The 72,089-nt window shown below is 44.5% G+C and overlaps 2 protein-coding genes across 3 annotated transcripts; both read left to right on the top strand.

Moving 5' to 3' along the window:
- Window positions 1-16,426: 16,426 nt before the first annotated feature.
- Window positions 16,427-23,544, top strand: LOC130331777 (cathelicidin-related antimicrobial peptide Bf-CRAMP-like; the record flags this gene model as incomplete). Its single annotated transcript, XM_056553719.1, has 4 exons — window positions 16,427-16,757; window positions 18,983-19,084; window positions 22,094-22,171; window positions 23,104-23,544. Coding segments are annotated over 4 exons (820 nt in total), but the record flags the coding sequence as incomplete, so codon positions are not given.
- Window positions 23,545-32,291: 8,747 nt separating this feature from the next.
- Window positions 32,292-65,207, top strand: LOC130331778 (cathelicidin-1-like). 2 transcript variants are annotated; one of them, XM_056553720.1, is made up of 4 exons: window positions 32,292-32,539; window positions 60,826-60,927; window positions 61,012-61,092; window positions 64,748-65,207. In XM_056553720.1, exons 1-4 carry the CDS (start codon window positions 32,342-32,344, stop codon window positions 64,937-64,939), a joined length of 573 nt encoding a protein of 190 aa, XP_056409695.1. In that variant the 5' UTR covers window positions 32,292-32,341; the 3' UTR covers window positions 64,940-65,207. The 2 variants fall into 2 exon arrangements, with proteins under 2 accessions (XP_056409695.1, XP_056409696.1); XM_056553721.1 differs by lacking the exon at window positions 32,292-32,539 and adding an exon at window positions 54,898-55,218.
- Window positions 65,208-72,089: the final 6,882 nt, after the last annotated feature.

Raw genomic sequence — 72,089 nt, 5'->3', positions numbered from 1 at the left:
CACACCATAATATACACACAAGGGTGCCCACACCATAATATACACACAAGGGTGCCCACACCATAATATATAGCCAAGGGTGCCCACACCATAATATACACACAAGGGTGCCCACACCATAATATACACACAAGGGTGCCCACACCATCATATACACACAAGGGTGCCCACACTCTAATATATAGCCAAGGGTGCCCACACCATAATATACACACAAGAGTGCCCACACCATAATATATAGCCAAGAGTGCCCACACCCTAATATATAGTCAAGGGTGCCCACACCATAATATATAGCCAAGGGTGCCCACACCATAATATATAGCCAAGGGTGCCCACACCATAATATATAGCCAAGGGTGCCCACACCATAATATACACACAAGAGTGCCCACACCATAATATATTGCCAAGGGTGCCCACACCATAATATACACACAAGAGTGCCCACACCATAATATATAGCCGAGAGTGCCCACACCATAATATATTGCCAAGGGTGCCCACACCATAATATATACCCAAGGGTGCCCACACCATAATATATACCCAAGGGTGCCCACACCATAATATATACCCAATGGTGCCAACACCTTAATATATAACCAAGGGTGCCCACACCATAATATATACCCAAGGGTGCCCACACCATAATATATAGCCAAGGGTGCCCACACCATAATATACACACAAGGGTGCCCACACCATAATATATACCCAAGGGTGCCCACACCATAATATATACCCAAGGGTGCCCACACCATAATATATACCCAAGGGTGCCCACACCATAATAGATACCCAAGGGTGCCCACACCATAATATATAGCCAAGGGTGCCCACACCATAATATATACCCAAGGGTGCCCACACCATAATATATACCCAAGGGTGCCCACACCATAACATATATCCAAGGGCGCCCACACCATAATAAATAGCCAAGGGTGCCCACACCATAATATATACCCAAGGGTGCCCACACCATAATATATATGCAAGGGTGTCCACACCATAATATATAGCCAAGGTGCTCACACCATAATATATACCCAAGGGTGCCCACACCATAGTATATAGCCAAGGGTGCCCACACCATAATATATAGCCAAGGGTACCCACACCATAATATACACACAAGGGTGCCCACACCTTAATATATAGCCAAGGGTGTCCACACCATAATATATGGCCAAGGGTGCCCACACCATAATATATAGCCAAGGGTGTCCACACCATAATATATAGCCAAGGGTGCCCACACCATAATATACACACAAAAGTGCCCACACCATAATATACACACAAGGGTGCCCACACCATAATATATAGCCAAGTGTGCCCACACCATAATATACACACAAGGGTGCCCACACCATAATATACACAAGGGTGCCCACACCATAATATACACACAAGGGTGCCCACACCATAATATATAGCCAAGGGTGCCCACACCATAATATACACACAAGGGTGCCAACACCATAATATACACACAAGGGTGCCCACACCATAATATACACACAAGAGTGCCCACACCATAATATATAGCCAAGGGTGCCCACACCATAATATACACACAAGGGTGCCCACACCATAATATACACACAAGGGTGCCCCCACCATAATATACACACAAGGGTGCCCACACCATAATATATAGCCAAGGGTGCCCACACCATAATATACACACAAGAGTGCCCACACCATAATATATAGCCAAGGGTGCCCACACCATAATATACACACAAGAGTGCCCACACCATAATATATAGCAAAGAGTGCCCACACCATAATATACACACAAAAGTGCCCACACCATAATATATAGTCAAGTGTGCCCACACCATAATATACACACAAGGGTGCCCACACCATAATATACACACAAGGGTGCCCACACCATAATATACACACAAGGGTGCCCACACCATAATATATAGCCAAGGGTGCCCACACCGTAATATATAGCCAAGGGTGCCCACACCATAATATACACACAAGGGTGCCCACACCATAATATACACACAAGGGTGCCCACACCATAATATACACACAAGGGTGCCCACACCCTAATATATAGCCAAGGGTGCCCACACCATAATATACACACAAGAGTGCCCACACCATAATATATAGCCAAGAGTGCCCTACCATAATATACACACAAGGGTGCCCACACCATAATATATAGCCAAGAGTGCCCACACCATAATATACACACAAGGGTGCCCACACCATAATATATAGCTAAGGGTGCCCACACCATAATATACACACAAGGGTGCCCACACCGTAATATACACACAAGGGTGCCCACACCATAATATACACACAAGGGTGCCCACACTCTAATATATAGCCAAGGGTGCCCACACCATAATATACACACAAGAGTGCCCACACCATAATATATAGCCAAGAGTGCCCACACCCTAATACATAGTCAAGGGTGCCCACACCATAATATATAGCCAAGGGTGCCCACACCATAATATATAGCCAAGGGTGCCCACACCATAATATATAGCCAAGGGTGCCCACACCATAATATACACACAAGAGTGCCCACACCATAATATATTGCCAAGGGTGCCCACACCATAATATACACACAAGAGTGCCCACACCATAATATATAGCCGAGAGTGCCCACACCATAATATATTGCCAAGGGTGCCCACACCATAATATACACACAAGGATGCCCACACCATAATATACACACAAGGGTGCCCACACCATAATATATAGCCAAGGGTGCCCACACCATAATATACACACAAGGGTGCCCACACCATAATATACACACAAGAGTGCCCACACCATAATATACACACAAGAGTGCCCACACCATAATATATAGCCAAGAGTGCCCTACCATAATATACAAACAAGGGTGCCCACACCATAATATATAGCCAAGAGTGCCCACACCATAATATACACACAAGGGTGCCCACACCATAATATACACACAAGAGTGCCCACACCATAATATATAGCCAAGAGTGCCCTACCATAATATACACACAAGGGTGCCCACACCATAATATATAGCCAAGAGTGCCCACACCATAATATACACACAAGGGTGCCCACACCATAATATACACACAAGGGTGCCCACACCATAATATATAGCCAAGGGTGCCCACACCATAATATACACACAAGGGTGCCCACACCATAATATACACACAAGGGTGCCCACACCATCATATACACACAAGGGTGCCCACACTCTAATATATAGCCAAGGGTGCCCACACCATAATATACACACAAGAGTGCCCACACCATAATATATAGCCAAGAGTGCCCACACCCTAATATATAGTCAAGGGTGCCCACACCATAATATATAGCCAAGGGTGCCCACACCATAATATATAGCCAAGGGTGCCCACACCATAATATATAGCCAAGGGTGCCCACACCATAATATACACACAAGAGTGCCCACACCATAATATATTGCCAAGGGTGCCCACACCATAATATACACACAAGAGTGCCCACACCATAATATATAGCCGAGAGTGCCCACACCATAATATATTGCCAAGGGTGCCCACACCATAATATACACACAAGGATGCCCACACCATAATATACACACAAGGGTGCCCACACCATAATATATAGCCAAGGGTGCCCACACCATAATATACACACAAGGGTGCCCACACCATAATATACACACAAGAGTGCCCACACCATAATATACACACAAGAGTGCCCACACCATAATATATAGCCAAGAGTGCCCTACCATAATATACAAACAAGGGTGCCCACACCATAATATATAGCCAAGAGTGCCCACACCATAATATACACACAAGGGTGCCCACACCATAATATACACACAAGAGTGCCCACACCATAATATATAGCCAAGAGTGCCCTTCCATAATATACACACAAGGGTGCCCACACCATAATATATAGCCAAGAGTGCCCACACCATAATATACACACAAGGGTGCCCACACCATAATATACACACAAGGGTGCCCACACCATAATATATAGCCAAGGGTGCCCACACCATAATATACACACAAGGGTGCCCACACCATAATATACACACAAGGGTGCCCACACCATCATATACACACAAGGGTGCCCACACTCTAATATATAGCCAAGGGTGCCCACGCCATAATATACACACAAGAGTGCCCACACCATAATATATAGCCAAAAGTGCCCACACCCTAATATATAGTCAAGGGTGCCCACACCATAATATGCACACAAGAGTGCCCACACCATAATATATAGCCAAGGGTGCCCACACCATAATATACACACAAGGGTGCCCACACCATAATATACACACAAGGGTGCCCACACCATAATATACACACAAGGGTGCCAACACCATAATATACACACAAGGGTGCCCACACCATAATATACACACAAGAGTGCCCACACCATAATATATAGCCAAGGGTGCCCACACCATAATATACACACAAGGGTGCCCACACCATAATATACACACAAGGGTGCCCCCACCATAATATACACACAAGAGTGCCCACACCATAATATATAGCCAAGGGTGCCCACACCATAATATACACACAAGAGTGCCCACACCATAATATATAGCCAAGGGTGCCCACACCATAATATACACACAAGAGTGCCCACACCATAATATATAGCAAAGAGTGCCCACACCATAATATACACACAAAAGTGCCCACACCATAATATATAGTCAAGTGTGCCCACACCATAATATACACACAAGGGTGCCCACACCATAATATACACACAAGGGTGCCCACACCATAATATACACACAAGGGTGCCCACACCATAATATATAGCCAAGGGTGCCCACACCGTAATATATAGCCAAGGGTGCCCACACCATAATATACACACAAGGGTGCCCACACCATAATATACACACAAGGGTGCCCACACCATAATATACACACAAGGGTGCCCACACCCTAATATATAGCCAAGGGTGCCCACACCATAATATACACACAAGAGTGCCCACACCATAATATATAGCCAAGAGTGCCCTACCATAATATACACACAAGGGTGCCCACACCATAATATATAGCCAAGAGTGCCCACACCATAATATACACACAAGGGTGCCCACACCATAATATATAGCCAAGGGTGCCCACACCATAATATACACACAAGGGTGCCCACACCTTAATATACACACAAGGGTGCCCACACCATAATATACACACAAGGGTGCCCACACTCTAATATATAGCCAAGGGTGCCCACACCATAATATACACACAAGAGTGCCCACACCATAATATATAGCCAAGAGTGCCCACACCCTAATATATAGTCAAGGGTGCCCACACCATAATATATAGCCAAGGGTGCCCACACCATAATATATAGCCAAGAGTGCCCACACCATAATATACACACAAGGGTGCCCACACCATAATATATAGTCAAGGGTGCCCACACCATAATATATAGCCAAGGGTGCCCACACCATAATATATAGCCAAGGGTGCCCACACCATAATATATAGCCAAGGGTGCCCACACCATAATATATAGCCAAGGGTGCCCACACCATAATATATAGCCAAGGGTGCCCACACCATAATATACACACAAGAGTGCCCACACCATAATATATTGCCAAGGGTGCCCACACCATAATATACACACAAGAGTGCCCACACCATAATATATAGCCGAGAGTGCCCACACCATAATATATTGCCAAGGGTGCCCACACCATAATATACACACAAGGATGCCCACACCATAATATACACACAAGGGTGCCCACACCATAATATATAGCCAAGGGTGCCCACACCATAATATACACACAAGGGTGCCCACACCATAATATACACACAAGAGTGCCCACACCATAATATACACACAAGAGTGCCCACACCATAATATATAGCCAAGAGTGCCCTACCATAATATACAAACAAGGGTGCCCACACCATAATATATAGCCAAGAGTGCCCACACCATAATATACACACAAGGGTGCCCACACCATAATATACACACAAGAGTGCCCACACCATAATATATAGCCAAGAGTGCCCTACCATAATATACACACAAGGGTGCCCACACCATAATATATAGCCAAGAGTGCCCACACCATAATATACACACAAGGGTGCCCACACCATAATATACACACAAGGGTGCCCACACCATAATATATAGCCAAGGGTGCCCACACCATAATATACACACAAGGGTGCCCACACCATAATATACACACAAGGGTGCCCACACCATCATATACACACAAGGGTGCCCACACTCTAATATATAGCCAAGGGTGCCCACGCCATAATATACACACAAGAGTGCCCACACCATAATATATAGCCAAAAGTGCCCACACCCTAATATATAGTCAAGGGTGCCCACACCATAATATGCACACAAGAGTGCCCACACCATAATATATAGCCAAGGGTGCCCACACCATAATATATAGCCAAGGGTGCCCACACCATAATATACACACAAGAGTGCCCACACCATAATATGAAGCCAAGAGTGCCCACACCATAATATATAGCCAAGGGTGCCCACACCATAATATACACACAAGAGTGCCCACACCATAATATATAGCCAAGAGTGCCCACACCATAATATACACACAAGGGTGCCCACACCATAATATATAGCCAAGGGTGCCCACACCATAATATATAGCCAAGGGTGCCCTCACCATAATATACACACAAGGGTGCCCCCACCATAATATACACACAAGGGTGCCCACACCATAATATATAGCCAAGAGTGCCCACACCATAATATATAGCCAAGGGTGCCCACACCATAATATACACACAAGAGTGCCGACACCATAATATATAGCCAAGGGTGCCCACACCCTAATATATAGCCAAGGGTGCCCACACCATAATATACACACAAGAGTGCCCACACCATAATATATATCCAAGGGTGCCCACACCATAATATATATCCAAGGGTGCCCACACCATAATATATAGCCAAGGGTGCCCACACCGTAATATACACACAAGGGTGCCCACACCATAATATATAGCCAAGGGTGCCCACACCATAATGTACACACAAGAGTGCCCACACCATAATATATAGCCAAGGGTGCCCACACCCTAATATATAGCCAAGGGTGCCCACACCATAATATACACACAAGAGTGCCCACACCATAATATATAGCCAAGAGCGCCCGCACCATAATATATAGCCAAGGGTGCCCACACCATAATATATAGCCAAGGGTGCCCACACCATAATATATAGCCAAGGGTGTCCACACCATAATATATATCCAAGGGTGCCCACACCATAATATATAGCCAAGGGTGTCCACACCATAATATATATCCAAGGGTGCCCACACCATAATATATAGCCAAGGGTGCCCACACCATAATATATAGCCAAGGGTGCCCACACCATAATATACACACAAGGGTGCCCACACCATAATATATATCCAAGGGTGCCCACACCATAATATACACACAAGGGTGCCCACACCATAATATACACACAAGGGTGCCCACACCATAATATATATCCAAGGGTGCCCACACCATAATATACACACAAGGGTGCCCACACCATAATATATATCCAAGGGTGCCCACACCATAATATACACACAAGGGTGCCCACACCATAATATACACACAAGGGTGCCCACACCATAATACATAGCCAAGGGTGCCCACACCATAATATACACACAAGGGTGCCCACACCATAATATACACACAAGGTTGCCCACACCATAATATACACACAAGGGTGCCCACACCATATTATATACCCAAGGGTACCCACACCATAATATATAGCCAAGGATGCCCACACCATAATATATACCCAAGGGTGCCCACACCATAATATATACCCAAGGGTGCCCACACCATAATATATATCCAAGGATGCCCACACCATAATATATACCCAAGGGTGCCCACACCATAATATCTGAACAAAAAAAGGGCACAAAAATGTTATCATACCATAATAATATACAGCTAAATAATGTAATAAATGATGAAAATAAATCTTATTTTATAATATATTCAGACATTTCAATAAAAATGGACATTGATAAACAATTAAAAAACTTAAAAATGGACGAGGTGGAGGAGAAATAAAAAACCTCATCCCCCTCCCCTGTAAACATCGTACGGTGTAAATGACAACAAAGATAAATAATGCCGCCAGTGCCCCTCCTTAGAATTTAGTGCACATTGTTAGAATAGAGATGTCATGCCACGCCCCCTCAGTGCAATGCAGCTGCCACGCCCCCTCCCATAGACTTGCATTGAGGGAGCGTGACGTGATGTCATGAGGGGTGTGGCCATAACTTCGCGACCCCCGCACCCAGCGTTTGGAACCAAATTGTAATGTCCGTTAATTTGTTTCTGCATTTTTCCGTTTTAGGCCCTTTTCGGACCTTGTTTTTCATGCTTTATCTGTTTTCTGTGCTTTTCTTCCAGGTGTGGAAGAGTTAATCATTTCACCCAATTGCAATACTCTTTGTCTGCTTGTTCAACAATGCTACTATGTCTGCTCGAGCATTTACCTTGTAATAATTATCTTGTGATATTTTATCTGAGGTTTTAGCCATTGTTAATTTGTCTTGTTTACTATAGATTTTAGTCTGTTACATTTAGTCGGTTTTTAGGATGTATTTCCTTTCTGATTTGTTTGGTCTGTGTTCACACTGTGAGAATCCTGTCCTGTTCCTCCACATTGTGGAGTTTGGTTTTGAATATATCCTGTCTTGTATCTTGAAATATATCCTGTTTTGAATCTTGGGAAATATCCTGTCTAGTATCCTGACCTGAGTTCCTCTATGTTGTAGAGTTTGGTTTTCTTGTATCCGTTTTTATGAAGTTTCATGAATTATATTTCAGTTTCCTACTGGGTCATCATCCTGATCACACGGTGGAGTGTGCCCGCTGGCCAGTAGTCTATTTGGCTTTATTATAATGGCTATTCCTTTTGTGGAGTGAGGTCTCCCGTTTGTTTGTTATCTGTGTCTAGTGTGAACAGTGTCCTATGTTACCTGACCAGTTTTAGCTTGTTTTAGCTTTCATTCTTCCGTCCATCCCCTGTATTTCCTGGATTCTGTTGTATTCCTGTTCCATACCCAGTCTTGTTCATTTTATCATGTCTGCTGTTTATCTGATATCTGGTTTATAAACTGTTTGTTTATACACTATATTCTGCCCTTTTAGTATTTGTATCCTGTCTGGTATATTGTCTGGTAGTTTTCCGTTTATGTTTCTAGCCTCTGACCGACTATGTTTATTATTTGTTTTACACCACTGCACTGTAGCGCAGGGAGGGACCGGGGCCCAGTTGTCGATCCATCGCTTAGGATGGATGGGCAAGTAGGCAGGGAGAGTGTTTTCTGGGTCAGTTTGGGGCTCACTCTCCCTGTCTCCCCAGTCAGTCATGACATAAATGTTTCAAACGCTGGGGCAGTAGAGTACCCCTTTAATAGACGAGGGCGGGCAGGTGCCAGTTATGGTCATCTAGTACTGCTATTGGACATTGGTCTCGTCCACATGCAATAATCATGACTGGCATCGCTCCCCTCTCTTCTCTAAAGGTATACTTCTAAATAGGAGCACGGTCAGAAGTAAACGCCAGAGAACAGTCAGGACTAGAGAAGAGCAAATTTTTGAAAAACTTGATTCATGGGATTCGCCGAATTTTCCGTCAAAATTTGGTTCTGTATGAATTTATGTGCGGCGAAACTATATTAAAAACGGCTATTTCTGGCCTACAGAGAGTCTCAATAGGTGGTGTAGAACACTTTGCCTTGCTGTAACATGCACAGGGTGTGTGCTGGGTTAATGAAATAATACTGTTATTCAGTATGACATGTAGATTAGAGGCATCACTATTAGAATCACTGACACAGCGTGGAGGTGTTGGCAGCATGAGGAGACCATATAGTGGCTGAATGACACAGCGTGGAGGTGGCAAAAGCCTGACGAGACCATAGGGCCTCACATTTGAAACGATTAAAGATATTTTTAACATTTAAATTGAAGATTTCAAATAGATGAACCTAAAAAGTTTTATTTAATGTGCCAGCAGCATGAGGAGACCACATAGCGGTACAGTGACACAACCTGGAGGTGGCATAAGCATGACGAGACCATATAGTTGCTGAATGAGACAGCCTGGAGATGGCATATGCATGAGGAGAACATATAGTGCCTGAATGACACAGCCTGGAGGTGGCGGCAGCATGAGAAGGCCATATAGTGGCTGAATGGCACAGCCTGGAGGTGGCATCAGCATGAGGAAAACATATAGTGGCTGAATGAGGCAGCCTGGAGGTGGAATCAGCAGCATCAGGAGTCCTGAAAGTGACCCGGTGACATAGTGGGGCGGTGGGAGGCAATACCAGTACCCGGTTACGAAGGTGGGTGAAAAAAGTAGAACTTGGCATCAGATGTGTGGCATCTGGCGGGTGGCAGGATCAGAATAGTATCTGAGGCAGGTAGGCAGAAGAAATTTCTAAAAGTGTTAGTGTGCATAAGTAAGTATTGAGGACATGCAGTACGTAAAACTTAACTTTTAATAATATTCTTAGGATAAAATATATGGACCCCAAATTTTTTTGAAATCAAACAAAAGGAAAGGTGCAAAAAACACCATGTGCCACCTGCACCAACAAGTATTAATGTGATGCAAAGATCTCTAAAAGGGAAAAACATATGGTCCATTGTAACCGGTGGGGGGTAAAAAACTTCCCCTGTAAGGCCCTACTCTCGCATTATTAATTAACTTCTTGGCAAGTGTTACTCGTCCTAAAAACACACAGGAACCTCTCCCTATTTCCACCTAAAAACCCTGGGAAATGGCAGTGTTTGTAGGGGGAAATCGGGAGAGGTTCCTGTGTGGGGTGGCCCTTTTTAGGGTGAGTAACACTTGCCAAGAAGGGAATTAATAATGCGAGAGTAGGGCCTTACAGGGGAAGTTGTTACCCCCACCGGTTACAATGGACCATACGTTGTTCCCGTCCGCCTTTTAGAGGTCTTTCATCACATCAATACTTGGTGGTGTGGGTAGCACATGGTGTTTTTTTTGCACCTTTTCTTTTTTTTTAAATAAAAAAACATTGGGGTCCTTATATTTTATCCTAAGAAAAGTTATGTTTTAGCTAATGTATATGCTCAATACTTACTTGTGGTCTCATGCGGAGGAATGTCTGTAACTGGGAGCAGCACCTTAAATCTGTTTGGCACCATCCATATTTGTGAAGTGTTGGTGTAGCAGCATGGTCAATCTAATCTGAGGCATCTGGCATTGGTGGGTGGAAATCCTGTCTGATCCATGCCTGATCCATCTTGACAAACAGCAAAAAAACTGAGAGGGCGCTCCGTAGCGCATTACCACAGGGCTATCACTCCTTCCCTCCTCCTCCTTAGGCTCACAGGATTGGGACATATCACTCACTGCTGGTCCCTCATCCTTACATGTCACCAGGGGCACACCAACCCCTCCCCCTAGCCCATCTCCACTAGGTTTTGGCATTGGCAATGCATTGTCACCACATGTTACAATACACCCCATTCCACTTTTGGAAAACATTACTGGTTCAGTCACAGGTAAACAATTATCAATCCCCTGCACCCCCTCCCAGTTACCACATCGCGCAGTGTCTCCCAAAGTCTCGCACAGTACCTCAGAATGAACAGGGCTCTCTCCTAGCCCATCCGGTGTGCAGGTAGTGTCCTCTGGAGCATAATAACAGAGCATCCAACCCAAATCATTCCCCAGCAGAACATTACAAGGGATGTCCTCAGAGACCCCCACCTCCCGCAAACCTTTGCCTGTACCCCAATCCAGGTACACATGGGCCATGGGCACAGCAGGCCACACACCTCCAATTCCTTTTAAAGCCATGGTTCTTCCAGGGATGATGTCCTCTGTATCCACCACTTCAGGCCGCACCAAGGTAAAGGAGGATCCAGAATCTCGCAAACCCACTGTCACCCGGTCACCCACAGTTAGACTCTGCAGGTTATCCGCTCTTTTCTTCGCCGCTCCGGACACCAGAAGAACGGCTGTGTGTCCTCCAGCTACTGGGGGAGAATTATTTTTGCTGGGGTAAGTGGCACTCAGGTGCCCAATATTGTTGCATCTGTAACATCGGCGGGTGTCCCCCTGACCCAATGTGGCTCCTGTTGCTTTTGGGGATTATGGCAAGAATTTCCCGGCTGACCTGGTGGTGCTTTGTGGGTGTGTGGCTCCCCTCCAGGTACTTGCTCCAGCTTGTGCAGATCCACGCTTTGCTGCCGGCGCCCGGTTATTGGCAAAGTCATCTCCTAGTTCTGCTGCTTCCGTTGCTGTCTTGGGCTTGCGGTCCAAAATCCACTCTCTGGCTTCAAAGCTCCGTGTTTGGAGAAACTGATCCAGGACCATCAAGTCCTCCAGGGCCTCATAGGTAGTGACTTGTAGGCCCCCAGTCCATAGCCTGAATGCAGTCCTTAGCTGACCTGCATGTTCAGTGCAGCTTTCTGTGGCACTTTGTTGCAAAGTCCTAAATCTTTTCCGATAAGTCTCTGGAGTCAGATTAGCAGGGCAGATTTTATTGCCTCATAGTCCTGGTCACTCTCAGAGGGAAGCGAAGCAAATACATCCAGAGCTTTCCCTCGCAGCCGTGGGGTTAGATATCGTCCCCACTGTTCCTTAGGTAGATGGAACTGCCGGCAAACCTTTTCAAATCCCCTCAGGAACAGATCCAGATCACCATCTCTCTCCAACATGGGGAAATGTTCCAAGCGGGGTTTGTGGTCTCCTTGATCCTGCACATCACTCCGTGCGGATGAAGCCTCCCCTCTCAGCCTCAGAACCTCCAGTTCATGCCTCCGCTGGGCCTCTCTTTCTGCCACCTCTCTCTCTGTGGCTTGTGCCTCTCTCTCTGCAGCTCGTATCTGTGCCTCTCTCTCTGCAGCTTGTATCTGTGCCTCTCTCTCTGCAGCTCGTATCTGTGCCTCTCTCTCTGCAGCTTGTATCTGTGCCTCTCTCTCTGCAGCTCGTATCTGTGCCTCTCTCTCTGCAGCTTGTATCTGTGACTCTCTCTCTGCAGCTTGTATCTGTGCCTCTCTCTCTGCAGCTCGTATCTGTGCCTCTCTCTCTGCAGCTTGCATCTGTGCCTCTCTCTCTGTGGCTCGTGCTTGTGCCTCTCTCTCAGCCGCTCGTGCCTCTCTCTCTCTCTCTCTCTGCAGTTTGGTACTGGAGAAGCAGTTGGAGTTTCATATAGTGTTGCTCGCAAATATTCGCAATTCGAATTTTATTCGCGAATATCGTATATTCGCGAATTCGCGAATATAGCGCTATATATTCGTAATTACGAATATTCGTATTTTTTTTTTTCACAGTACACATCACAGTGATCATCCCTCTCTGCTTCCAGCTTATGTGGTGTAAGAAGGCTCTAATACTACTGTGTGAGACTGGTGTGCGAATTTTCGCATATGTTAATTTTCGCATGCGCGAATATTCGCATATGCAAAAATAAAACGAGACTATTACGAATATGCGAATATTCGTGAATATGACGAATATTCGTCCATATATTCGCAAATATTCGCGAATTCGAATATGGCCTATGCCGCTCAACACTAGTTTCATATTAGCATCCACATTCCCAAGGTGTTGTAAGGCAGTCCGCATATAAGAGTCCAAGGCCTCATGTGGAGTACGGTCCTGATGGGGAGTAATGTTGTATTCCCCAGGAGATATCAGTCCTTGGATGGCAGTTCCAGCTGTAGGACTTTGTCTCATGTCACTCAGCTCTTCTGCACGGGCATCATACTCCACAAGATCAGCAATAAGTTGTTCCTTGTTCTTTCCTGCAGTAGGGATGTCCTTTTCTTGGCACATTAGCTCCAGTGCAGGCTTGGACTGCTTGCGATATGCCTCCATATTTCCGAGATGAGACAGAGGAGGTAAAACAGGAGATTGGGAGGACAGAACTGTCTTGCACTCTTTTTGTATGTCTTTTAACCAGCACTGAGCTCTGTCTTTGGAATTTACACACAAGAAGATGTCTGCAATTTCTTTTTTAGTGCTAAGATTTCCTTACAGGTAAAATCCAGCAAGCACTAAAAATCTCTAAATATATCCCGACGCTGCCACCAGTTGTCACGATCACACCCTATCGGTCCAGCTACGACGCTAGAGAGAGTGTGATAGTGCAAGGGCTAAAGCCGCCAGACCTCTGAGTATCCACTACTAGTCCCAGCAAGTCACCAAATTAACCCTTAGATAAACGTGTTTCCACCAGAGCTGCCTTCAGAAAGGTGAGCTCCTATATTTAGAGATCAAAGACCAGAGCTAATTAATTAAACATTTAATCTGATAAAAGGTATCACAATGCTGACTATATAAAAATACAGAAACAAATTACATACAGTTACAAAAATATATAAAAGAGTTTTGCAAGACAAGTTCAGAAAACAAAAGATGAAGTTCTTACAGCATGATGGTATAGCAGTCCATGAGATTGAGAGTCCAGCTGTTCTTAGGATGGTCTTGTCAGCTTTGGGCACAGCCTTCAACACCCTGAGTCTAGCATTGTTTTAAATAGCATATCTGCTTTCTTGGGAGGGAGACTCCATTCCCCCCTCCCCTCTGATCCCACCAGGGGGTCTTCTCTCTTCCTGGCCCCTTATCTGTTTGATTATAGGATGGGACCAGAGTGCATGACTTCAAAAAGCCTTTGACTTCAAAGGAGACGTAAACAAACAGCCAGACCCCCAATAAAATGCAATACACAAACCCACAGTCTGAATGACCTCTCACCTATGGCTTGGATAATACATCACAGCGTTATAATTATAATACACATATAGGATTTTAATAATCAGGCCTTGGGCCTGACAAGGCCCTTGAGACTTTAACAGTAACAAAATGGTACACCACTTGGATGTACGCACAGGTGACACTTAATGGAGGACAATACGCTTTTAGTGCTCTGCTCACTCTAACTGGCTACTATTATCTTTTCAGTTGTTGTACACACCAGTGCTGCAGCACACAGTTGTACTACACACAAAATTGCATTTCTCTCTCAATTTCACTCCCTTCCCTATCAGTGCTTCTAGGCTGGATTTTGGCTTGAGGTGAATCTCTGCTGTAAAAAAGCTTTTCTGTGGAACACACACTGCTCTTTGTCCCTCTCTATCTGTAATAGAACATTGTTGAAACTGGCTGCAAGATAGCTGCCGATTATATAGGGCTGTGACATCATAGGGGTGGCCGGCTGCTGATAGGCTGCATGTGATTCAGGGTCATCCCGCCAACCCTTTTTTCCCGCCTTCCCAGGATTCCTTGACCCATGTCCTCACATGTAGATGCACCATTTTAGATGCCCGGCCCCTGCAGCCTGGACTGCACTAAATGGAATTTAATGAACGATCCATGAGATCGAATCGCGGCAATATTCGCATTCGTAACTAATCAAATTTTATCTGAAATTCGTAACAAATTCGGATTTATCAGATTTGATTCGCTCATCCCTAGTCAGGACCTTCTCTACTCCAAGGACAACCTCTTTAAAGTGGTATTCCAGGTTTTTTTTCTTTTTTATTTGATTATGCTACAGTGGCTGTAATGTAAGTGTAGGTCATAATAAAGTGTCAGTACCTGTGTTTGATGGTGATCTTGCATTCCTTATGTTATCTTTGCCCCGATGCTTATTTTTAGCAGCATACAAAATAAGTCTGGTTGTCTTAAGTTTTCCCAGGTTGCAGTGTGATCCGAAACATTACATCACTAGTCAGGTGTTGAAAGGGAGCGTGTATGTACTTTAATTCGTGAAACGACAGTTGGGTGGTACGGAGATCATTCTCCAAAGGGCTGCAGAGAGTTGCAGTTTAAGCAGCAGAACAGCATGGAAGGGAGCTCAGGTGTGCTGCAACGGGTGGGGTGATGTGTGGGAGGAAGAAAAGTGAGTTCCCACAAACAAGGGATCCTGGGACTTGTAGTTGGAGGAAGGGAACTCCAACAGGAAATAGCTAGTTCACAAAAAGAAAGCAGCAGAGTTGTGGTGGACTCACAACACAGCCATTTAGTTCCAAGAAAAGCGCTGATCCTTCCGAAGCATGGCTATTACCCCTTTAAGGTTTCATCACAGAGTGACTTACCCAGGGCTTCATTTCTACAGGAGATGGTGAAGTTTGAAAACGTCGCCTCTGACAGGGTTCCAAAGCCATTACTCATCATACACCTGCTCTCCGCATTCTTTCAACGTAAGCTTTCTTGGTCTTCCATTCAGATCAAATATTTTGGTTGATTTGCTAAGGACAACCATGTGACGGATAATTCTGATGTCTTAATCTGTAAGCCGGGCGTCTTTGTTTAGTTCTTACGGCAGGTCAAGCTCAGGTAGCTCTGAAAAGAAGCTGATCGTGTTTGTGCCAATCGTGAAGCTGCAGGAGGAACATTCAGAAGCTTCTCAGGGAACCGCTCGCAGACACTCACCCAGCCGGGAGCAGAGACGCAGCATGGAGAATTCCTTTAAGGTTCTTCTCGTAGTCACGTTGGCCGCCATGGTCCATGGCCGACCTGTAGCCCAAACCTTTCTTGAAGACCACCCATTGCAATTTATAGCTGAGGCTGTGGATTTCTACAATGGAGAATCCCATTCTGACGTGGTGTTTGCGCTCTACAAGGATGAGTATGAGTACAAGGTGGTGAGTACTGATCAGCGGAGAATCCTCAGAGATCAGCCGCTGATCACTCACAGATTTTATTCTATTCTATTTTCTTGAAAGGATACTCCTGTGGAAAAAAAATTATTTTAATTAATTGGTGCCAGAAAGTCCTACAGATTTGTAAATTACTTTTATATAAATATCTTAATCCTTCCAGTACTTGCCAGCTGCTGTATGCTCCACAGGAAGTTTTGTAGTTCTTTCCAGTCTGAGCACAGTGCTCTCTGCTGACACCTCTGTCCATGTCAAGAACTGTCAAGAGCAGGAGAGGTTTGCTATGGGGATTTGCTCCAACTCTGGACAGTTCCTGACATGGACAGATTTGTTTACCATTGCTTCTCTTTGTTTGTCATGTTAGGACCATGTTTATGAAAATTTTTGAAAAATAAATAATTATATAAAAATAAAGATTTGTCAACAGAGAGCACTGTGGTCAGACAGAAAAGATCTACACAAATTCCTGTGGAGCATACAGCAGCTGATAAGCACTGGAAGGGTTAAGTTTTTTTTTTATAAAGAAGCAATTTACAAATCTGTTTAACTTTTTGGCACCAGTTGATTTGATAAAAAAATAAAAAAGAAGTACAAAGGCACTCACCCATCAAAACGTGACTTTTATTGGTCCATGAAAAACAAACCCACCGCTGCCGCCGGTGTCATCTTTCCATCCTGGGTTTGTTTTTTAATGGAAGAATAAAGTGACGTTTTAATGGGTGAGTGCCTATGTACTTCTTTTTTTGCCATAGTTTTACATTGGTTTACATGGACTGTTTACACATGAGAGCGCCCCCATGGGTTACTGTTTGTGGGAAACTCCCGATCCATCAGTTGTTGGTTAAACACGGAGTTTTTCCATTCTCTGGATTTCCCCAGTTGAATTGTTTCCTGGATGTGTGAAGAAATTTATTTTTAATTGAGAAAACTGCAACGTTCTTTGTCTGATGATAACTTCAAAAATTTCCCAATATATTTTCGGCATCAGTTCCTCATTGATTCCATGATCTCTGCTTTGTGTGCGTCACAGTACACAGTTCTGATAGGTTGGTGTATAACTGTACCGAACCCTGCAGCTGTGTGTGCGTCACAGTACACAGTTCTGATAGGTTGGTGTATAACTGTACCGAACCCTGCAGCTGTGTGTGCGTCACAGTACACAGTTCTGATAGGTTGGTGTATAACTGTACCGAACCCTACAGCTGTGTGTGCGTCACAGTACACAGTTCTGATAGGTTGGTGTATAACTGTACCGAACCCTACAGCTGTGTGTGCGTCACAGTACACAGTTCTGATAGGTTGGTCTATAACTGTACCGAACCCTACAGCTGTGTGTGCGTCACAGTACACAGTTCTGATAGGTTGGTCTATAACTGTACCGAACCCTGCAGCTGTGTGTGCGTCACAGTACACAGTTCTGATAGGTTGGTGTATAACTGTACCGAACCCTGCAGCTGTGTGTGCGTCACAGTACACAGTTCTGATAGGTTGGTGTATAACTGTACCGAACCCTGCAGCTGTGTGTGCGTCACAGTACACAGTTCTGATAGGTTGGTGTATAACTGTACCGAACCCTACAGCTGTGTGTGCGTCACAGTACACAGTTCTGATAGGTTGGTGTATAACTGTACCGAACCCTGCAGCTGTGTGTGCGTCACATGACTGTATGTGTGTCACATGACCAGGACAGATCTGTCTCCACTAAAAAATAAAACAATGAAGATTCTCACTGAATGCCAAGTCTAGATATGGAAAATGTATTAAATCTTGGCACAATGTAACCAACAGCTGGAGGCACACAGGCTGGGAAGCACTGCTCTACCCCTTATGTCAATGTAATGTTATGTCAGCTGATTCCAAACTCCAATCCCAGCATGCCCTGAGGGTATGTTCAGAGTAGTAGTATGGCCGCAGCTTGGAAAGATCTGCTTTATGTGCCGATGCCGGCTCGACAATGTAGCATCAATGTGAGTTGCACCTTTGTCGGCCCTGATTCTAATACACCCGGCCCTTACATGTAATACCACATTTGTCCTGTAGTGGCCGCTGCAGGGAAAATGTACATCTGATCACAGGGGGTTTCTTGAGCCGAATCCCAGCGATCGATTGATCTCTGCGTCACTTTCAATCTGGAAAACATACCATGTGACTTATGATGTCAGCAAAGATAACATATACGGCTCATCTGATTCTTTGAATTTTTATCGCAGGGCCCCAAAGGGCAAAAACAAGTGAATTTCACCATTAAAGAAACGGTTTGTCTGAAATCGGAAAATAGAACAATCGGAAATTGTGAATTTAAACTTTATGGGGTAAGACCTGATCTTATGTGAGTTTCTATATTCATACATTTTTTATTTAACTCTTTTACACACACACACATGTGTATATAGATGACTAGCTAAGTACCCGTCGTTGCCCGATTTTTCCTTCCCAATGCTTGTTGGAGGAAAATAAACAGAGGAGGAAGCTTTTGACTTCATATCCCGTCCTCATATATTGTTGTCAAATCCCAACCCCATATCCCATTCTCATATCCCGACATCCTATCCTGACCTCCTATCCCGTCCTCCTATCCTGATCTCCTATCCCATCCTCCTATCCCGTCCTCCTATCCTGACCTACTATCCCGACCTCCTATCTCGTCCTCCTATCCCATCCTCCTATCCTGTCCTCCTATCCTGACCTACTATCCCGACCTCCTATCTCGTCCTCCTATCCCATCCTCCTATCTCATCCTCCTATCCCGTCCTCCTATCCCGATCTCCTATCCGATCCTCCTATCCCGTCCTCCTGTCCCGTCCTCCTATCCTGACCTCCTATCTCGTCCTCCTATCCCGTCCTCCTATCCCATCCTCCTATCCCGTCCTCCTATCCCGTCCTCCTATCTCGACCTCCTATCCCGTCCTCCTATCCCGTCCTCCTATCTCGACCTCCTATCCCGTCCTCCTATCTCGACCTCCTATCCCGATCTCATATCCCGATCTCCTATCCCGTCCTCCAATCTCGAGCTCCTATCCCGACCTCCTATCCTGACCTCCTATCTCAACCTCCTATCCCGACCTCCTATCCCGTCCTCCTATCCCGTCCTCCTATCCCGTCCTCCTTTCCCATCCTCATATCTCGACCTCCTATCTCGACCTCCTATCCCATCCTATTTCGACCTCCCATCCCGACCTCCTATCCTGACCTCCTATCCCGTCCTCCTTTCCCGTCCTCCTTTCCCGTCCTCATATCTCGACCTCCTATCTCGACCTCCTATCCCATCCTTTCTCATCCTATCTCGACCTCCTATCCCATCCTACTATCCCGACCTCCTTTCCCGTCCTCATATCTCGACCTTCTATCCCAACCTCCTATCCAGACCTCCTATCCCGACCTCCTATCCCGTCGTCCTATCCTAACCTCCTATCCCGACCTCCCATCCCAACCTCCTATCCCGTCCTCCTATCCCGACCTGTAACATGTGACCAGGTATTGAAATATCTCCAGCCGTACAGAAGTTATGTGGGAACATACATTTCCCACTGATTTGCATGGGACTTTAAACAAAAACCCCGACCCTCACAAATGGGGGTAGTTAAGGGTTAAATTAACTATCCTATATTTTAAGTGGACATATAAGTAACATGTGACCAAGTATTATGGAAATATCTCCAGCCGTTTGGAAGTTATGCAGTAACATATATCCCCATAGACTTGTATGGGACTTTAAACAAAAACCCTGCGCCTGGAAAATGGGGGTGAGTAAGGGTTAAATCACCTATCCTATGTTTGTTGGTGACATATAAGTAACATGTGACCAAGTTTCATGTTAATATCTTTAGCCGTTTGAAAGTTTTTGTGGAACACACATATATACACATATATATACACATACATACACACGTTGAGTTTTATATATATAGATTTGAGTAGCTGTATTAGTCCAGTGATGCAGATCATAAAATGTTGCAGTATCTTGTAATAACCTTTTTTATTGGACTAACAGAATTTTGTAGACAAGGTTTCGGGATTCCTCCCTTTATCAAGTCCAAAGCAAATCTAATCTCACAAGTAGAAGACACAGGTTACATCTCACAAATATGCAGCTTAGATTTGCTTTGGACTTGGAGGTGTAACGAGACCAATCTGGCCACATTGCATTGGAGAAGCCTGGTTGCCCGCATGCTGCATTTGGACTATGGCCCTGGGGGATTGGGCCCTTTAAAAACAGTATTCAGCCACACCAGAGTGTATGCCACTCATTCTGGCCCTTTAAATACAGTGGAGTCATTCAGTACTTGCCCTGTGTGAGCGGTGACACCCCAGATAGCTATGCCATGGGGCCCATTCATATAATGAAAGACTATGGGAAAGACTTCAGCTCCATGGCAAATGAACTGTATGTGTGTGGTCTGAGAACCATGTGATCATGTGCGCCCAGTCCTAAGCTATCTGGGGATATGTTGCATGTATATGTTTTATGTAGTAATTGTGGCATTGTGTAGTTTTATGTCTTTTTGCAACCATGTGCTCAATGGAGTCTGCCTCTATCCCTGGGAGATAATTGGATTTCTTCGTCCTGGGAGATAATTGAATTTCTTCATCCTGGGAGATAATTGGATTTCTTCGTCCTGGAAGATAATTGGATTTCTTCCCAGTTGTCTGGGGGATAGAGAGGAGGGAGGTATGGGTAAAGTGGGAAGGGCTTATGTTGAAGCCACTGCGATTGGCTACTGTCCACTATGTTCTACAGTCTTCCATCAGGTCCCCTAGGGGAGTGTCCACCTGGTGGAGACCTGCATAAATACCGGGCAGGTAGCCCCATTAAAGTCAGACCACTGCTTGACCCTCAACACGGAGCCTTGTCTCGTTCTTGGGGGGATTCACTGTATGCTGAGAGGGACTGACTGCCAGGAGTGTGAGCCGCTTGGGAGCTTTTCCTGTTTGTCTGTTAGCAGCGATTCGTGAGGTTCCAGTTCGGGAGTTTGGAGAGCTACCTTATTCCCTTGTATGCAGTTCGGGAGTTTGGTGCATTCACTTATATCCAATTCGTGAGTTTTGGTGATTTTACAGTAGCTGTGCCTGTCTGTGAAAAGGGGATTATCGCCTAAACGGATTTTAACCCCTTGTCTGCTGAAACGGTCCGTTACAGGAGGAATCCCGAAAGCTTCTCTACAAAATTCTGTTAGTCCAATAAAAAAAGGTTATTACTATTAAAAGATACTGCAACATTTTTTGATTTGCATCTCTCTCTCTCTCTCTCTCTCTCTCTCTCTCTCTCTCTCTCTCTCTATATATATATTTTTTTTTTCTTCCCTTGCTTTACATATATTCAGCTGGAGAAGAAGTGTATCGCATTAAAGAACAACCAGGAGAAGAGATATTCGGTCGTCTGCTCCACCATTTCTCCAGAGGTAAGTTCCATGTCTTTTATTGGTAAGTATAAACTCATAGGCCCATGTCAGTCAGTAGGACCCATCTCATTCACTGTTAAAGTGGAGAATAGCCAACACTATGCTCCTCCTTGAACCCAGTTGTTATAATGAAATCCTCTGAAGCCCCGCCCCTGAGGATTGCTGTACAAGTCATAAATCCTCCTCTGAGCTTAAATACTGCAGTTCTCACTATACATTGTATATTGCCCTTCCAAACACCATCATAGTACTACATTTATAACTGTTACCCAGTAGTTATAATGTAGACACCAGTAGCCCCGCCCCTGAGGAGTGCAGACAAGTTATAAATTCTGCTCTGAGCTTTAATATGCAGTTGTCACTCACTTTCCCCAACTATCTACATGACACTTTCATATAGTCCTTCCAAACACCATCATAGTCTTGAATTTATAACCATGAAAAATTATTTAATTCTAAATCTAAATTGGTAGAAACATAATTATAATTATATGTTACAAGGGCAGAGGAGTCCTTAGAGGGGTTTATTTTGAAGATAAGGCATATGGACAAAGGGGGAGATTTATCAAAACCTGTGCAGAGGAAAATTTGTCCAGTTGCCCATAGCAACCAATCAGATCGCTTCTTTCATTTCTAACAAGGCTTCTGCAAAATGAAAGAAGTGATCTGATTGGTTGCTATGGGCAACTGGGCAAATTTTCCTCTGCACAGGTTTTGATAGATCTCCCCCATAGTACATATAGACATAGTACTTTTTTTTTTTATAAGCAATTGTTTCTCAGGGGTCTCTCTCATATTGCTTAGAGGAGGAGCCTAGAGGCCTTCACTATAACCCTGGCTGCTATCTTATCCACTCAGCAGTGTTGGGTGGAAGAATTCACTAAATATTCTGTTCCTTTATAAAGTTTGTGTTTTTTCTCTTTTATGACAAGACAAAGAAAGACCCGGGGAGCGGATTCATGGAAAAGCCCGGAAGCCAAGCATATGACTATACCGACCAACCAGAAGATGAGGTCTATTATGAGGACCACGTCATAATCATGGATGACAACGAGAAGATCTTTCTAGAAGAAGACGGAGAAGATAAAAAAATCATAGATGAATTACTGGCATCAAAAACTGAAGATACTCACGGCGAACGTCCTGCGCCAGAACCCACCAGGAGGAGGACGCAGCCAGGACAGTTTCTTGGAAGATTTCTTTGCTTTGAATGTTTCTTTGAATTACTACCGAAAAAGTAAGATGGCGCCTCCTCCACATACAACACATTATTATCAGTCGTAGGTTACATGGAGTCATTTCTTGGACCAGTCTCTTAGATGTCCATTGTCCACCATTTTTAATAAACAGATTTAACATCCTGAACTGATTCGTTTCTGAAGATCATTACTTTATAGTGGTCAGAGCTTTCCTGGTACACAGCTCCAAACCTCCTGCGTAGAAAAAGCAATAATTTCCTCTGCCTGCAGCTACCTCTAGGGGGAGCTCACTGCAGAATGTGTAGTCATTGGTGGTTGTATGCAGGAGGCTTCAGAGCTGCCCCTAGTGGTGACTGCAGACTGACAGAAATGTAGTGTCTCTGTGTTTATGCAGAGGATTTGGGCCTCTGTATCAGGAAAGCAGGCAACGCATAAGGTGAAGGTAGTGATGACTATAGACAATGGCGGGGTGGGGGAGGGGATGAATGGGGATTTCTTTTATAGAGGTCCATGGTTTCCCTGTTGTGTGCACTATCCTTGTTCTGCAGCATTACAATTTTCATTATCCCTGTACTGTGACATCACTGTGTGCATTATCTCTGTACTGTGACATCACTGTGTATTATCCCTGTACTGTGACATCACTGTGTATTATCCCTGTACTGTGACATCACTGTGTATTATCTCTGTACTGTGACTTCACTGTGTATTATCCCTGTACTGTGACATCACTGTGTATTATCCTGTACTGTGACATCACTGTGTGTATTATCCCTGTACTGTGACATCACTGTGTATTATCCCTGTACTGTGACATCACTGTGTATTATCCTGTACTGTGACATCACTGTGTGTATTATCCCTGTACTGTGACATCACTGTGTATTATCCCTGTAATGTGACATCACTGTGTATTATCCCTGTACTGTGACATCACTGTGTATTATCCCTATAGTGTGACATCACTGTGTGTATTATCCCTGTACTGTGACATCACTGTGTATTATCTCTGTACTGTGACATCACTGTGTGTATTATCCCTGTACTGTGACATCACTGTGTATTATCTCTGTACTGTGACATCACTGTGTGTATTATCCCTGTACTGTGACATCACTGTGTATTATCCCTGTACTGTGACATCACTGTGTATTATCTCTGTACTGTGACATCACTGTGTATTATCCCTGTACTGTGAAATCACTGTGTATTATCCCTGTACTGTGACATTACTGTGTTTTATCTCTGTACTGTGACATCACTGTGTATTATCCCTGTACTGTGACATCACTGTGTATTATCTCTGTACTGTGACATCACTGTGTATTATCCCTGTACTGTGACATTACTGTGTTTTATCTCTGTACTGTGACATCACTGTGTATTATCCCTGTACTGTGGCATCACTGTGTATTATCCCTGTACTGTGACATGACTGTGTATTATCTCTGTACTGTGACATCACTGTGTATTATCCTGTACTGTGACATCACTGTGTATTATCCCTGTACTGTGACATCACTGTGTGTATTATCTATGTACTGTGGCATCACTATGTATTATCCCTGTACTGTGACATCACTGTGTATTATCCCTGTACTGTGACATTACTGTGTTTTATCTCTGTACTGTGACATCACTGTGTATTATCCCTGTACTGTGGCATCACTGTGTATTATCCCTGTACTGTGACATGACTGTGTATTATCCCTGTACTGTGACATCACTGTGTATTATCTCTGTACTGTGACATCACTGTGTATTATCCCTGTACTGTGACATCACTGTGTGTATTATCTCTGTACTGTGACATCACTGTGTATTATCTCTGTACTGTGACATCACTGTGTATTATCCCTGTACTGTGACATCACTGTGTGTATTATCCCTGTACTGGGACATCACTGTGTGTATTATCCCTGTACTGTGACATCACTGTGTATTATCCCTGTACTGTGACATCACTGTGTATTATCCCTGTACTGTGACATCACTGTGTATTATCCCTGTACTGTGACATCACTGTGTATTATCCCTGTACTGTGACATCACTGTGTGTATTATCCCTGTACTGTGACATCACTGTGTGTATTATCCCTGTACTGTGACATCACTGTGTATTATCCCTGTACTGTGACATCACTGTGTGTATTATCCCTGTACTGTGACATCACTGTGTGTATTATCCCTGTACTGTGACATCACTGTGTATTATCCCTGTACTGTGACATCACTGTGTATTATCCCTGTACTGTGACATCACTGTGTGTATTATCCCTGTACTGTGACATCACTGTGTATTATCCCTGTACTGTGACATCACTGTGTATATTATCCCTGTACTGTGACATCACTGTGTATATTATCCCTGTACTGTGACATCACTGTGTGTATTATCTCTGTACTGTGACATCACTGTGTGTATTATCTCTGTACTGTGACATCACTGTGTATTATCCCTGTACTGTGACATCACTGTGTATTATCCCTGTACTGTGACATCACTGTGTGTATTATCTCTGTACTGTGACATCACTGTGTATTATCTCTGTACTGTGACATCACTGTGTGTATTATCTCTGTTCTGTGACATCACTGTGTGTATTATCTCTGTTCTGTGACATCACTGTGTGTATTATCTCTGTACTGTGACATCACTGTGTATTATCTCTGTACTGTGACATCACTGTGTATTATCTCTGTTCTGTGACATCACTGTGTGTATTATCCCTGTACTGTGACATCACTGTGTGTATTATCTCTGTTCTGTGACATCACTGTGTGTATTATCTCTGTTCTGTGACATCACTGTGTGTATTATCCCTGTACTGTGACATCACTGTGTGTATTATCCCTGTACTGTGACATCACTGTGTATTATCTCTGTACTGTGACATCACTGTGTGTATTATCTCTGTTCTGTGACATCACTGTGTGTATTATCCCTGTACTGTGACATCACTGTGTATTATCCCTGTACTGTGACATCACTGTGTATTATCCCTGTACTGTGACATCACTGTGTATATTATCCCTGTACTGTGACATCACTGTGTGTATTATCCCTGTACTGTGACATCACTGTGTGTATTTTCCCTGTACTGTGACATCACTGTGTGTATTATCCCTGTACTGGGACATCACTGTGTGTATTATCCCTGTACTGTGACATCACTGTGTATTATCCCTGTACTGTGACATCACTGTGTATTATCCCTGTACTGTGACATCACTGTGTATTATCCCTGTACTGTGACATCACTGTGTGTATTATCCCTGTACTGTGACATCACTGTGTATATTATCCCTGTACTGTGACATCACTGTGTATATTATCCCTGTACTGTGACATCACTGTGCATTATCCCTGTACTGTGACATCACTGTGTGTATTATCCCTGTACTGTGACATCACTGTGTATTATCCCTGTACTGTGACATCACTGTGTATTATCCCTGTACTGTGACATCACTGTGTATTATCTCTGTACTGTGACATCACTGTGTATTATCCCTATAGTGTGACATCACTGTGTGTATTATCCCTGTACTGTGACATCACTGTGTATTATCCCTGTACTGTGACATCACTGTGTATTATCTCTGTACTGTGACATCACTGTGTATTATCCCTGTACTGTGACATCACTGTGTATTATCTCTGTACTGTGACATCACTGTGTGTATTATCCCTGTACTGTGACATCACTGTGTATTATCCCTGTACTGTGACATCACTGTGTATTATCTCTGTACTGTGACATCACTGTGTATTATCCTGTACTGTGACATCACTGTGTATTATCCCTGTACTGTGACATCACTGTGTGTATTATCTATGTACTGTGGCATCACTATGTATTATCCCTGTACTGTGACATCACTGTGTATTATCCCTGTACTGTGACATTACTGTGTTTTATCTCTGTACTGTGACATCACTGTGTATTATCCCTGTACTGTGGCATCACTGTGTATTATCCCTGTACTGTGACATGACTGTGTATTATCCCTGTACTGTGACATCACTGTGTATTATCTCTGTACTGTGACATCACTGTGTATTATCCCTGTACTGTGACATCACTGTGTGTATTATCTCTGTACTGTGACATCACTGTGTATTATCTCTGTACTGTGACATCACTGTGTATTATCCCTGTACTGTGACATCACTGTGTGTATTATCCCTGTACTGGGACATCACTGTGTGTATTATCCCTGTACTGTGACATCACTGTGTATTATCCCTGTACTGTGACATCACTGTGTATTATCCCTGTACTGTGACATCACTGTGTATTATCCCTGTACTGTGACATCACTGTGTGTATTATCCCTGTACTGTGACATCACTGTGTGTATTATCCCTGTACTGTGACATCACTGTGTATTATCCCTGTACTGTGACATCACTGTGTGTATTATCCCTGTACTGTGACATCACTGTGTGTATTATCCCTGTACTGTGACATCACTGTGTATTATCCCTGTACTGTGACATCACTGTGTATTATCCCTGTACTGTGACATCACTGTGTGTATTATCCCTGTACTGTGACATCACTGTGTATTATCCCTGTACTGTGACATCACTGTGTATATTATCCCTGTACTGTGACATCACTGTGTATATGATCCCTGTACTGTGACATCACTGTGTGTATTATCTCTGTACTGTGACATCACTGTGTGTATTATCTCTGTACTGTGACATCACTGTGTATTATCCCTGTACTGTGACATCACTGTGTATTATCCCTGTACTGTGACATCACTGTGTGTATTATCTCTGTACTGTGACATCACTGTGTATTATCTCTGTACTGTGACATCACTGTGTGTATTATCTCTGTTCTGTGACATCACTGTGTGTATTATCTCTGTTCTGTGACATCACTGTGTGTATTATCTCTGTACTGTGACATCACTGTGTATTATCTCTGTACTGTGACATCACTGTGTGTATTATCTCTGTTCTGTGACATCACTGTGTGTATTATCCCTGTACTGTGACATCACTGTGTATTATCCCTGTACTGTGACATCACTGTGTATTATCCCTGTACTGTGACATCACTGTGTATATTATCCCTGTACTGTGACATCACTGTGTGTATTATCCCTGTACTGTGACATCACTGTGTGTATTATCCCTGTACTGTGACATCACTGTGTGTATTATCCCTGTACTGTGACATCACTGTGTATATTATCCCTGTACTGTGACATCACTGTGCATTATCCCTGTACTGTGACATCACTGTGTATTATCCCTGTACTGTGACATCACTGTGTGTATTATCCCTGTATTGGGACATCACTGTGTGTATTATCCCTGTACTGTGACATCACTGTGTATTATCCCTGTACTGTGACATCACTGTGTATTATCCCTGTACTGTGACATCACTGTGTATTATCCCTGTACTGTGACATCACTGTGTATTATCCCTGTACTGTGACATCACTGTGTATTATCCCTGTACTGTGACATCACTGTGTATTATCCCTGTACTGTGACATCACTGTGTGTATTATCCCTGTACTGTGACATCACTGTGTATTATCCATGTACTGTGACATCACTGTGTGTATTATCCCTGTACTGTGACATCACTGTGTGTATTATCCCTGTACTGTGACATCACTGTGTGTATTATCCCTGTACTGTGACATCACTGTGTATTATCCCTGTACTGTGACATCACTGTGTATTATCCCTGTACTGTGACATCACTGTGTGTATTATCCCTGTACTGTGACATCACTGTGTATTATCCCTGTGCTGTGACATCACTGTGTATATTATCCCTGTACTGTGACATCACTGTGTATATTATCCCTGTACTGTGACATCACTGTGTGTATTATCTCTGTACTGTGACATCACTGTGTATTATCCCTGTACTGTGACATCACTGTGTATTATCCCTGTACTGTGACATCACTGTGTGTATTATCTCTGTACTGTGACATCACTGTGTATTATCTCTGTACTGTGACATCACTGTGTATTATCTCTGTACTGTGACATCACTGTGTATTATCTCTGTACTGTGACATCACTGTGTGTATTATCTCTGTTCTGTGACATCACTGTGTGTATTATCCCTGTACTGTGACATCACTGTGTGTATTATCTCTGTTCTGTGACATCACTGTGTGTATTATCCCTGTACTGTGACATCACTGTGTGTATTATCTCTGTTCTGTGACATCACTGTGTGTATTATCTCTGTTCTGTGACATCACTGTGTGTATTATCCCTGTACTGTGACATCACTGTGTGTATTATCCCTGTACTGTGACATCACTGTGTATTATCTCTGTACTGTGACATCACTGTGTGTATTATCTCTGTTCTGTGACATCACTGTGTGTATTATCCCTGTACTGTGACATCACTGTGTATTATCCCTGTACTGTGACATCACTGTGTATTATCCCTGTACTGTGACATCACTGTGTATATTATCCCTGTACTGTGACATCACTGTGTGAATTATCCCTGTACTGTGACATCACTGTGTGTATTTTCCCTGTACTGTGACATCACTGTGTGTATTATCCCTGTACTGGGACATCACTGTGTGTATTATCCCTGTACTGTGACATCACTGTGTATTATCCCTGTACTGTGACATCACTGTGTATTATCCCTGTACTGTGACATCACTGTGTATTATCCCTGTACTGTGACATCACTGTGTGTATTATCCCTGTACTGTGACATCACTGTGTATATTATCCCTATACTGTGACATCACTGTGTATATTATCCCTGTACTGTGACATCACTGTGCATTATCCCTGTACTGTGACATCACTGTGTGTATTATCCCTGTACTGTGACATCACTGTGTATTATCCCTGTACTGTGACATCACTGTGTATTATCCCTGTACTGTGACATCACTGTGTATTATCTCTGTACTGTGACATCACTGTGTATTATCCCTGAACTGTGACATCACTGAGTATATTATCCCTGTACTGTGACATCACTGTGTGTATTATCCCTGTACTGTGACATCACTGTGTGTATTATCCCTGTACTGTGACATCACTGTGTGTATTATCCCTGTACTGTGACATCACTGTGTATATTATCCCTGTACTGTGACATCACTGTGTATATTATCCCTGTACTGTGACATCACTGTGTATATTATCCCTGTACTGTGACATCACTGTGTATATTATCCCTGTACTGTGACATCACTGTGTATATTATCCCTGTACTGTGACATCACTGTGTGTGTTATCTCTGTACTGCACGCCCAGTAACGCTCTCCATTCAAGTGAATGGGGCAGCTCCTGTCTATTGTGGCCAATGCCCATGTGGTTTGTAGTAAAGCATATCACTAAAATGTCTCCACCCATAAGACTAGAATTTCCTAACCAGTGTGCCTCCAGCTGTTGCAAAACTACAACTCCCAGCATTCCCAGACAACCAATGACTAATCCTCAACTCACAAAGTGTCATCCTCCAGCACACAGAAGAGGGAAAACCCCTGCGGAGGAAACCTCTAGGGCAGGGTTTCCTAACCAGGGTGCCTCCAGCTGTTGCTTGACAACTTTTGGCTGTGCGGTCATGCTGGGAGTTGTAGTTTTGTAGTTTTTTTCAGCTGGGTACATCCTGGTTTGGAAACACTATCATAGCACATACATAAATCTGGATATAGATGTTACCTAGAGGAGACAACAGAGGAAGCTTACAGCTCAGCCTCCCCCTCCCCTTTAGAAAGGAAAAAAAGGTCACAGAGCACGCCCAGTAACACTCTCCACTCAAGTGAATGGGGCAGCTCCTGTCTATTATGGCCAATGCCCATGTGGTTAATTGTAAAGCATATCACTAAAATTTCTAAGATTAGTATTTCCTAACCAGTGTGCCTCCAGCTGTTGCAAAACTACAACTCCCGGCATGCCTAGACAGCCAATGGCTAATCCTCGACTCACAAAGACTCATACTCGGGCACACAGCAGAGGAAAAAACCCTGTAGAGGAAACCTCTAGGGCACTGTTTCCTAACCAGGGTGCCTCCAGCTGTTGCAAAGCTGCAACTCCCAGCATATTCGGACAGTCAATGGCTAATCCTCGACTCACAAAGAGTCATATTCCAGTACACAGAATAAGGAAAACCCCTGCAGAGGAAACCTCTAGGGCAGGGTTTCCTAACCAGGGTGCCTCCAGCTGTTGCTTGACAACTTTTGGCTGTGCGGTCATGCTGGGAGTTGTAGTTTTGTAGTTTTTTTCGATGGGGACATCCTGATTTGGAAACACTATCATAGCACAGACATATATCTGGATATAGATGTTACCTAGAGGAGACAACAGAAGAAGCTCACAGCTCAGCCTCCCCCTCCCCTTTAGAAAAAAAAAAAGGAAAAAGGTCACAGAGCACGCCCAGTAACACTGTAACATGTGGTTTGTAATAAAGCATATCACTAAAATGTCTCCATCCATAAGACTAGTATTTACGAACCAGTGTGCCTCCAGCTGTTGCAAAACTACAACTCCCTGCATGCCCGGACAGCCTTCGGCTGTCCGGGCATGCTGGGAGTTGTAGTTTTGCAACAGCTGGAGGTACCCTGGTTGGGAAACACTGTAATAGACAGGTGATTGATGACGGCTAAGCCCTGATGGAGCAGAGATGTAGTGTAAAGCATTGACCCCAATAGACAATGCCGCTGAGCGCACTCGTCATTACTGTTCCCTGATGAAGCAGAGCTGAAGAGCGGCCAACACTGGCGGCCATGATGATGAGGTGTGTGGCGCCCCAGGGGATCCTCAGGTGTCTCATTCGCAGATTATTATAAGAGGAAACGTTTAATCTCCTCAGAATATTCATGACGTTCGGGCTGCACGTGGCACCGAGGACACTTATCTCCCCGAGCATCAGCACTCCGACTCATCCTGGTATAAGAACTCCGCACACACACACAGCTGCGCTATACCTGCTGACAACATGGCCACCTGGGTCCTCTGCGCCGCCGCGTTATTAGCTGCAGCCGCGTCACCGACCGCAGGACGCACCGTGCCACCGTCCACCAGCGAACGCCCCGGAGCCTCGGAGCGAGCGGCTTATATCCTGCAGGCCACCACCCGCTACAACTCGGAGGATGATGGAGAAGTAGTCTACAGACCCCTGAGGGTCCCCCCCGAGGTGAGCGGCGCTGTATAACCCTGTAGGACAGAATTGGGGAGGACCACGTGGGAGATCTAATTTGATTGGTTGCTATGGGCGACTGCTCCACTTTTCTTCTGCACAAGTTTTGATGAATCTCAATTCCCTATAACAGTGGTCTCAAAGTGCTGCCCTCCAGATGTTGGCAGCCGGGCATGCTGGGAGTTGAAGTTTTGCAACATCTGGAGGGTCACAGTTTGAGACCACCACCCTATAAGATATAAGAAGTCCCATCTCAGTTATATCTGTATCTGGGAAAGCTGGGTGACAACCGTGTATATAGAGTGGGGTGACAGGAAGCGCTCCGCTGGTCCTGCCTGTCAGGGTATTCTACTGGCTGCATGGTGTATATAGTGGACACTCTCCTGAGTCATTTATATGGGAGCACTATGTTGGCAGTATTATTTATAAGGTATTATTTATGAGGGAGCGCTCTGTTGGCAGCATTATTTATAAGGGAGCACTCTGTTGGCAGTATTATTTATAAGGTATTATTTATAATGGAGCACTCTGTTGGCAGTATTATTTATGAGGTATTATTTATGAGGGAGCGCTCTGTTGTCAGTATGATTTATAAGGGAGCACTCTGTTTGCAGTATGATTTATAAGGTAGCGCTCTGTTTGCAGTATTATTTATAAGGGAGCGCTCTGTTGGCAGTATTATTTGTAAGGGAGTGCTCTGTTGGCAGTATTATTTATAAGGGAGCGCTCTGTTTGCAGTATTATTTATAAGGTATTATTTATAAGGGAGCGCTCTGTTGGCAGTATTATTTATAAGGTATTATTTATAATGGAGCACTCTGTTGGCAGTATTATTTATGAGGTATTATTTATGAGGGAGCGCTCTGTTGTCAGTATGATTTATAAGGGAGCACTCTGTTTGCAGTATGATTTATAAGGTAGCGCTCTGTTTGCAGTATTATTTATAAGGGAGCGCTCTGTTGGCAGTATTATTTGTAAGGGAGTGCTCTGTTGGCAGTATTCTTTATAAGGGAGCGCTCTGTTTGCAGTATTATTTATAAGGTATTATTTATGAGGGAGCGCTCTGTTGGCAGCATTATTTATAAGGGAGCACTCTCTTTGCAGTATTATTTGTAAGGGAGCGCTCTGTTGGCAGTATTATTTATAAGGGAGCGCTCTGTTGGCAGCATTATTTATGAGGTATTATTTATAAGGGAGCACTCTGTTGGCAGCATTATTTATAAGGGAGCGCTCTGTTGGCAGTATTATTTATAAGGTATTATTTATAAGGGAGCACTCTGTTGGCAGTATTATTTATGAGGTATTATTTATGAGGGAGCGCTCTGTTGGCAGTATTATTTATAAGGGAGCACTCTGTTTGCAGTACGATTTATAAGGAAGCGCTCTGTTTGCAGTATTATTTATAAGGGAGCACTCTCTTCGCAGTATTATTTGTAAGGGAGCGCTCTGTTGGCAGTATTATTTATAAGGGAGCGCTCTGTTGGCAGTATTATTTATGAGGTATTATTTATAAGGGAGCGCTCTGTTGGCAGTATTATTTATAAGGGAGCACTCTGTTTGCAGTACGATTTATAAGGAAGCGCTCTGTTTGCAGTATTATTTATAAGGGAGCACTCTCTTCGCAGTATTATTTGTAAGGGAGCGCTCTGTTGGCAGTATTATTTATAAGGGAGCGCTCTGTTGGCAGTATTATTTATGAGGTATTATTTATAAGGGAGCGCTCTGTTGGCAGTATTATTTATAAGGGAGCGGTCTGTTTGCAGTATTATTTATAAGGGGGCACTCTGTTGGCAGTATTATTTATAAGGAAGCGCTCTGTTGGCAGTATTATTTATAAGGGAGCGCTCTGTTGGCAGTATTATTTATAAGGGAGCACTCTGTTGACAGTATTATTTATAAGGGAGCACTCTGTTAACAGTATTATTTATAAGAGAGCACTCTGTTTGCAGTATGATTTATAAGGGAGGGCTCTGTTTGCAGTATTATTTATAAGGGAGCACTCTGTTGGCAGTATCATTTATGAGGTATTATTTATAAGGGAGCACTCTGTTGGCAGTATTATTTATAATGAAGCGGTCTGTTGGCAGTATTATTTATAAGGGAGCGGTCTGTTTGCAGTATTATTTATAAGGGAGGGCTCTGTTTGCAGTATTATTTATAAGGGAGCACTCTGTTGGCAGTATCATTTATGAGGTATTATTTATAAGGGAGCACTCTGTTGGCAGTATTATTTATAATGAAGCGGTCTGTTGGCAGTATTATTTATAAGGGAGCGGTCTGTTTGCAGTATTATTTATAAGGGAGCGCTCTGTTGGCAGTATTATTTATAAGGGAGCGCTCTGTTGGCAGTATTATTTATAAGGGAGCGCTCTTTTGGCAGTATTATTTATAAGGGAGCGCTCTGTTGGCAGTATTATTTATAAGGGAGCGCTCTGTTGGCAGTATTATTTATAAGGGAGCACTCTGTTGGCAATATTATTTATAAGGGAGCACTCTGTTGGCAGTATTATTTATAAGGGAGCACTCTGTTGGCAGTATTATTTATAAGGGAGCGCTCTGTTGGCAGTATTATTTATAAGGGAGCGCTCTGTTGGCAGTATTATTTATGAGGGAGCGCTCTGTTGGCAGTATAATTTATAAGGGAGCGCTCTGTTGGCAGTATTATTTATAAGGGAGCGCTCTGTTGGCAGTATTATTTATGAGGGAGTGCTCTGTTGGCAGTATTATTTATAAGGAAGCGCTCTGTTGGCAGTATTATTTATAAGGGAGCACTCTGTTGGCAATATTATTTATAAGGGAGCACTCTGTTGGCAGTATTATTTATAAGGGAGCACTCTGTTGGCAGTATTATTTATAAGGGAGCGCTCTGTTGGCAGTATTATTTATAAGGGAGCACTCTGTTGGCAGTATTATTTATGAGGGAGCGCTCTGTTGGCAGTATAATTTATAAGGGAGTGCTCTGTTGGCAGTATTATTTATAAGGGAGCGCTCTGTTGGCAGTATTATTTATAAGGGAGCGCTCTGTTGGTAGTATTATTTATGAGGGAGTGCTCTGTTGGCAGTATTATTTATAAGGAAGCGCTCTGTTGGCAGTATTATTTATAAGGATGCGCTCTGTTGGTAGTATTATTTATAAGGGAGCGCTCTGTTGGCAGTATAATTTATAAGGGAGCACTCTGTTGGCAGTATTATTTATAAGGGAGCGCTCTGTTGGCAGTATTATTTATAAGGGAGCTCTCTGTTGGCAGTATTATTTATAAGGGAGCGCTCTGTTGGCAGTATAATTTATAATTGAGCACTCTGTTGGCAGTATTATTTATAAGGGAGCACTCTGTTGGCAGTATAATTTACAAGGGAGCGCTCTGTTGGCAGTATTATTTACAAGGGAGCGCTCTGTTGGCAGTATTATTTATAAGGGAGCGCTCTGTTGGCAGTATTATTTATAAGGGAGCGCTCTGTTGGCAGTATTATTTATAAGGGAGCGCTCTGATGGCAGTATAATTTATAAGGGAGCGCTCTGTTGGCAGTATTATTTATAAGGGAGCACTCTGTTGGCAGTATTATTTATAAGGGAGCGCTCTGTTGGCAGTATTATTTATAAGGGAGCGCTCTGTTGGCAGTATTATTTATAAGGGAGCACTCTGTTGGCAGTATTATTTATAAGGGAGCACTCTGTTGGCAGTATTATATATAAGGGAGCGCTCTGTTGGCAGTATTATTTAAAAGGGAGCGCTCTGTTGGCAGTATTATTTATAAGGAAGCACTCTGTTGGCAGTATTATTTATAAGGGAGCGTTCTGTTGGCAGTATTATTTATGAGGTATTATTTATAAGGGAGCGCTCTGTTGGCAGTATTATTTATAAGGGAGCGGTCTGTTTGCAGTATTATTTATAAGGGAGCGCTCTGTTGGCAGTATTATTTATAAGGGAGCACTCTGTTGGCAGTATTATTTATAAGGGAGCGCTCTGTTGGCAGTATTATTTATAAGGGAGCTCTCTGTTGGCAGTATTATTTATAAGGGAGCGCTCTGTTGGCAGTATAATTTATAATTGAGCACTCTGTTGGCAGTATTATTTATAAGGGAGCACTCTGTTGGCAGTATTATTTATAAGGGAGCACTCTGTTGGCAGTATTATTTAAAAGGGAGCGCTCTGTTGGCAGTATAATTTATAAGGGAGCTCTCTGTTGGCAGTATTATTTATAAGGGAGCGCTCTGTTGGCAGTATTATTTATAAGGGAGCTCTCTGTTGGCAGTATTATTTATAAGGGAGCATTCTGTTGGCAGTATTATTTATAAGGGAGCGCTCTGTTGGCAGTATTATTTATAAGGGAGCATTCTGTTGGCAGTATTATTTATAAGGGAGCACTCTGTTGGCAGTATTATTTATAAGGGAGCATTCTGTTGGCAGTATTATTTATAAGGGAGCACTCTGTTGGCAGTATTATTTATAAGGGAGCATTCTGTTGGCAGTATTATTTATAAGGGAGCACTCTGTTGGCAGTATTATTTATAAGGGAGCATTCTGTTGGCAGTATTATTTATAAGGGAGCGCTCTGTTGGCAGTATTATTTATAAGGGAGCTCTCTGTTGGCAGTATTATTTATAAGGGAGCATTCTGTTGGCAGTATTATTTATAAGGGAGCGCTCTGTTGGCAGTATTATTTATAAGGGAGCTCTCTGTTGGCAGTATTATTTATAAGGGAGCATTCTGTTGGCAGTATTATTTATAAGGGAGCACTCTGTTGGCAGTATTATTTATAAGGGAGCATTCTGTTGGCAGTATTATTTATAAGGGAGCACTCTGTTGACAGTATTATTTAAAAGGGAGCGCTCTGTTGGCAGTATTATTTATATGGGAGCACTCTGTTGGCAGTATTATTTATGAGAGAGCGCTCTGTTGACAATATTATTTATGAGCTGGCACTTTGTTGATATTTTTGTTTTTAAGGGCACTCTTCCATCTAGACACTCCACTGACACTGATTATGGGGGCAATCTGCTGGCACAGATTATGGAGACAATGTTCTGACACTGATTATGGGGGTACTTTGCTAAAAATGATTATTGAGGCACTCTGCTGGCACTGATTATGGGGCTCTGCTGTGAATAATTATGGGGCTTTTTTCTGGTAATGATAATGGGAGTACTTCCCCGGCGGCACTGATTATGGTGGTACTCTACTGGCACTCATTATAGTGGCACTCTGCTGGCACTGATTATGAGGTACACTCTAACACTTATTATGGGGCTCTGCTGTGAATGATTATGGGGCTTTTTTCTGGTAATGATAATGGGAGTACTTCCCCAGTACTGATTATGGTGGCACTCTACTAGCACTGATTATGGTGGCACTCTGCTTGTAATGATTATAGAGGCACTCTTCTGGCACTGATTATGGGGCTTTCTGCTGTGAATGATTATGGGGCTTTTTGCTGGTAATGATAATGGGAGTACTCCCCCGGCACTAATCATGGTGGCATTCTACTGTCACTATATATAGGGTACACTCTGTTGGTACTGATTATAGATGCACTCTGTTAGCACTAATTATGGTGGCACTCTTACTGGCACTGTTTACGGGGACACTCTTCTCACACTGTTTATGGGGTACTCCACTGGCACTATATATAAGGAAACTCTGCTGACAAGGATTATGGTGGCACTTTATTGGAACTGGTTATGAGGTCACTCTTCTGGCACTGATTATGGGGAAACTATACTGACTGATTTAGGGGTACTCTGCTGGCACTGATTACATGAGTACTCTACTGACACTGATTATGAGGTCACTCTTCTGTAATTGATTATAAGGATCTCTTCTGGCACTGATTATAATGGCACTCTATTAGCACTGATTATGGTGGCACTCTACGGAATATGGGGTCACTCTTCTGGGAATGATTATGGGTCACTCTGCTGGCTCTGTTTATGGGGGCACTCTTCTGACTGATTATGAGCGCACTGTTTCGGCACTGATTATGGTGGTACTCTGGGTATGGATTATGGGGTCACTCTTCTGCCACTGATTATGGGTCTCTCTGCTGGCACTGATTATGGTAGCACTCAACTGGCACTGTTTATGGGGAAACTCGTCTGGCACTTATCATGAGGCTCTATGTTAATACTGATTATGGAGGCTCTCTGCTGGCACTGATAATAGGGCACTCCTCTGTGCACCGTATAGTTCTGCATAGAGAAGAATGTCCCTAGAGATGATGTTCCCCATAGATGATGATCCCTATAGATGATGATCCCCCATAGATTATGATCCCCCATAGATGATGATCCACCATAGATGATGATCCCTATAGATGATGATCCCTATAGATGATGATCCCTATAGATGATGATCCCCATAGTTGATGATCCCCCATAGATGATGATCCCCCATAGATGATGATCCCCCATAGATGATGATCCCCTATAGATGATGATCCCCCATAGATGATGATCCCCATAGATGATGATCCCCCATAGATGATGATCCCCATAGATGATGATCCCCCATAGATGATGATCCCCCATAGATGATGATCCCCATAGATGATGATCCCCATAGATGATGATCCCCCATAGATGATGCTCCCCCATAGATTATGATTCCCCATAGATGATGATCCCTATAGATGATAATCCCTATAGATGATCCCTAGAGATGATGATCCCCATAGAAGATGATCCCTATAGATGATAATCCCTATAGATGATCCCTAGAGATGATGATCCCCCATAGATGATGATCCCCCATAGATGATGATCCCCCATAGATGATGATCCCCTATAGATGATGATCCCCTATAGATGATGATCCCCATAGATGATGATCCCCCATAGATGATGATCCCCCATAGATGATGATCCCCTATAGATGATGATCCCCCATAGATGATGATCCCCATAGATGATGATCCCCATAGATGATGATCCCCCATAGATGATGCTCCCCCATAGATGATGATGATCCCCCCATAGATGATGATGATCCCCCCATAGATGATGATCCCCCATAGATGATGATCCCCCATAGATGATGATCCCTATAGATGATGATCCCCATAGATGAAGATCCCTATAGATGATCCCTATAGATGATCCCCATAGATGATGATCCCTATAGATGATGATCCCCCATCGATGATGATCCCTATAGATGATGATCCCCATAGATGATGATGATCCCCCATAGATGATGATCCCCCATAGATGATGATGATCCCCCATAGATGATGATCCCCCATAGATGATGTTCCCCCATAGATGATGATTCCCCCATAGCTGATGATCCCTATAGATGATGATCCCTATAGATGATCCCCATAGATGATGATCCCTATTGATGATCCCCATAGATGATGATCCCTATAGATGATGATCCCCCATAGATGATGATCCCTATAGATGATGATCCCCATATATGATGATGATCCCCCATAGATGATGATGATCCCCCATAGATGATGATGATCCCCCATAGATGATGATCCCCCATAGATGATGATGTTCCCCCATAGCTGATAATCCCTATAGATGATGATCCCTATAGATGATCCCTATAGATTATACCCATAGATGATGATCCACATAGATGATGATCCCCCATAGATGATGATCCCCCATAGATGATGATCCCTATAGATGATGATCTCCCATAGATGATGATGATCCCCCCATAGATGATGATCTCCATAGATGATGATCCCCCATAGATGATGATCCCTATAGATGATGATGATCCCTATAGATGATGATCCCCCATAGATTATGATCCAGATCCCCCATAGATTATGATCCCCCATAGATGATCCCTATAGATGATGATGATCCCTATAGATGATGATGATCCCTATAGATTATGATCCCCCATAGATTATGATCCCCATAGATGATGATCCCCCATAGATGATGATCCCCCATAGATGATGATCCCTATAGATGATGTTCCCTGTAGATGGTGATTGTTGTATGATCAGATAGAACAGGGTCACCTGGTATGGAACGTTTGTGCTGCCGCCAATAGGAAATATCGCACACCCGGATATTATTGCCATTCTCCAAACATTGGTTTCCTATTGACTTAAGCAGATTGGAGACTTTGGTAAGTTCCTCTAATTTCCAGAAACATTGACAAGACATTTCCAGAAAAACATAAGATGACAGGAAAGTCTAATAAATCCTCAGAACAATCAGATTTCCGTGTAGAGTCGACTGGATATCCGGCTCACCACAAATCCCACCATAACATTTACCACAAGTTTCATACAGTCTAGACAATGCTCTGTGAGCTAAACATCCTGGACTCCAGACTGATACATTGTACATAGCTAGTCCTGCTCTCAGCTGAGAAGTGATACAATTGTATCCAGTCTAGACAATGCTCTGTGAGCTAAACATCCTGGACCCCAGACTGATACATTGTACATAGCTAGTCCTGCGCTCAGCTGAGAAGTGATACAATTGTATCCAGTCTAGACAATGCTCTGTGAGCTAAACCTCCTGGACTCCAGACTGATACATTGTACATAGCTATTCCTGCTCCCAGCTGAGAAGTGATACAATTGTATCCAATCTAGACAATGCTCTGTGAGCTAAACATCCTGGACTCCAGACTGATACATTGTACATAGCTAGTCCTGCTCTCAGCTGAGAAGTGATACAATTGTATCCAGTCTAGACAATGCTCTGTGAGCTAAACATCCAGGCCTCCAGACTGATACATTGTACATAGCTAGTCCTGCTCTCAGCTGAGAAGTGATACAATTGTATCCAGTCTAGACAATGCTCTGTGAGCTAAGCACATCAGTTGTTATTGGGAGTTGTTGACCTGTAGCTGTGATAGAGATCTGGGAGAGCAGACGCTTCCATCATTTGATGATACTTTGTGCCGATGACTGAACTTCACAGAACTTTATTAGTCACCAGAATGGAGAATACACCATATACAGTATATACCAACTATAAATAGACTCGTAGAGCGTGATTCATCCTGTTCATGACAGATGGTTCTGATGACATCTCGATTTCTTGGGTTGTGGGATTTTTTTTTCGGCAGATGATTAAAACTGAAGCCAGAAATCTGTAGATTCCATAGAATTGTGGGCACAACCCTGTGGGTGTCAGGGCATGCTGGGAGTTGTAGTGCTGCAGCAGCTGAAGAGTCTTATGGAAGACTTGAGGAATTAATTTGTGTCCTTCTGATCAGCGATCAGCTGTGATCTGGGCAAGTGTTTAATTCCCCTGGTGTTGGTATTGGTAATGATGAAGCTGACGGTGATATTGGTAATAATGGAGCTGACGGTGGTGTTGGTGATGATGGAGCTGACGGTGGTGTTGGTAATAATGGAGCTGACGGTGATATTGGTAATGATGGAGCTGACGGTGGTGTTGGTAATAATAGAGCTGACTGTAGTGTTGGTAATGATGGAGCTGACTGTAGTGTTGGTAATGATGGAGCTGACGGTAGTGTTGGTAAAGATGGAGCTGACAGTGGTGTTGGTAATGATGGAGCTGACGGTAGTGTTGGTAATAATGGAGCTGACTGTAGTGTTGGTAATGATGGAGCTGACGGTGGTGTTGGTGATGATGGAGCTGACGGTGGTGTTGGTAATGATGGAGCTGACGGTAGTGTTGGTACTGATGGAGCTGACGGTGGTGTTGGTGATGATGGAGCTGACGGTGGTGTTGGTGATGATGGAGCTGACGGTGGTGTTGGTAATAATGGAGCTGACGGTGATATTGGTAATAATGGAGCTGACTGTAGTGTTGGTAATGATGGAGCTGACGGTGGTGTTGGTGATGATGGAGCTGACGATGGTGTTGGTAACGATGGAGCTGACGGTGGAGTTGGTAATGATGGAGCTGACGGTGGTGTTGGTGATGATGGAGCTTTGGGGTGGTGTTGGTAATGATGGAGCTGATGGTTGTGTTGTTAATGATGGAGCTGTGGGGTGGTATTGGTAATGATGGAGCTGACGGTGGTATTGGTAATGATGGAGCTGACGGTGGTGTTGGTGATGTTGGAGCTGACGGTGGTGTTGGTGATGATGGAGCTTTGGGGTGGTATTGGTAATGATGAAGCTGACGGTGGTGTTCATAATAATGGAGCTGACGGTGGTGTTGATAATAATGGAGCTGACGGTGGTGTTGATAATGATGGAGCTGACGGTAGTGTTGATAATGATGGAGCTGACGGTGGTGTTGGTAATGATGGAGCTGACGGTGGTGTTGATAATAATGGAGCTGACGGTGGTGTTGGTAATGATTGAGCTGACAGTGGTGTTGGTAATAATGGAGCTGATGGTGGTGTTGGTAATGATGAAGCTGATGGTAGTGTTGGTAAAGATGGGGCTGACGGTGGTGTTGGTAATGATGGAGCTGACGGTAGTGTTGGTAATGATGGAGCTGACGGTAGTGTTTGTAATGATGGAGCTGACGGTTGTGTTGGTAATGATGGAGCTGACAGTGGTGTTCGTAATGATGGAGCTGACGGTGGTGTTGATAATATTGGAGCTGACGGTGGTGTTGGTAATGATGGAGCTGACGGTGGTGTTGGTAATGATGGAGCTGACGGTTGTGTTGGTAATGAAGGAGCTGACAGTGGTGTTGGTAATGATGGAGCTGACGGTGGTGTTGATAATAATGGAGCTGACGGTGGTGTTGATAATGATGGAGCTGACGGTAGTGTTGGTAAAGATGGAGCTGACGGTGGTGTTGGTAATGATGGAGCTGACGGTAGTGTTGGTACTGATGGAGCTGACGGTAGTGTTGGTAATGATGGAGCTGACGGTTGTGTTGGTAATGATGGAGCTGACAGTGGTGTTGGTAATGATGGAGCTGACGGTAGTGTTGGTACTGATGGAGCTGACGGTTGTGTTGGTAATGATGGAGCTGACGGTGGTGTTGGTAATGATGGAGCTGACGGTGGTGTTGATAATGATGGATCTGGGGGTTGGTAATGATGGAGTTGATGGTTGTATTGGTTGAGATAAGTTGAATGGAGTTGTTCATATTCATGGTTTTGATGGTTATGAGGATTAACTTACCAGTGTTCAGGGGGGTCTTGGTGGTTATGGAGTTAATAGTGGTCATAGAGTTGTGGGTCATGTGACTGATGGTAGTTATGGTGCTGGGGGTCATGGGAATGGTATTTGTAAAGATGGGAATGGTTATCATGGTAGTGATGGTAGCATTAGATCTGATAAAGATTTATTTGGTTTGGGTGATGATGGAGGATATAGAAATGATTTTAGTTGTGGTGTTGATGATTTTAAAGCAGCCAGTGACTACGGTAATTGTGGACAACAGTGTTGCTGGTGGTGACATCAGTCACGGTGTATTGTTTTTTCAATCAAATTTGTGTTTATTTTTTCATACACACGAACAACAAACATCGAACATAATCATGGTAGACACAGCTGCCTCGTAACAGGAACTTGTGCAAGATATAAGAGAACATTGGTAACCAGTAACAGGATAAAATGCAAGCTTCAAGACTAGGTACCGGTCTAAGCTTGGAGAAGTGGGGGGAAAAAAAGGTGGTGGTGGTGGGGGGGGAGACGGGTAGGGTATAAGTGGAAAGGAAGTCGTCCAGAATGCAGAGTGAGAATGAGTGAGAAAAATAAAGAAAGGAGAAGAAAAGAAGAGAAGGATGGGGACGTGGGGAGCAGTACAGGGGAGCGGAGGAGGTCACGCCGCAACACTGAATCATGAGGAGATTACATCACTTTCGTTTTCAATAGGTTGACTCCAACCAAGGTGTCCAAATCTTCAAGAACACCTCGTGTTTTCGCTGGGCCCTGTGACTCATTTCCTCGAACCTGCATATCTGGTGGACCTTATCAATCCATTCTCTCAGTGAGGGAGGCTCAGCATTAAGCCAGTGTAGGGGTATAATTGATTTGGCAGCTGCCACTAAATGAGATATCAATGAGTTCTTACTTGGAGTATAATCGAGTGCGGGCAAGTCCAACAGTATAGCTGCTGGGGACAGAGGAGTCTTAGATTGCATAATAGAATCTATGGGGGAGATTTATCAAAACCTGTGCAGAGGAAAATTTGCCCAGTTGCCCATAGCAACCAATCAGATTGCTTCTTTCATTTTGCAGAGACCTCGTTAGAAATGAAAGAAGCGATCTGATTGGTTGCTATGGGCAACTGGGCAACTTTATTCCTCTGGACAGGTTTTGATAAATCTCCCCCTATGTCTTGGTTCACTTCTTTCCAAAAGGTCGCAATGATTGGGCAGGTCCACCAGATATGTGCATGTGTCCCCACGTGGGTAGTACATCTCCAGTACTTGTCGGTATCCAACAGACCATGATTATACAGAAATTCCGGCGTTTTCTACCACCGAGAAACCACTTTATAATTTGATTCCTGAAGTCTGACGCATCGGGAGAAGCCATGTGAATTGCATAGTAGCTTCTTGTCCTCCTCTGAAAAACGGAGATCCAAGTCTTTCGCCCAAGATTCTACAAAGTGTGTTGTGGTGTGGGTGGATGTCGTCCCCAGCCAGGCTATACAATTTGCCAGTTTACGTTTACTGGGCTGTGGTTCTAAAAGGAGTTCCTCAAATTTAGTCAATTGTCTCAACGGCTCGAACCTGTCAAAGAACTTTTTACAGCAAAAGGCAAAATGCCGGGAATGTAAAAAAGAGTATCTCACCTGAGGGATTCAATTGCTCAGAGAGTCTGCAGTTGGCGCCACTCCATCCCGAAACAAATGAGCCACCGTCATCCCATTCAATCTGTCCCACATAGGTTGAAAAGTGGATTCCATTCTGTTCAGTGCCGCAGGTATTATATTAGAAGGAAGTAAGGAGGAAATGACAGAATCAAAGACTGGGGGAAGAAGAAGCTAGTTCTGACCAAATTGCCACGGCTCCCTGGTATAACAAGTATTTGGAGTCTGCTCTATACCTGAGCTAAGTAGGTAACCATAAGTCCCTCAACAAAGAAGGGGAATGTAAGCCTGCCACGTTGTGAACGCTATCCAATAAAGGAATATAAGGGCCACTAGGTCCATCCACTTCTGAGGTTGTACTGCCTTATAAAGTGTTCTAATATCAGGCAGACCTATCCCGCCCTCCGATGGTGACCTGGTTAACAAAGTGTGTACTAAGCAAGGCTTGGCAGACCTCCAAACATATTGCGAGAAAAGAGATCTAACCTGGTGAAAATTTTTTATGGTTACGCAAAAATGAGCATTCGCATGAGATAGAGTAGCTTAGGTAGTACATAGCATTTAATGGCATTCTTCCTCCCCAGCCAGGATATAGCTGGTATATCATAGTCATTTAGAATACGGCCGATGTCTTTGAGTATGGGCTTGTAATTATATGAATAAACTTCCGCAATTGTAGTTGGGATATGTACCCCTAGGTATTTAAGTGTTGTTGGGTCCCATGGGAATTGTGTAAGTTATATGATTCGGCTCACTAGGGCGGCGGGGAGGTTAACGTTTAGTAGTTCAGATTCAGCCACATTGACTTTAAAATTGGAAACCCCTCCAAATTCCTCAAACAGCTGGACCAGGCAGGGAAGACTCCTCATAGGGTCACTGAGTGTGAAGAGCAAATCGTCCGCATACGACCAGGACTTTTATTTCTCTCCCAGTAGTCAGAAAGCCCCTGATGTCTTCCATCTGACAAACTTTTTGCAGAAGAGTTTTCATTACAAGGACAAACAGGGTTGGTGATAAAGGGCACCCCTGCCTGGTCCCGTTACTGATGGGGAAGGGGGAAGAGATAACCTCGTTCACTAGCAGAGAGGTCGAGGGACTGGAGTACAGCGAAAAAAGCGCCTGGACAAACTCCCCCGGAAAAAGGAATTTAGTCAATGTTGCTTTCATGTATGCCCATCCCACCCTATCGAAAGCCTTCTCTGCATCTACGCCGAGAAGAACTAGGGGAGAGTTCCTGATCTGTGCCCCGTGTGCATGTAAGCCATGGTGTATTGTGACTATGTTCTAACCTCTTGCCCCAATGATGGGTTTCACCTCTGACATAACTTTAAGGAAGTGTGAAGAGTGTAATGTTTTTCCTGTCATCCTTTAGAATACAGACACTAATCCAGTCCTTGATATTCCTCCAAGTGTTACATAACGTCCATAGAACCAGTGTTACTCCGCATCCACCGCAGTGTTTACCTTATAATAAGACTTTGAGATTAAACCTAAGTACAAGACAAATACAAAGACTACGGGGACAGATAAACACTCCGGGGCAGATAAACACACCGGGAAAGGCAAAGACTCCGGAGACAAAGATAGAATCTGGGAACAGAGAAAGACTCTAGGGACAGATAAACACTCCGGGGCAGATAAACACTCCGGGGCAGATAAACACTCCGGGGCAGATAAACACTCCGGGGCAGATAAACACTCCGGGGCAGATAAACACACCGGGAAAGGCAAAAGACTCCGGAGACAAAGAGAGAATCCGGGGACAGGCAAATACTCCGGGGACAGAGAAAGATTCCGGGGACAGCCAAAGACTCCGGGGCAGATAAACACACCGGGAAAAGCGAAGACTCCGGAGACAAAGATAGAATCCGGGGACAGAGAAAGACTCTGGGGAAAGATAAACACTCCGGGGCAGATAAACACACCGGGAAAGGCAAAAGACTCCGGAGAAAAAGAGAAAATCCGGGGACAGAGAAAGACTCCGGGGACAGATAAACACACCGGGAAAGGCAAAAGACTCCGGAGACAAAGAGAGAATCCGGGGACAGGCAAATACTCCGGGGACAGAGAAAGATTCCGGGGACAGAGAAAGACTCCAGGGACAGATAAACACACCGGGAAAGGCAAAAAGACTCCGGAGACAAAGATAGAATCCGGGGACAGATAAACACTCCAGGGCAGATAAACACTCCGGGGCAGATAAACACACCGGGAAAGGCAAAAGACTCCGGAGACAAAGATAGAATCCGGGGACAGGCAAAGACTCCAGGGACAGAGAAAGATTCCGGGGACAGCCAAAGACTCCAGGGTCAAACAAATACTCTGGGGACAGATCAAGACTCTGGGAACAAACAAATACTCAGAGAACAAACATACTCTGGGGACAGAGATAGACTCTGGGGACAGATATAGACTCCGGGGACAGATATAGACTCCGGGGACAGATATAGACTCCGGGGACAGATATAGACTCCGGGGACAGATATAGACACTGGGGACAGCCTGTATTTCATGCTAAGAATTCCTTGTGTATTTTCCATTATACATCGATATATTGGAGCCTTAATGTTTGGGGGATGAGCAGATCTGTGACTGATGGATCCCCAGAGATCTGGAGCAGAGGAAACACTTCCATGGACTTTAGTGTCTTGTGGATATGTCTGGGTTCCGTGGACAACGGGGAACAATTTGTTTCCTCCTCGTCACATTTCTACATCCATTTGGCCAATTTCTCAGCCCCTTGAGTGCAGTTCCTGTCACCTCCATAACTGTGTCCATTTAGTGCACTACAAATCCCAGCCATCAGTGAATGAGCTCATAAATGAGCAAAATCACATTTCTATACCCAGCAAACTGATCAAAGCAGTGCACTGGCCTGAATTTTATATCCACATTAAAAAGCGAAAGTGAAATGCACATTTTAGGCTAAATTTAGGTATTTTCTGGATTTAATCGAGAATTCTGTATTTCTTCCTGGGCTGAACAGAACTTAACAGTTAAAAGCATTGAGAGTGAACGCCGAATAGCCATCTAAGAAGAAGTTACATGTATTTTCTGGTATTAAAAACATAAACATAGGAAAGTTGACTAGTACAGTGGGGATCAAAAATTTGGGCACCCCAGGTAAAAATCTGTATTAATGTGGATAAAGAAGCCAAGGAAAGATGGAAAAATCTCCAAAAGGCATCAAATTACAGATTAGACATTCTTATAATATGTCAACAAAAGTTAGATTTTATTTCCATCATTTACACTTTCAAAATAACATAAAACAAAAAAAATGGCGTCTGCAAAAGTTTGGGCCCCCTGCAGAATTTATAGCATGCACTGCCCCCTTTACAAAGCTGAGACCTGCCAGTGTCATGGATTGTTCTCAATCATCATCTGGGAAGACCAGGTGGTGTCAATCTCAAAGGTTTTAAATGCCCAGACTCATCTGACCTTGCCCCAACAATCAGCACCATGGGTTCTTCTAAGCAGTTGTCTAGAAATCTGAAACTGAAAATAGTTGACGCTCACAAAGCTGGAGAAGGCTATAAGAAGATAGCAAAACGTTTTCAGATGTCAATATCCTCTGTTTGGAATATAATTAAGAAATGGCAGTCATCAGGAACAGTGGAAGTTAAAGTAAGATCTGGAAGACCAAGAAAAATATCAGAAAGAACAGCTCGCAGGATTGAGAGAAAAACAATTCAAAACCCACGTTTGACTGCACAATCCCTCCAGAAAGATCTGGCAGACACTGGAGTTGTGGTCCACTATTCCACTATAAAGAGATACTTGTACAAATATGGTCTTCATGGAAGAGTCATCAGAAGAAAACCTCTTCTACGTCCTCACCACAAAAAATCAGCGTTTGAACTTTGCAAATAAACATATAGACAAGCCTGATGCATTTTGGAAACAAGTTCTGTGGACTGATGAGGTTAAAATTTAACTTTTTGGCCAGAATGAGCAAAGGTACATTTGGAGAAGAAGGGGAACAGAATTTAATTAAAAGAACCTCTGTCCAACTGTTCAGCATGGGGGTGGATCAATCATGCTTTGGGGTTGTATTGCAGCCAGTGGCACAGGGAACATCTCAAGAGTAGAAGGAAAAATGGATTCAATAAAATTTCAGCAAATTTTGGATGCTAACTTGATGCCATCTGTGAAAAAGCTGAAGTTAAAGAGAGGATGGCTTCTACAAATGGATAATGATCCTAAACACACCTCGAAATCCACAGGGAATTACATCAAGGGGCGTAAACTGAAGGTTTTGCCATGGCCTTCACAATCTCCTGACCTCAACATAATTGAAAATCTATGGATAGACCTTAAAAGAGCAGTGTGTGACAGACAGCCCAGAAATCTCAAAGAACTGGAAGAATTTTGTAAGGAAGAATGGGCAAAAATACGTCAAACAAGAATTGAAAGACTCTTGGCTGGCTACAAAAAGCGTTTACAAGCTGTGATACTTGCCAAAGGGGGCAGTACAAGATATTAACTCTGCAGGGGGCACAAACTTTTGTAGATGCTATTTTTTTGTTTTCTGTTATTTTGAAAGTGTAAATGACGGAAATAAAATGTAACTTTTGTTGACATATTATAAGAATGTTTAATCTGTAATTTGATGCCCTTTGGAGATGTTTCCATCTTTCCTTGGCTTCTTTATGCACATTAATACAAATTTTTACCTGGGGTGCCCAAACTTTTGATCCCCACTGTAGGTGAGTGACAAATCACCCAAAAAACATAAAATAAGCTTCAAAATATTTTTAAATAGAAAAGAACTGGATAGAGGATAGAAGACCCCTGCCATGCCCTCTGCCAGTAAGAATGTTGGTGGCAGTACCAGCACTAGTACTGGTAGCAGCAGCCAGGTGCCTGGTGGGAGTAGTAGCAGCCACATCAGCAAATAAAAGTTCTCACTTTCTTCCAGAGGTTTTGTGGTTTCACAGACTAGTACGGCCCTTGTGGACTGGTTCAATGTCTTCTCAGGAGGAGAAAGAAGAGTCTAAAACTACTTGAATATATTCCTAGGTGACCTGAGCAGTTTTCTACATGGGTTTGGAGCTCTTAGGTAGTGTTATACAGGGGTTTTGAGCCTCTTGTTTTTTTGTTTTTGTTTTTATGTCGGTTTACGGACAACCTGTTTGCCACAAATCAACTTTTCTGAGAAGTTTAGCGCGTCCGCCGAACCAAACCTTTGAAGTTCACTCAACTCTAGTCATGATGATGCTGGGAGATGTAGTTCTGTAGAGCTGCAGACCACTGCCCTATAGTCATGATGATGCTGGGAGATGAAGTCTGTAGAGCTGCAGACCACTGCCCTATAGTCATGATGATGATGCGAGATGTAGTTCTGTAGAGCTGCAGACCACTTCCCTATAGTCATGATGATGCGGGGAGATGTAGTCTGTAGAGCTGCAGACCACTGCCCTATAGTCATGATGATGCTGGGAGATGTAGTTCTGTAGAGCTGCAGACCACTGCCCTATAGTCATGATGATGATGGGAGATGTAGTCTTTAGAGCTGCAGACCACTGCCCTATAGTCATGATGATGATGGGAGATGTAGTTCTGTAGAGCTGGAGACCACTGCCCTATAGTCATGATGATGATGGGAGATGTAGTTCTGTAGAGCTGCAGACCACTGCCCTATAGTCATGATGATGCTGGGAGATGTAGTCTGTAGAGCTGCAGACCTCTGCCCTATAGTCATGATGATGATGGGAGATGTAGTCTGTAGAGCTGCAGACCACTGCCCTATAGTCATGATGATGATGGGAGATGTAGTTCTGTAGAGCTGCAGACCACTGCCCTATAGTCATGATGATGATGGGAGATGTAGTTCTGTAGAGCTGCAGACCACTGCCCTATAGTCATGATGATGATGGGAGATGTAGTCTATAGAGCTGCAGACCACTGTCCTATAGTCATAATGATGATGGGAGATGTAGTCTGTAGAGCTGCAGACCACTGCCCTATAGTCATGATGATGCTGTGAGATATAGTCTGTAGAGCTGCAGACCACTGCCCTATAGTCATGATGATGATGGGAGATGTAGTTCTGTAGAGCTGCAGACCACTGCCCTATAGTCATGATAATGATGGGAGATATAGTTCTGTAGAGCTGCAGACCACTGCCCTATAGTCATGATGATGCTGGGAGATGTAGTCTGTAGAGCTGCAGACCACTTCCCTATAGTCATGATGATGATGGGAGATGTAGTTCTGTAGAGCTGCAGACCACTGCCCTATAGTCATGATGATGTTGGGAGATGAAGTCTGTAGAGCTGCAGACCACTGCCCTATAGTCATGATGATGATGCGAGATGTAGTTCTGTAGAGCTGCAGACCACTTCCCTATAGTCATGATGATGATGGGAGATGTAGTTCTGTAGAGCTGCAGACCACTGCCCTATAGTCATGATGATGATGGGAGATGTAGTTCTGTAGAGCTGCAGACCACTGCCCTATAGTCATGATGATGCTGGGAGATGTAGTCTGTAGAGCTGCAGACCACTGCCCTATAGTCATGATGATGATTGAAGATGTAGTCTGTAGAGCTGCAGACCACTGCCCTATAGTCATGATGATGATGGGAGATGTAGTTCTGTAGAGCTGCAGACCACTGCCCTATAGTCATGATGATGATGGGAGATGTAGTTCTGTAGAGCTGCAGACCACTGCCCTGTAGTCATGATGATGCTGGGAGATGTAGTTCTGTAGAGCTGCAGACCACTGCCCTATAGTCATGATGATGATGGGAGATGTAGTCTTTAGAGCTGCAGACCACTGCCCTATAGTCATGATGATGATGGGAGATGTAGTTCTGTAGAGCTGCAGACCACTGCCCTGTAGTCATGATGATGCTGGGAGATGTAGTTCTGTAGAGCTGCAGACCACTGCCCTATAGTCATGATGATGATGGGAGATGTAGTCTTTAGAGCTGCAGACCACTGCCCTATAGTCATGATGATGATGGGAGATGTAGTTCTGTAGAGCTGCAGACCACTGCCCTGTAGTCATGATGATGCTGGGAGATGTAGTTCTGTAGAGCTGCAGACCACTGCCCTATAGTCATGATGATGCTGGGAGATGTAGTCTGTAGAGCTGCAGACCACTGCCCTATAGTCATGATGATGATGGGAGATGTAGTTCTGTAGAGCTGCAGACCACTGCCCTGTAGTCATGATGATGCTGGGAGATGTAGTTCTGTAGAGCTGCAGACCACTGCCCTATAGTCATGATGATGCTGGGAGATGTAGTCTGTAGAGCTGCAGACCACTGCCCTATAGTCATGATGATGCTGGGAGATGTAGTCTGTAGAGCTGCAGACCACTGCCCTATAGTCATGATGATGACGGGAGATGTAGTTCTGTAGAGCTGCAGACCACTGCCCTATAGTCATGATGATGACGGGAGATGTAGTTCTGTAGAGCTGCAGACCACTGCCCTATAGTCATGATGATGATGGGAGATGTAGTTCTGTAGAGCTGCAGACCACTGCCCTATAGTCATGATGATGCTGGGAGATGTAGTCTGTAGTGTTGAGCGGCATAGGCCATATTCCAATTCGCGAATATTCGCGAATATATGGACGAATATTCGTCATATATTCGCGAATATTCGCATATTCGTTATATTCCCGTTTTATTTTCGCGTATGCGAAAATACGCATATGCGAAAATTAGCATGTGTGATAATTCGTATATGCGAAAATTAACATATGCGAATTTTCGCATATGCGAATTTTCGCACGCCAGTCTCACACAGTAGTATTAGAGTCTTCTTTACACCACACAAGCTGGAAGCAGAGAGGGATGATCACTGTGATGTGTACTGTGAAGAAAAAAAAAAAAAAAAAAAACGAATATTCGTAATTACGAATATATAGCGCTATATTCGCGAAATTCGCGAATTCGCGAATTTGCTAAATTCGCGAATAATATTCGAATTGCGAATATTCGCGAGCAACACTAGTAGTCTGTAGAGCTGCAGACCACTGCCCTATAGTCATGATGATGGGAGATGTAGTCTGTAGAGCTGCAGACCACTGCCCTATAGTCATGATGATGCTGGGAGATGTAGTTCTGTAGAGCTGCAGACCACTGCCCTATAGTCATGATGATGGGAGATGTAGTTCTGTAGAGCTGCAGACCACTGCCCTATAGTCATGATGATGCTGGGAGATGTAGTTCTGTAGAACTGCAGACCACTGCCCTATAGTCATGATGATGGGAGATGTAGTTCTGTAGAGCTGCAGACCACTGCCCTATAGTCATGATGATGCTGGGAGATGTAGTCTGTAGAGCTGCAGACCACTGCCCTATAGTCATGATGATGATGGGAGATGTAGTTCTGTAGAGCTGCACAGCACTGCCCTATAGTCATGATGATGCTGGGAGTTGTAGTTCTGCAGGGCGGGTTTGCACGTGATGATTTTCCTGCCCCGGTGAATCAGTCGTGTGTGCACAGGGCTCAGACACTTCATTGTGGTAAAGTCCATATTTCCTGCCCTCGAATTCTTCCTCATTGATCATTTCCTGAAGACTCGTGAAAATCTCCCGAACGGATCATAAGACGCATCGTGGGCGATTGTGACGCAATATATATATAAAGTGCAGAGCTGCGTACACAATACGACAGGCAGACGGGGAGAGCTGGGATACACCGAGAGAAGAGTCAGGGGATGATCACAGCTTAGATACACTCCAAACTATTCATAGGGGAGAGAGACAGAGGACAGTACAGGCTTAGATACACTCCAGGCATTGTATAGGGGTAAGAATAAGAGGGATACTCCAAGCTGAGATACCCTGCAACCATTGGAGAAACTGAGGTCCAATAGAGGCTTAGATACGTTATATTTAATGCATTGTGTACAGGTACTAGTTCAGACTTAGATACCCTCACACAGAAAAGAAGAGGAGATTACAGGGTTAGATACACTAAAGTCAGTGCATATAGAGGGGGAAACTGAGAACAGGGCAGATTAGATACCCCAGAGCAGGGCACACAGAGGGGGAAACTGAGAACAGGGCAGATTAGATACCCCAGAGCAGGGCACACAGAGGGGGAAACTGAGAACAGTGCAGATTAGATACCTCAGGGATTAGATACCCCAGAGCAGGGCACACAGAGGGGAAACTGAGAACAGTGCAGATTAGATACCCCAGGGATTAGATACCCCAGAGCAGGGCACACAGAGGAGGAAACTGAGAACAGTGCAGATTAGATACCCCAGGGATTAGATACCCCAGAGCAGGGCCCACAGAGGGGGAAATTGAGAACAGTGCAGATTAGATACCCCCAGGGATTAGATTCCCCAGAGCAGGGCCCACAGAGGGGGAAACTGAGAACAGTGCAGATTAGATACCCCAGGGATTAGATACCTCCAGAGCAGGGCCCACAGAGGGGGAAACTGAGAACAGTGCAGATTAGATACCCCCAGGGATTAGATACCCCCAGAGCAGGGCCCACAGAGGGGGAAACTTAGAACAGTGCAGATTAGATACCCCCAGGGATTAGATACCCCCAGAGCAGGGCCCACAGAGGGGGAACTGAGAACAGTGCAGATTAGATACCCCCAGGGATTAGATACCCCAGAGCAGGGCACACAGAGGGGGTAACTGAAAACAGTGTAGATTAGATACCCCCAGGAATTAGATACCCCAGAGCAGGGCACACAGAGGGGGTAACTGAAAACAGTGCAGATTAGATACCCCCAGGGATTAGATACCCCAGAGCAGGGCACACAGAGGGGAGACACCAGGAGCTGTCCAGGTCGGTGGAGGATTCTGTGACCTTTGATCTCTGGGCTTATACTGGGTGACCCAGGAGAATGGAGGTTTTTCTGCGGACGTGTCTCATCTTGGGGGCAGCAGCTGAGTCTTATTCTGCCCCCACTCCCCGCAGCAGCTCCCCACAGCAGCAGCAGCCCATGGATGAAGCTTTATCTCTATATAACCAGGGTCTGAGCGCTGCAGAGTTTCTGTTTGGACTCATCCAGGTAGGTACATATAAGTCACACGTCATATCCCTGTGTAAACACTGCAAGTATACAATGCGGTGTGTGCTGGGGTGGTGAGGCTTCTCCAACATCGCTACATATTCAAGCTACTATCTCAGACCACTGACCTACTATCTCAGATCACTGACTAATTATCTCAGATCACTGACTTATTATCTCAGATCACTGACTAATTATCTCAGATCAATGACTTATCTCAGACCGCTGACCTACTATCTCAGACCACTGACATACTATCTCAGACCACTGACTAATTATCTCAGACCAATGACTTATCTCAGACCATGGACTTATCTCAGATCACTGACATACTATCTCAGACCACTGACTAATTATCTCAGACCAATGACTTATCTCAGACCACTGACATATCTCAGATCACTGACATACTATCTCAGACCACTGCCTAATTATCTCAGACCAATGACTTATCTCAGACCACTGACTTATCTCAGATCACTGACATACTATCTCAGATCACTGACATACTATCTCAGATTACTGACATACTATCTTAAATCACTGACTTATTCTCTGAAATCACATAATAAGTCAGTGCTCTAATTAAATTAGTCTGTGATTTCAGAGAATAAGTCAGTGGTCTGAGATAGTAAGTCAATGACCTGAGATAAAAAGCCAGTGGTCTGACATAATAAGTCAGTGCTCTAATTAAATTAGTCTGTTAGACCACTGACTTTTTATATCAGACCACTGACTTACTATCTCAAACCACTGGCTTATTATCTCAGACCACTGACTTATTTCGGATCCCTGACATATTATTTCAGATCACTGACATACTATCTCAGATTACTGACATACTATCCCAGATCACTGACCTACTATCTCAGACCACTGACCTACTATCTCAGACCACTGTCTCAGATCATTGGCTTATTGTCTCGGATCATTGACTTATTATCTCATACCACTGACTTATTCTCTGAAATCACAGACTCATTTAATCAGAGCACTGCCTTATTATCTCAGACCACTGACTTATTATCTCAGACCACTGCCTGACTATATCTGAAAAAATGCACAAGAAATGCTTGCTGTCCAAGAATAGAAACCTTCAACTTGATAATTTTTTTTACAATATATGACAGGTATGTGGCTTATTATCACTGCGCTACAATTGTAGCCAACTCTGCACCTATGTCAGGTGACTTTCACAGGTTGTCCAGGCGTTTGGGTGTTTCTATCTACTGACAACAAGCAGAGATCTGGAGATTGTGCAGTCTCTTCATACTTCTGTACAGACGCTCCAGCATTGTCCGAGGAGACGTCACACATTCCTCCGGAGCAGAAATCTGCCGCTAATCCGGGCGCCGCTCCGGTGACTCAGCTGCACATGGGAAAAACCTTGTGGGAAACATAAAGGCGGGTTCTGCTTGTGGATTTACTGTGGAAAGTGTAAGACTCTGTAGGGCGATGGTCATAGGGTTGCCACCTGGCCGGTATTTCACCGGCACAGCCGGAAATTTGGCCACCCTGCCGGTATTTTTATATTAAAAATACCAGCAATGCTATGGCGGGTATTTATCCAACCGAACCTCCAACTCCCGGAATGTTGCACCATAACCTATACCAGTGGTTCCCAACCAGAGCGCCTCCAGCTGTTGCAGAACAACAACTACCAGCATGCCCGGACAGCCGTTGGCTGTCCGGGCATGCTGGGAGTTGTAGTTCTGCAACAACTGGAGACACCCCTGGTTGGGAAACGCTGACCTATACTATATACTACTATGTAGTGCAACATGCTGGGAGTTGTAGTTTTCATTTGGGGCAGCTGCTGAGCCACAGGCTGTATAAGGATATGCTGGGAGTTGTAGTTAGTAACCAACTGCTGCTCCTAAATTAATTTTTTTTTTAAAGCGATCAAAAAGTCCCATTAATACAAAAATGGTACTGCTAACCTCTTAAGGGCCTAGGACGTACCTACTATATAGTGCAACATGCTGGGAGTTGTAGTTTTCATTTGGGGCAGCTGCTGAGCCACAGGCTGTATCAGGATATGCTGGGAGTTGTAGTTAGTAACCAACTGCTGCTCCTAAATTTAATTTTAAAAAAAACGGTACGTCCTGAGTCCTTTCCCTTTCTATAACGCGGTCGGGCCTGGCCTCTAACAATGGCCGGAACCCGTGGCTAATAGCGTGCGGCAATGATCGCGGCGCCACGCCGCGCTATTAACCCTTTAGATGCGGCATTCAAAGTTGAACTAAAGTGAAAGTAAATCACTGCCGGCTAGCTCTGGAACACGAGAAGGGTCTCCTACCCGCCTTCTGGTGTCCGATCGCCGAATGACTGCTCAGTGCCTGAGATCCAGGCATGAGCAGTCAAGCAGCAGAATCATTTGTGGTAGCCCTTGGGGGGGGTGTAGGGTAGTTGGGGTATTGTTTCAGTAGATGAGGGGTTAATGTTAACCCTATAGTTCGTGACGCCAGGCTGAGGGCTAGTATGCTGAGGTAATCCTCCGGCCTATCGCCGCCCTTCCCAGAAACGACAGGTGCATGTAATGAAATGACTGAAGGTCCACAATGTACTTGAACTTGAACTTGGGTAACTTTACTTAAGTGCTTGCGGTACATCCAATGAACAGTAACAGTCTCAGGAATACAGTCTTTATGTAGCTCAATGACTGACAATTGTTGCGGACCTTGAAATAAATGAAAGTCTCTGAATTTAGGGTAATTATTGCAGATCCGTCCAGATTTAGGGGATAGATAAGGTCCGGTGATCCTGCAGAGTGCGTGGGGATTGATACACTCACAATTTAGAAGTTATCGTCCGTCACCGCAAGGTTCAGGCCTAGACTCACTGATCTCAGCAGTGCAGATGCTTGTTGCTTGCTTGCACAGGAACAAGAGAGAGAGAACATGGCCGCCGCTCCCTTATATGGGCAGGGGGCGGGGCTAATCTGGTCCGAACATCTGTCACTCACTGTTACAATGAGTGATGGGATTGACTAGGTCACAGGGACCTGCAAAGGTCCTCAAGCAGAAATACCATAGAGTTCACTTAACCACGTGACCCGCAGGTCCTGCTATAGACAGGTAAGTAACTATTTATAGGCCATTTACATAATATTTACATGCATCCCAAGTAAGCTATTGGAGCAATAACTATCTGGATGAGAGGTGACTAGGGGTGAACTAGACAATGGGGACCCCGACATCCTAGGGACTCTGGTTAAGGGGACCCACCCACGCAGGTACCGGATAAGATACGGTACCGGGACACCACACATTGATCAATGGTTTCCTATGAGAAACCATTGAACAATGTAAAAGATCAGTGTGCGCAGTGTTATAGTCTCCTATGGGATAACAATGATCAGTATAAGAGATCAGTGTGTGCAGTGTTATAGGCCCCTATGGGATAACAATGATCAGTATAAGAGATCAGTGTGTGCAGTGTTATACTGATCATTGTTATCCCATAGGAGACTATAACACTGCACACACTGATCTCTTATACTGATCATTGTTATCCCATAGGGACCTATAACACTGCACACACTGATCTCTTATACTGATCATTGTTATCCCATAGGAGACTATAACACTGCACACACTGATCTCTTATACTGATCATTGTTATCCCATAGGGGCCTATAACACTGCACACACTGATCTCTTATACTGATCATTGTTATCCCATAGGAGACTATAAGAGATCAGTGTGTGCAGTGTTATAGGTCCCTATGGGATAACAATGATCAGTATAAGAGATCAGTGTGTGCAGTGTTATAGGTCCCTATGGGATAACAATGATCAGTATAAGAGATCAGTGTGTGCAGTGTTATAGGCCCCTATGGGATAACAATGATCAGTATAAGAGATCAGTGTGTGCAGTGTTATAGTCTCCTATGGGATAACAATGATCAGTATAAGAGATCAGTGTGTGCAGTGTTATAGGTCCCTATGGGATAACAATGATCAGTATAAGAGATCAGTGTGTGCAGTGTTATAGTTCCCTATGGGATATCAATGATCAGTATAAGAGATCAGTGTGTGCAGTGTTATAGTCTCCTCTGGGATAACAATGATCAGTATAAGAGATCAGTGTGTGCAGTGTTATAGGTCCCTATGGGATAACAATGATCAGTATAATAGATCAGTGTGTGCAGTGTTATAGTCTCCTCTGGGATAACAATGATCAGTATAAGAGATCAGTGTGTGCAGTGTTATAGGCCCCTATGGGATAACAATGATCAGTATAAGAGATCAGTGTGTGCAGTGTTATAGTCTCCTATGGGATAACAATGATCAGTATAAGAGATCAGTGTGTGCAGTGTTATAGGCCCCTATGGGATAACAATGATCAGTATAAGAGATCAGTGTGTGCAGTGTTATAGGTCCCTATGGGATAACAATGATCAGTATAAGAGATCAGTGTGTGCAGTGTTATAGTCTCCTATGGGATAACAATGATCAGTATAAGAGATCAGTGTGTGCAGTGTTATAGGTCCCTATGGGAGCTATAACACTGCAAAAAAAAAGTGAAAAAAAGTTAATAAAGGTCATTTAACCCCTTCCCTAATAATAGTTTGAATCACCCCCCTTTTCCCATTTAAAAAAAACTGTGTAAATAAAAATAAACATATGTGGTATCGCCACGTGCGGAAATGTCCGAATTATTAAAACATATCATTAATTAAACCGCACGGTCAATGGCGTGCACGCAAAAAAAATTCCAAAGTCCAAAATAGTGTATTTTTGGTCACTTTTTATATCATAAAAAAAAAATGAATAAAAAGCGATCAACAAGTCCTATCAATGCAAAAATGGTACCGCTAAAAACTTCAGATCACGGTGCAAAAAATGAGCCTCATACCGCCCCATACACGGAAAAATAAAAAAGTTATAGAGGTCAGAAGAGGATAATTTTAAATGTATAAATTTTCCTGCATGTAGTTATGATTTTTTATAAATGTAGGGTATCATTTTAATTGTATGGACCTACAGAATAAAGAGAAGGTGTCATTTTTACCGAAAAGTGTACAGCGTAGAAACAGAATCCCCCAAAAGTTACAAAATGGCATTTTTTTTCCAATTTTGTCTCACAATGATTTTTTTTTTCTTTTTTTGGTTTCGCCGTAGATTTTTGGGTAAAATGACTGACGTCATTACAAAGTAGGATTGGTGGCGCAAAAAATAAGTCATAATATGGATTTTTAGGTGCAAAATTGAAAGAGTTATGATTTTTTAAAGGTGAGGAGGAGGAAATGAAAGTGCAAAAATGGAAAAAAAAAAACCTGGTCCTTAAGGGGTTAAAAACTACAGATCGGGGCGCATAAAATGAACCCTCATACTGGCCCGTATAAGGAGAAATATAAAAAAAAGTTATAGGGGTCAGAAAAGGACAAAATTTCCCCCGCATATGTGTATCCTGTGATGTCACGCATAGATAATGAATTATGCAAATTAGCATGGCCGATGTTGTTTTCTTTTGCAAGAAAGGTGTCACATGACACATCTTATCCATCGCTAGGGTTGCCACCTATCTGTGTCTGGGTCCTCTGACTATCATGGAAGGGGTTAAACAATGCTGATTCTAATAGCTTTCTGCATTTTATCACAGGTCGAGTCACATGACAGCGAGAACATAACCTTTATCATCAAGGAGACCGTGTGCTTGAAGTCGGACAAAAAAGACAAAAAATGTCCCTTCAAGGAGGACGGAGTAAGTGGCGATGTAGATCGGACGCTGTTCACACCTACGGCTCCACTACATCCATTGGTGTTAACATTGTTATTTGTCCTGCAGGTTGTGAAGAACTGCACAGCGCCACCTCCTGGGCATAAAGGAAGACGTCTAAAGGTCCGATGTCAGACTGTAGACACCTCGGTGAGTCTCCTGACCTTCACCTAATAAGGACATGAAGGGGTCAACTAGAGATGAGCGAACTTACAGTAAATTTGATTCGTCACAAACTTCTCAGCTCGGCGGTTGCTGACTTTTCCTGCATAAATTAGTTCAGCTTTCCGGTGCTCCAGTGGGCTGGAAAAGGTGGATACAGTCCTAGGAAAGAGTCTCCTAGAACTGTATCCACCTTTTCCAGCCCACCGGAGCACCTGAAAGCTGAACTAATTTATGCAGGAAAAGTCATCAACTGCCGAGCCGTGAAATTTGTGACGAATCGAATTTACTGTAAGTTTGCTTATCTCTAGGGTCAACAGTGATCAGCTGTGGTGGAGGGATCAGTAGTGATCAGCTGTGGTGAAGGGATCAGTAGTGATCAGCTGAGGTGGAGGGATCAGTAGTGATCAGCTGAGTTGAAGAGAACAGTAGTGATCAGCTGAGGTGGAGGGATCAGTAGTGATCAGCTGAGGTGGAGGGATCAGTAGTGATCAGCTGAGGTGGAGGGATCAGTAGTGATCAGCTGAGGTGGAGGGATCAGTAGTGATCAGCTGAGGTGAAGAGAACAGTAGTGATTAGCTGAGGTGAAGAGAACAGTAGTGATCAGCTGAGGTGAAGAGAACAGTAGTGATCAGCTGTGGTGGAGGGATCAGTAGTGATCAGCTGAGGTGGAGGGATCAGAAGTGATCAGCTGAGGTAGAGGGATCAGTAGTGATCAGCTGAGGTGGAGGGATCAGTAGTGATCAGCTGAGGTAGAGGGATCAGTAGTGATCAGCTGAGGTGGAGGGATCAGTAGTGATCAGCTGAGGTGAAGGGATCAGTAGTGATTAGCTGAGGTGGAGGGATCAGAAGTGATCAGCTGAGGTGGAGGGATCAGTAGTGATCAGCTGAGGTGGATGGATCAGTAGTGATCAGCTGAGGTGGAGGGATCAGAAGTGATCGGCTGAGGTGGAGGGATCAGTAGTGATCAGCTGAGGTGGAGGGATCAGAAGTGATCAGCTGAGGTGGAGGGATCAGAAGTGATCAGCTGAGGTGGAGGGATCAGTAGTGATCAGGTTCTGGTTATTATTGCCCTTATTGAATACAGAAGTCTCAGTCTTCACTTCAGAGCACTGACGTTTAGAAGACAGATTTATCCTCAGAACATTAATTCAGATACTGTCTTATTATCTCAAAGAACTGCCTTATTATCTCTGACCACTGCCTTACTATCTGAGGCCAATAACTTATTTCAGATCACTGTCTTATTATCTCAGATCACTGACTTATTATTTCATAACACCAGTTTACTATTTCAGAGCACTGCCATATTATCTCAGACCACTGGCATACAATCTCAGACCACTGCCATATTATCTCAGACCACTGGCATACAATCTCAGACCACTGCCATATTATCTAAGACCACTGGCATACAATCTCAGACCACTGCCATATTATCTAAGACCACTGGCATACAATCTCAGACCACTGCCATATTATCTAAGACCACTGACATACAATCTCAGACCACTGCCATATTATCTCAGACCACTGGCATACAATCTCAGACCACTGCCATATTATCTCAGACCACTGGCATACAATCTCAGACCACTGCCATATTATCTAAGACCACTGCCATATTATCTCAGACCACTGGCATACAATCTCAGACCACTGCCATATTATCTCAGACCACTGCCATATTATCTCAGACCACTGGCATACAATCTCAGACCACTGCCATATTATCTCAGACCACTGCCATATTATCTCAGACCACTGAAATACAATCTCAGACCACTGCCATATTATCTCAGACCACTGCCATATTATCTAAGTCCACTGCCATATTATCTCAGACCACTGAAATACAATCTCAGACCCCTGCCATATTATCTCAGACCACTGGCATACAATCTCAGACCACTGCCATATTATCTAAGACCACTGACATACAATCTCAGACCACTGCCATATTATCTCAGACCACTGCCATATTATCTCAGACCACTGGCATACAATCTCAGACCACTGCCATATTATCTCAGACCACTGGCATACAATCTCAGACCACTGCCATATTATCTAAGACCACTGCCATATTATCTCAGACCACTGGCATACAATCTCAGACCACTGCCATATTATCTCAGACCACTGCCATATTATCTCAGACCACTGGCATACAATCTCAGACCACTGCCATATTATCTCAGACCACTGCCATATTATCTCAGACCACTGGCATACAATCTCAGACCACTGCCATATTATCTCAGACCACTGGCATACAATCTCAGACCACTGCCATATTATCTAAGACCACTGCCATATTATCTCAGACCACTGGCATACAATCTCAGACCACTGCCATATTATCTCAGACCACTGCCATATTATCTCAGACCACTGGCATACAATCTCAGACCACTGCCATATTATCTCAGACCACTGCCATATTATCTCAGACCACTGAAATACAATCTCAGACCACTGCCATATTATCTCAGACCACTGCCATATTATCTAAGTCCACTGCCATATTATCTCAGACCACTGAAATACAATCTCAGACCCCTGCCATATTATCTCAGACCACTGGCATACAATCTCAGACCACTGCCATATTATCTAAGACCACTGACATACAATCTCAGACCACTGCCATATTATCTCAGACCACTGCCATATTATCTCAGACCACTGGCATACAATCTCAGACCACTGCCATATTATCTCAGACCACTGCCATATTATCTCAGACCACTGAAATACAATCTCAGACCACTGCCATATTATCTCAGACCACTGCCATATTATCTAAGTCCACTGCCATATTATCTCAGACCACTGAAATACAATCTCAGACCCCTGCCATATTATCTCAGACCACTGAAATACAATCTCAGACCACTGCCATATTATCTCAGACCACTGGCATACAATCTCAGACCACTGCCTTATTATCTCAGACCACTGGCATACAATCTCAGACCACTGCCATATTATCTCAGACCACTGGCATACAATCTCAGACCACTGCCATATTATCTCAGACCACTGGCATACAATCTCAGACCACTGCCTTATTATCTCAGACCACTGGCATACAATCTCAGACCACTGCCTTACTATTTTAGGACAGATTGATCTTATTATCTCAGATCACTGACATACAATCACAGACCACTGCCTTACTATTTTTGACCACTGACTTATTATCTCAGACCACTGACTTAATATATCAGACCACTGACTTATTATCTCAGACCCCTGAATTATTATCTCCGACCCCTGACATTATCTCAGACCCCTGACTTATTATCTCAGACCCCTGACTTATTATCTCAGACCCCTGACTTATTATCTCAGACCCCTGACATTATCTCAGACCCCTGACATATTATCTCAGACCCCTGACTTATTATCTCAGACCCCAGACTTATTATCTCAGACCCCTGACATTATCTCAGACCCCTGACATTATCTCAGACCCCTGACTTATCTCAGACTCCTGACTTATTATCTCAGATCTCTGACTTATTATCTCAGATCTCTGACTTACTAATTTAGACCACTGACTTACTATCTCAGATCTCTCCTGTGCATAATGATACATTATTAATATTGACCCGCCCTGTGATCCTCATCTCTACAGGATAATGGAGAAAATAACAAGAGTCCAGGGACCATGGGGAATGATCCAGTTTACAAGCTTTTACCCGGCAAACAAAACCAGAGGTCGGATTTCCTTCAGTTTGATAACAGACGCTCCCAGATCGGTCACTCCGCCGCCTCCTGCATCTCCTGCATCTTCGACTTCCTCAATACGAATCCGAGTGGTCGATGACGTCCTCCAGACGTCTCCTGCAGGTTCAGTGAGGAGGAACCTTCTCATAGACCATGGACTGCACCCTCGGGCCGTCCATAGGGTGGGACTACAACTCCCAACACTCTGATGCTTTAATGTTAATACCTGTAATTGATCTGCTGATCGCATCTACTTAAGAATAAAGTTATAAGACAATCATGAAGGAGGAGGGGCTTAAGATTCATTCCCAAGACATAATATGGACCCTGGAGATGGTTTAGGGTCTGTGAGGAGGACCCCTCATGGGGAAATAGATCTTTTCATTGTATAATAAAACTTTCTACAACTTTCATGTGCACTTTGTGTCAATTATTCCCTCGTATAAGAGTTTCTGAGCGAGAGAACACCAAGGAACACTGACCTAGTGGATAGTAAAGTGAACTGTAAGAAGTAGTGCCAGGCTGCTGCTGCTTAGTGTATCAGATCATGTGGTTCCTGAGTTCAGGGCCTGCAGATCTTACCGTTCACCTGAACTTCACTTTGTCCTCATGTCTTTTCCTCTCCCAGCCATCTGCATTCTGGCCGGAATTTATCATTGTAGGTGTAAGTGAAGCATTTATCATTGTAGTGTAAGTGAAGCATTTATCATTGTAGGTGTAAGTGAAGCATTTATCATTGTAGGTGTAAGTGAAGCATTTATCATTGTAGTGTAAGTGAAGCATTTATCATTGTAGGTGTAAGTGAAGCATTTATCATTGTAGGTGTAAATGAAGCATTTATCATTGTAGGTGTAAGTGAAGCATTTATCATTGTAGGTGTAAGTGAAGCATTTATCATTCTAGTGTAAGTGAAGCATTGTTACGCCGAGCGCTCCGGGTCCCCGCTCCTCCCCGGAGCGCTCGCAACATCCTCGCAACTGCAGCGCCCCGGTCAGATCTGCTGACCGGGTGCGCTGCGATACCTCTCCCAGCCGGGATGTGATTCGCGATGCGGGTGGCGCCCGCTCGCGATGCGCACCCCGGCTCCCGTACCTGACTCGCTCTCCGTCGGTCCTGTCCCGGCGCGCGCGGCCCCGCTCCCTAGGGCGCGCGCGCGCCGGGTCTCTGCGATTTAAAGGGCCACTGCGCCGCTGATTGGCGCAGTTGTTCTAATTAGTGTCTTCACCTGTGCACTCCCTATGTATACCTCACTTCCCCTGCACTCCCTCGCCGGATCTTGTTGCCATTGTGCCAGTGAAAGCGTTTCCTTGTGTGTTCCTAGCCTGTGTTCCAGACCTCCTGCCGTTGCCCCTGACTACGATCCTTGCTGCCTGCCCCGACCTTCTGCTACGTCCGACCTTGCTCTTGTCTACTCCCTTGTACCGCCCCTATCTTCAGCAGTCAGAGAGGTTGAGCCGTTGCTAGTGGATACGACCTGGTTACTACCGCCGCAGCAAGACCATCCCGCTTTGCGGCGGGCTCTGGTGAACACCAGTAGTAACTTAGAACCGATCCACCAGCACGGTCCACGCCAATCCCTCTCTGGCACAGAGGATCCACCTCCTGCCAGCCGAATCGTGACAGTAGATCCGGCCATGGATCCCGCTGAAGTTCCACTGCCAGTTGTCGCCGACCTCACCACGGTGGTCGCCCAGCAGTCGCAACAGATAGCGCAACAAGGCCACCAGCTGTCTCAACTGACCGTGATGCTACAGCAACTACTACCACAGCTTCAGCAATCATCTCCTTCGCCAGCTCCTGCACCTCCTCCGCAGCGAGTGGCCGCTTCCGGCCTACGACTATCCTTGCCGGATAAATTTGATGGGGACTCTAAGTTTTGCTGTGGCTTTCTTTCACAATGTTCCCTGCACTTGGAGATGATGTCGGACCAGTTTCCTACTGAAAGGTCTAAGGTGGCTTTCGTAGTCAGCCTTCTGTCTGGGAAAGCTCTGTCATGGGCCACACCGCTCTGGGACCGCAATGACCCTGTCACTGCCTCTGAACACTCCTTCTTCTCGGAAATTCGAAGTGTCTTTGAGGAACCTGCCCGAGCCTCTTCTGCTGAGACTGCCCTGCTGAACCTGGTCCAGGGTAATTCTTCCGTTGGCGAGTACGCCATCCAATTCCGTACTCTTGCTTCCGAATTATCCTGGAATAATGAGGCCCTCTGCGCGACCTTTAAAAAAGGCCTATCCAGCAACATTAAAGATGTTCTGGCCGCACGAGAAATTCCTGCTAACCTGCATGAACTTATTCATCTTGCCACCCGCATTGACATGCGTTTTTCCGAAAGGCGTCAGGAGCTCCGCCAGGATATGGACTTTGTTCACACGAGGCGTTTTTTCTCCCCGGCTCCTCTCTCCTCTGGTCCTCTGCAATCCGTTCCTGTGCCTCCCGCCGTGGAGGCTATGCAAGTTGACCGGTCTCGCTTGACACCTCAAGAGAGGACACGACGCCGCATGGAGAATCTTTGCCTGTACTGTGCCGGTACCGAACACTTCCTGAAGGATTGTCCTATCCGTCCTCCCCGCCTGGAAAGACGTACGCTGACTCCGCACAAAGGTGAGACAGTTCTTGATGTGAACTCTGCTTCTCCACGTCTTACTGTGCCTGTGCGGATATCTGCCTCTACCTTCTCCTTCTCTACTATGGCCTTCTTGGATTCCGGATCTGCAGGAAATTCTATTTTGGCCTCTCTCATCAACAGGTTCAACATCCCGGTGACCAGTCTCGCCAGACCCCTCTACATCAATTCTGTTAACAATGAAAGATTGGACTGTACCGTGCGTTACCGCACGGAACCCCTCCTAATGTGCATCGGACCTCATCACGAAAAAATTGAGTTTTTGGTCCTCTCCAATTGCACTTCCGAAATTCTCCTTGGATTACCGTGGCTTCAACGCCATTCCCCTACCCTTGATTGGTCCACAGGAGAGATCAAGAGCTGGGGTACTTCTTGTTTCAAGGACTGTCTTAAACCGGTTCCCAGTACTCCCTGCCGTGACCCTGTGGTTCCCCCTGTAACCGGTCTCCCTAAGGCTTATATGGACTATGCTGACGTGTTTTGCTAAAAGCAAGCTGAGACTTTGCCTCCTCACAGGCCTTATGACTGTCCTATTGACCTCCTCCCGGGCACTACTCCACCCCGGGGCAGAATTTATCCTCTGTCCGCCCCAGAGACTCTTGCTATGTCTGAATACATCCAGGAAAATTTAAAAAAGGGGTTTATCCGCAAATCCTCCTCTCCTGCCGGAGCTGGATTTTTTTTTGTGTCCAAAAAAGATGGCTCCCTACGTCCTTGCATTGATTACCGCGGACTTAATAAAATCACGGTAAAGAACCGCTACCCCCTACCTCTTATCTCAGAACTCTTTGATCGCCTTCAAGGTGCCCACATCTTTACCAAACTGGACTTAAGAGGGGCTTATAATCTCATCCGCATCAGGGAGGGGGACGAATGGAAAACTGCATTTAACACCAGAGATGGACACTTTGAGTATCTGGTCATGCCCTTTGGCCTGTGCAACGCCCCTGCCGTCTTCCAAGACTTTGTTAATGAAATTTTTCGTGATCTCTTATATTCCTGTGTTGTGGTTTATCTGGACGATATTCTGATTTTTTCTGCCAACTTAGAAGAACACCGCCAGCATGTCCGCATGGTTCTTCAGAGACTTCGTGACAATCAACTTTATGCCAAAATGGAGAAATGTCTGTTTGAATGTCAATCTCTTCCTTTCCTAGGATACTTGGTCTCTGGCCAGGGATTACAAATGGACCCGGATAAACTCTCTGCCGTCTTAGATTGGCCACGCCCCTCCGGACTCCGTGCTATCCAACGTTTTTTGGGGTTCGCCAATTATTACAGACAATTTATTCCACACTTTTCCACTATTGTGGCTCCTATCGTGGCTTTAACCAAGAAAAATGCCAATCCCAAGTCCTGGTCTCCACAAGCGGAAGACACATTTAAACATCTCAAGTCTGCCTTTTCTTCTGCTCCCGTGCTCTCCAGACCTGACCCATCTAAACCCTTTCTATTGGAGGTAGATGCCTCCTCAGTAGGAGCTGGAGCGGTCATTCTACAAAAAAATTCTTCCGGGCATGCTGTTACTTGTGTTTTTTTTTCTAGGACCTTCTCTCCGGCGGAGAGAAACTACTCCATCGGGGATCGAGAACTACTGGCCATTAAATTGGCGCTTGAGGAATGGAGGCACCTGCTGGAGGGATCAAAATTTCCAGTTATCATTTACACCGATCACAAGAATCTCTCCTATCTCCAGTCTGCCCAACGGCTGAACCCTCGCCAGGCCAGGTGGTCGTTGTTTTTTGCCCGTTTTAACTTTGAAATTCATTTTCGCCCTGCCGACAAGAACATTAGGGCCGATGCTCTCTCTCGTTTCTCGGATGCCTCGGAAGTAGAGCTCTCTCCGCAACACATCATTCCTCCTGACTGTCTGATCTCCACTTCTCCAGCCTCCATCAGGCAAACTCCTCCAGGGAAGACCTTCGTTTCTCCACGCCAACGTCTCGGGATTCTCAAATGGGGTCACTCCTCCCACCTCGCAGGCCTTGCGGGCATCAAAAAGTCCTTGCAACTCATCTCTCGCTTCTATTGGTGGCCGACTCTGGAGACGGATGTTGTTGATTTTGTGCGGGCCTGTACTGTCTGTGCCCGGGATAAGACTCCTCGCCAGAAGCCTGCTGGTCTCCTTCATCCTCTGCCTGTCCCCGAACAGCCTTGGTCTCTGATTGGTATGGACTTTATTACAGACCTACCCCCATTCCGTGGCAACACTGTTGTTTGGGTGGTCGTTGATCGATTTTCCAAGATGGCACATTTTATTCCTCTTCCTGGTCTTCCTTCAGCGCCTCAGTTGGCAAAACAATTTTTTGTACACATTTTTCGTCTTCACGGTTTGCCCACGCAGATCGTCTCGGATAGAGGCGTCCAATTCGTGTCAAAATTCTGGAGGGCCCTCTGTAAACAGCTCAAGATTAAATTAAACTTCTCTTCTGCTTATCATCCTCAATCCAATGGGCAAGTAGAAAGAATTAACCAGGTCCTGGGTGACTATTTACGGCATTTTGTTTCCTCCCGCCAGGATGACTGGGCAGATCTTCTACCATGGGCCGAATTCTCATACAACTTCAGAGTCTCTGAATCTTCTGCTAAATCCCCATTTTTCGTGGTGTACGGCCGTCACCCTCTTCCCCCCCTCCCTACTCCCTTGCCCTCTGGTTTGCCCGCTGTGGATGAAGTGACTCGTGATCTTTCCACCATATGGAAAGAGACCCAAAATTCTCTTTTACAGGCTTCATCTCGCATGAAAAGGTTTGCCGATAAGAAAAGAAGAACTCCCCCCATTTTTGCTCCCGGAGACAAGGTATGGCTCTCCGCTAAATATGTCCGCTTTCGTGTCCCCAGTTACAAACTGGGACCACGCTATCTTGGTCCTTTCAAAGTCTTGTGCCAGATTAATCCTGTCTCTTACAAACTCCTTCTTCCTCCTTCTCTTTGTATTCCCAATGCCTTCCATGTCTCTCTCCTTAAACCACTCATCATTAACCGCTTCTCTCCCAAACTTGTTTCTCCCACTCCTGTTTCCGGCTCTTCTGACATCTTCTCCGTGAAGGAGATACTGGCCTCCAAGACGGTCAGAGGAAAAAAAATTTTTTTGGTTGATTGGGAGGGCTGTGGTCCAGAAGAGAGATCCTGGGAACCTGAGGACAACATCCTAGACAAAAGTCTGGTCCTCAGGTTCTCAGGCTCCAAGAAGAGGGGGAGACCCAAGGGGGGGGGTACTGTTACGCCGAGCGCTCCGGGTCCCCGCTCCTCCCCGGAGCGCTCGCAACATCCTCGCAACTGCAGCGCCCCGGTCAGATCTGCTGACCGGGTGCGCTGCGATACCTCTCCCAGCCGGGATGCGATTCGCGATGCGGGTGGCGCCCGCTCGCGATGTGCAGCCCGGCTCCCGTACCTGACTCGCTCTCCGTCGGTCCTGTCCCGGCGCGCGCGGCCCCGCTCCCTAGGGCGCGCGCGCGCCGGGTCTCTGCGATTTAAAGGGCCACTGCGCCGCTGATTGGCGCAGTTGGCTCAATCAGTGTGTTCACCTGTGCACTCCCTACTTATACCTCACTTCTCCTGCACTCCCTCGCCGGATCTTGTTGCCATTGTGCCAGTGAAAGCGTTTCCTTGTGTGTTCCTAGCCTGTGTTCCAGACCTCCTGCCGTTGCCCCTGACTACGATCCTTGCTGCCTGCCCCGACCTTCTGCTACGTCCGACCTTGCTCTTGTCTACTCCCTTGTACCGCGCCTATCTTCAGCAGTCAGAGAGGTTGAGCCGTTGCTAGTGGATACGACCTGGTGCTACCGCCGCTGCAAGACCATCCCGCTTTGCGGCGGGCTCTCGGTGAACACCAGTAGTAACTTAGAACCGGTCCACTAGCACGGTCCACGCCAATCCCTCTCTGGCACAGAGGATCCACCTCCTGCCAGCCGAATCGTGACAAGCATTTATCATTGTAGGTGTAAGTGAAGCATTTATCATTGTAGGTGTAAGTGAATCATTTATCATTGTAGGTGTAAGTGAAGCATTTATCATTGTAGTGTAAGTGAAGCATTTATCATTGTAGGTGTAAGTGAAGCATTTATCATTGTAGGTGTAAGTGAATCATTTATCATTGTAGGTGTAAGTGAAGCATTTATCATTGTAGTGTAAGTGAAGCATTTATCATTGTAGTGTAAGTGAAGCATTTATCATTGTAGGTGTAAGTGAAGCATTTATCATTGTAGGTGTAAGTGAAGCATTTATCATTGTAGGTGTAAGTGAAGCATTTATCATTGTAGGTGTAAGTGAAGCATTTATCATTGTAGGTGTAAGTGAAGCATTTATCATTGTAGGTGTAAGTGAAGCATTTATCATTGTAGGTGTAAGTGAAGCATTTATCATTGTAGGTGTAAGTGAAGCATTTATCATTGTAGGTGTAAGTGAAGCATTTATCATTGTAGGTGTAAGTGAAGCATTTATCATTGTAGGTGTAAGTGAAGCATTTCTCATTGTAGGTGTAAGTGAAGCATTTATCATTGTAGGTGTAAGTGAAGCATTTATCATTGTAGGTGTAAGTGAAGCATTTTTCTACACTTTTATGTGTGCTGTAATGTGTAGGATCACCAAATTTATTAAATGGTCACAGAGCATATGATAAATTTTG

This window comes from Hyla sarda, unplaced genomic scaffold (assembly GCF_029499605.1).
Source record: "Hyla sarda isolate aHylSar1 unplaced genomic scaffold, aHylSar1.hap1 scaffold_357, whole genome shotgun sequence".
Lineage (NCBI taxonomy): Eukaryota > Metazoa > Chordata > Amphibia > Anura > Hylidae > Hyla > Hyla sarda.
The sequence above is the reverse complement of the archived record's forward strand: the minus strand, read 5'-3'. Positions and strand labels throughout refer to the sequence as shown.

Bases quoted from the DNA above. Each gene is read 5' to 3' on its own strand.
- LOC130331778 (XM_056553720.1), top strand. From the start codon at position 32,342: ATGGCCACCTGGGTCCTCTGCGCCGCCGCGTTATTAGCTGCAGCCGCG. The intron at 32,540-60,825 runs GTGAGCGGCGCT...ATTTTATCACAG, and splicing joins CCCTGAGGGTCCCCCCCGAG to GTCGAGTCACATGACAGCGA. The intron at 61,093-64,747 runs GTGAGTCTCCTG...TCATCTCTACAG, and splicing joins GTCAGACTGTAGACACCTCG to GATAATGGAGAAAATAACAA.